The sequence below is a fragment of the Microtus oregoni genome, unplaced genomic scaffold (assembly GCF_018167655.1).
Source record: "Microtus oregoni isolate MIOR12 unplaced genomic scaffold, Mior012 000004F_ref0000308, whole genome shotgun sequence".
Classification (NCBI taxonomy): Eukaryota; Metazoa; Chordata; class Mammalia; order Rodentia; family Cricetidae; genus Microtus; species Microtus oregoni.
The window spans coordinates 66,293,170-66,354,117 of record NW_024543063.1 but is presented as its reverse complement, the minus strand read 5'-3'; the positions used below and the strand labels follow the sequence as shown (position 1 = coordinate 66,354,117).

At 43.3% G+C, this 60,948-nt stretch overlaps 1 protein-coding gene across 1 annotated transcript; it reads left to right on the top strand.

Annotated features, from left to right (window-relative positions):
* Nucleotides 1-378: 378 nt before the first annotated feature.
* Nucleotides 379-37,389, top strand: LOC121446973 (carboxylesterase 1D-like). Its single transcript, XM_041649915.1, is given in 14 exon segments — nt 379-430; nt 3,837-4,041; nt 6,011-6,155; nt 11,532-11,665; nt 13,820-13,973; nt 19,109-19,213; nt 20,404-20,511; nt 23,658-23,696; nt 26,621-26,761; nt 27,577-27,657; nt 28,785-28,932; nt 34,321-34,452; nt 34,781-34,853; nt 37,206-37,389. Coding segments are annotated over 14 exon segments (1,701 nt in total).
* The last annotated feature ends 23,559 nt before the right edge of the window (nt 37,390-60,948 follow it).

Sequence of the window (60,948 nt, the reverse complement as noted above, 5' to 3'; positions counted from 1 at the left end):
CCCAGACCAAAACCTCCCCCTACCTGCAGGCACCTCCCTGCTGCTGCCTCCTAGGAGTCCAAGGTTCACTGAGGTGAGAGCAAGAGCATTGAGGGAGAACCACATACATAAGAAGCTGTTGGGTAGGAGTCCGGTTGTTTGTAATCTGAGTATTGGATACGGACCAGATAAAAGAGGTTAAACTCCTAGTGGGTGTGGCTTGGAGGTCCCAACTGACACCCAGGGAGCTCTTTGGAAGAGGAGAGCTTTTGTGTCATCTTAGGTTACATAACTGGCCTGGTTGATGAAAACTTAAGGAGGCGGGTCCCAGGGTCCACAGGAGAAGCATTGCTAGAGCATCAGATACCTCACAGACCCGCGGAGTCCTGTCCGTCCACAATGCGGCTCTACCCTCTGGCCTGGCTTTCTCTTGCTGCTTGCACAGCTTGGGGTAAGTTCTTTCAGATTACAAATGCCTGGGTGTACATTCTCAGTCTTTGTTCTGGGCACAAGTGGATGATGACATTCGCAGGGCAAGGACAAAATAGACCTGGTTGCTTGGTGATTTTTTTGCTTTCCTGAAGTGGTGCTGTGAAGTCCAAAGAACCTTAGTCTTTCAGAGACCTAGGCGAGGACAGCTACTGAATATCCAGTTAAAGGCAGCTGGCACAGGAAAGCTGGAGAAAGGTTAGTCTGTTTCCCCGGGGTTCTTAGTCAGTCTGCACGCAGGTCATAGAGAGACTGAGCAAAATGTTGGAAATATAAATTCAGGAGCCAGACACAAGACTGACTCCCAGTCAACAACTCCATGTCCATATCCAACTCCAAGTCTATACCCAACTCCAAGTCTATGTCCTTAACTTGTGGGTGCCTAGATGGTGCAGTGTCCAGATGACCCCCCTCTACAGTAGAGATGCCAGGGCCTCCTCTTCACTGAGGACAAAATAGGAGGTTGTTTGAGGTTGTTTCTACATCATTTAGGATGCCCTAGTTCTAGAGATAGGCAAGAGGTTAGGTCAAGAGATATGCAAAAAGATTGAGTAAAAACTTAATGCATTAGCAGAAATTTTGCCTTGGTTACATCAAACTATTGAAATGAAGATTTTGTCCTCAAGCTCTCAAGAGACAGGGACAGATCACAGGGATGGTGTAGAAGAGGAAACAGTGGGTCAGTCAGAACCAGGGCAGTGGAGGGACAAGGGCAAGGACAATCATTATAGTTTCAGTTGGAAAGAAGAGAGGAGGAGTTAGCTGGCCTAGAGATGGCGACCTGAAACTCTTCAGGGGTCTGGGAATTATATGACTGTCCTCAGGTTTTTGGTGTTTAGATCTTGGAGACCAGGACGGGTGTGGTGACTGAGGCAAGACACTTAGATAAAGGAGGAAACTGGATTATTATTATTATAACTGTATTAGTTAGACTCTGGGGGTCACAGGTCCCTCAGGATATGCAGAGCCTCATGCATCAAAGCAACAGATATAGAAAGTAAAATCCACTGTCAGTACTGAGGTGAATGAGGGGCCTTGGCATATGCCTGTGTCCCTACATGGAGGAAAGACTGAGGCAACCTGGGAATGCAACTCCCTAATGTTGCAAATGCCCAAGTCTATTTTTGACTCTGGAGTCTAGCCCAGTGCTCGGCCGTCAGAATCCTGAAAGCTCTGTCTAGATTCATATCTTCTTTCTGTCTGTGTAACAGTGCAAGGTTTGAACCAAAAGGCAGGGCAGAGTAAGAACAGACAGAAATTCCGAGTGGAAATTTCCCTCGCTGCTGGCTACCCTGCAAAACAATCCCATTGTCATCTTTAGGTGATGGGAACATGTTGAAATCTTCCCTGCTCACCTGTTGAGTAGGCAGCTGGCAAGGCTTCTTTGAGGAACTGTGTAAGGAGACAGATGGTGCTGGAGCACACAGCAAGTGTTCAGTAATGCATGTTGTGTATCACATAATTTTTAAATACATAACTACATGATGTTGGTGTCATTGTTGTGTTTCCACTAGACACGAGGCATTCGACCCTGGCTGATCTGTTTCTAACCACTCTAGGGTAGAAGTCATTGCCAAGCTAACACGGGCCCCAGGCTCCTTCTGTTCAGACTCTACCCTCCTTCACCTCTTTGAACTGTGGGAGATGCTTGTCAGCCTCCCACCCATTCTCCATGGTCTTCCAGAATACCCTAAGGTAGAGGCTGTTTGTACATATCTATTCAAAGGAAAACAGATTAAGAATGAAAGAAGAGGGCCTGCCCAATAAAGGTTGTTCTGACAAACTGAAAACCTTGAGGTTAGATGAGAGAAGAATCAGAGTGGCCATGATCAAGTGTGTGTAAGTTCACCAGATGTATAAGAAAAGACCAGCCTGGCTTGTTCAGGTCCCACAATGGGTAGAAATAGGAGTGTAGTAATAAGGGTGGTAGGGCTGCGTCCCCAGCACCCCAGCCGCCCGCATGGCTAGCTTTACCTGAAATAACAACACACAAACTGTATTCATTTAAACACTGCTTGGCCCTTTAGCTCTAGCCCTTACTGGCTAATTCTGATATCCCGATCAACCCATCTCTAATAATCTGTGAGAACCGGTCGTACCGGGAAGATTCTAGCCTAGTCCATCCTGGTCGGAGCTTCATGGCGTGTGTCTGCCCGGGAGCGGGGCATGGCGTCTCTCTCTGAGGCGTCTGCTCCCGAGAGGAAAGATGTGGAGTCTGACCTCACTTCCTCTTCCTCCCAGCATTTTGTTCTGTTTACTCCACCCACAGGGCCAAGCAGTTTCTTTATTGCTTAACCAATGAAATCAACAGATTGATATATGACACTCCCACATCATAGGAGAGGTGAGGAAGCTGCCGAAACTGTCTCTTCTACAAGAAAGGAGACAGTGGGAGAGATGGTTTGATGTTCAGTCCCTCCCCTCGGGAAGAGTGTGCTCAGAACTATAAAAAGAATATTCTAGAAGCTTAGTGTCTGCTTTACCACAGAACTATTTCTGCTATTTATTTGTCCTCTAATTAAAACCCCTTTTCCGGTCATCCAGGGCCTTCCCCGGCAGGCACTTTCTCATCCAGGATTATCTTTCCCTCCCATGGGTCCCTCCTGAGGGCAGGCATAGAAAACCCACCCTCTCAGGCAGGTGCCATGCTTTTTGTGAGCCATAGCACTTTCTCCTTCCTGTTCCATCAGCCCCACCCCTTTCTCCTTCCTGTTCTATCAGCCCCACCCCCGCCACCTTCCCCTTTTCACTCATCCCCCATACTCTAAGTCACAGCTCTCCTGTGACCAATCAGGAGGCCTCACTCCCTCTGCCATCTCAGGACACAACCTCATGCACTCAGCAGTAAGTATGGTGTGTCTGCTGCCCTCCTACCAGGTGAGCCCTCCTGCAGGCAGGGACCACCGCTAGCCCATCATCTCAGCAGTAAGTATGGTGTGTCTGCTGCCCTCCTACCAGGTGAGCCCTCCTGCGGGCAGGGACCACCATAGTCCATCATCGCACCCAGTCTGCAGCTCTGCACCAGGATCCCAATAGGTGGACGTTTCTAGTGGAAGCCAAAGCTCATATTCATGCCCTCTCTGTCTCTCCTTCTGCAGTGACTTCGGCTGGATGATTTTTTTTTTTTTAAGACTTGGTTTCTTAGTGTAGCTCTGGCTGTCCTGAAACTCCCTCTCTCTGTAGATCATGCCGGCCTTGAATTCACAGAGATCTACCTGTCCTGCCTCTCAAGTGCTGGGATTAAAGGCGTGTTCCAGAAGGATTCAGTTGATTTTATCAATGCCATCAGTCCTAAAGTGACAAACTCACCAGGAATGCAGGTCTGCCTTTTCCTTACTGGTGTGTTCCCATTTTCTCTTGTCCAACAGGGCACCTGTCCTCACCACCTGTGGTGAACACTGTTCATGGCAAAGTCCTGGGGAAGTACGTCAGTTTAAAAGGATTTGCACAGCCTGTGGCCGTCTTCCTGGGAGTCCCCTTTGCCAAGCCTCCTCTTGGCTCCCTGAGGTTTGCTCCACCACAGCCTGCAGAGCCCTGGAGCTTTGTGAAGAACACCACCTCCTACCCTCCTATGTAAGCCACTGGGATAGGCTTCTTTCAAAGTAGAGGGGATGAAGTAAGGTACCTTATTCTCCTGTCTAGACCCTTGGTGTTGCTTGAGAGTGGGTGGGCGGGGCTGTATGGGTGAAGAGTGAGGGTGACGGCAAGTTCTCACGCCCAAGTCTGCACAGCCACCTAGTCACAGCTGTGCAGTAGTTAGTGTTCCTCAGTCAACGTAGGACCCAAGTGGAGAAGCCCACCGAGTCCAGACAGCTTCCTAAATATGTCAGTGTAGACAGTATTTGTGCCCTCAGCGAGTTAGTTCTGAGGTTTTCCAAGATTCCACTCCTGGCTGCCTCCTTATCATTGTATTCATTTCTTCTAAAAATATTATTTGCTATTTTTTCCATTCTGATTGCAAATATAAGACATAAATACTGAAAACTGAAGTCAGGGGCGAACAAAGAAATAAATGTAAAGAAAGTTAAATATCATGTACAAGTCAGCTACACAGAATTACTGTTAGCATTTGAGGTTGTATTTCCAGTCTTTTGTTTGTGTTTGTCCTTCTTTATACAGGGATTAAAAAGACAGAAAATTTGGATAACATTTACAACATCGACATTATTCTGCACTATAAATGTAGCAATCAATGTTTAGTGGTTATATTAACTAGATATTAAACTAGACTTTATACCCCTAATATTTTGTTTGGGTTAAGTTCTTTTAATGTCCTTGACAGTTAACTACACTGTGATATGTTTGCTGTGACCAAATCATTGCACACAATCATGGGAATTGGGAATAAGTTCAAATCAAAACGTAGGAATTTGATCAGTTTGTCTCCAGAAATATCTAAGCCGCACACACTTTTCCCGTGGAAATAGGAAAACTTCCATTCGGTGGAACTTTCTCCAGGTATTGCCTTGCTCAAAAAATGTATATATTGGATAAGCAGCAAAACATTGTAAAAATAAAATAATGCAACGTTGGTCTTCATTTGTGGGTTCTAAACACTAATGAAGTTGAACCTGTCATCCCCTATAGGATGTTCATTTTCTGTTTCTGTGAATTGTCTTCTTTCTCCCACTGGGTGGGGAAATTATTTAGGATAGAGACGTTTTGTAAGCCACCTTTCCTTTTCCATGTCTATCACGGCACAGCTATGGAGGCATGTGATCTGAGCACCTCCAGTTTCTATTTGACAAACCGGAAGCCAGACACCATCTGGGAAACAGGATAGTGGACACTTGGGGCTGATGAGCATCTTGAATGACTTCCTGCTCAAGGCGATGTTTTTCAGGGCCTGGAACTCCACAGAACTCAATTATTGCTACCAACTCCACTCTACACTGGACTGTGGGACCCTTGATCAGGGCAGCCCACGATGGTTATTGCTGGGAAAGGAAGATGAAAGAACCTTTAGCAGGCCAGATGGTGAGGTGCTTAGAGACAGCACTCACTTCACCTGGCCATGCAGGCTAAAGCCAGAGGAAGCAATTTAGCCAAGTTTGCCCAGTATATCAGCGGTAGAGACAGAACCAGAAGGATGTCTTCCTGTGGTGTCCCCCAAAGATAGCTTCCCTGACTTGTAACAGGCTGTCACTGCAGGTCATTTTCCTGTTTTATGAAAGATATCCAAGAGAGAGTATGTTTACCTCCATTGTCAACTCACCACCCAGTGAGCAAACCTTGTCCAGACAGTGCAGGGAGCGTCACTGTCTAAGGCGGTCAGCATCTGAGTGTCTCTCTTCATGGTCCACCTCAAAGGCTCCAGGAAGGGAGAGATACAAAGTGCTGCTTCTGCAGTCTTGGGAGAATCTAGCATCTCAGAAGACCCATCAGGAACCTATTAAAGACTCTCTTATCCCTGACAATGACTCCAGTCCCATGTGAATAACTTCAGTTATATGCTCAAAACTCCAAGTACAAGGTCAACTCTGGGGTAATATGTCCAAACTTCAATCTAGTGGAACCTTAGATATTCTCTCTCTCCTCCCAGGTGCTCCCAAGATGCAGTTGGAGGACAGGTACTCTCAGAACTTTTCACCAACAGAAAGGAGAACATCCCTCTACAGTTTTCTGAAGACTGTCTCTATCTGAATATATACACACCTGCTGACTTGACAAAGGACAGCCAGCTGCCAGTAAGTGTGGGGACCACTGGACCAGAGAGCTGAGTTCCAGCTTCCAGCTCTTCTAGGCAACCAGAAAGGGATGACGGCAGCTGATAGCAGTGGTTCACAGGCCAGGGCTGATTCCAGAACCAAAGTTTTCTTTTTCACAATGTGACCTCGGATTTTGCCAGTGACATTAGATTTCAGTGGAGATCACGGTACATTTGGAATGTACATCTTCAATTTCCAAGTTTTCTCACACAAATAGAAGGAAAAGAATGTTTGTTTTCAATATTAGGTTAGACTCTGATCCCCAGAAAGACTAAGAGATTGTTCTTTAAAAGGGGAAATTGAAAAGGACTCTCAGGGGAAATTCAGCAACCTAAATCTCACTGTGGTTAGAGAAACTGAGGCTGTGGGAAAGAAGGGAGTGTGTCACCTTTATTCTCAGGCCATGTGTGATCTGCCCATCATACCTGTGCTTCTAGACAGGGCCTGGGAGGGAGGGCATATGACACATTTATTTTCAGACCATGTGTGACAAATGTAAAAACTTCCGTTGCCAGGTAATGGCTTTCACTGTCCCATGAGGGAATGAGAAATGAGACCACTGAGCCAATCCCATCAGCCCTTTCTCTCGCATAGGCAGCACCTGTGTAGCTCATTTCCTTGTCTAGCTGTCTTTGGCATGGTCTGATGACCAAGTGGGTCATTTCACATGGAAACACAGTGCCAGAGATGGGATAGGCTGCCAGGCGCTGATCACAGGGTTGGGGGTGGGTGGGTGTCTGATGTCTGGAGATGGAAAGGAAGGTGGCCCTTTGGTTGTAAAAGGGCAACAACCAACAAATTTCCCAGAAGCCCTTTGGTGTGGAGCCCTGGCATGGGGGATAATTTGTAGACTTATGTGTTAAAATTAAGTACTACATGTGCTCAGCAGTCATGGGGAGACGAGGATAAACCTTACTCTCACACATCCCCATCTTCTACAGTGCACTGAGTAGCCCCAAACACGATGGTCAGACATGGGGTTAGAGAAAGGAGAAACTCAAGCCCTGTGTTTCAGGACCTTGCCCTCGGGTCTGCAGTGACATCATACCCTCTTCTGAAGTAATAAGGGCGGCAGGGCTGCGTCCCCCACACCCGGCCGCCCACATGGCTAGCTTATGCCCCGAAATAATTACACGGACACTGTATTCCTCCAAACACTGCCTGGCCCATTCTCTTCTAGGCTAATTCTCACATATTAATTTAGCCCACCTCTAATCATCTGTATGTAGCACCCCAAGGTGCGCTTACCAGGGAGATTCCAGCCTAGTCCATCCTGGGTCGGAGCTTCATCCCGGGAGCGGGGCATGGCGTCTCTCTCTGAGGCGTCTGCTCCCGAGAGAGCTGTGGAGTCTCTGAGCTCACTTCCTCTTCCTCCCAGCATTTTGTTCTGTTTACTCCTCCCACCTATCCTCTAACCAATAAAATGGGCCAGGGCAGTTCCTTTATTAGCCAATGACCTTCCTCCATCATTTCCCCTTTTTCGGTTTAAACAAAAAAAAAAAAAGGCTTTAACTTTAACATAGCAAAATTACATATAACAAAACAGTTATCAAGTAAAAGTTACAATAATCTTTATCATAACTAAGGAAAACTATAACTATAACTAACTATTCTTAACTCCATCAAAGACTCCAGAAAGATACAATACTACCTAAGCAAACAAGAAAAAAGCAACTTTTAAAACTCTAGAAATGACAGTGACATCTTGCTGCCTGGACAGTCACCCAAAGTTCCTCTGTACCGTTGGGGCATCCATCTTCAAGCCTTCAGGCCCATGGTATCCAGCAGACATTTCCATAAAGCAGGAAAATTCAAAGTCAGTTCAGTCACTATCTGTTGTGTCCTGTAGAATGTCTCGCAGACTCTTTCATGAATCAGGAACCCCGAAAGATCATCTCACCTTAGGCAAGTTCAGTAGTCCTCTCTCTGTGGGTTCTCTGTGTCCAGTTTATGCAATAGTCCAGGCAAGAGCAGTTTCTTGCCCAAATGGCTATCAAACTCCATAAGGTGCCTCTTCGATGCCCATCTTCCTCTTGAAGTAGATTGGTGCTGCCAGGAGCAGAGTGTCTCATTGTCATGAAAAGTCCTCAGTTATTAAAACATTTAAAATGCCATATTCTGTAATCTTTGAAAGACATGAAGAATGTCTATCTAAAATATATCTCTATATATCTAGAAAATCTAATTAACATGACTACAAGCTTTACTATTATCGATGATTATCCATTAACAACCTATATTTCTTAATTATACAGTACATATTTAAATGAACTACACAATCACAATACCTTAATCAAAATCAGAAACACTTATACATATAACAAAATTGACCTTAAATCTCTATCAATAAAGCAAAATCTATACTAATGCAAATTATTCATATCTATATCATATCCCCCTTTAAATGTAAAAGAACGTTTATAAACCATATTTGGGAACATGGGCGCAGTTTTTTCTCTCCAAACTGCTTCCTGCTGAATGGGGGCGTCGTTAATTAGGTCTTTCATGGTATAACCTGTGTGCTAGTTTCATCTCAGTTGACAGTTGAGCGAAGCAATTTTTTGAAGGCGTGCACAGGAACCATTCAGGAGGACGTGGTCCATCATACCAAATCGGAATAGAAGAAATGAACAGCGTCTCATCCTCTGTGAAAACAAAATAAGAAACTCCTTTCCAAAGTATCATATCCTTAGATACAAATTTAAAATATCTATGTTGGATTAGTTCAGCAGTATTTATAAATAAATATCTTTTAGCAGCTGTTGCTCCTTCCTCAGCATTCAAACAATTCAAAGAGAGCATAATATCATACAGTATCAAAATTCTCTGTTTATTTTCCATCTTATTACACCTTTGTTTTAACCTCTATTTCATTTATTTTTACTTTTAACTTTTTGCTTTTTGAGACAGGTTCTCTGTATCTTTGACCTGAAGTAACTCTGTAGACCAGGCTGTCTTTGAACTCTCAGAGATCCGCCTGTCTCTGCCTCCCAGGCATTGGGATTAAAGGTGTAAGCTACTACACCTTGAACTCACAGAGGTCTGTTTGCCTCTGCCTTCTAGGCACTGGGATTAAAGGTGTGTGCTACCACACACAACTCTCTTTCTTTTTTTTTGTTTTTTACTTTAAGAACTTCAACTTTTAGTCTGCATATATTTTTAACACACTGTAAACCATTTAAAAATTTTCTTTGTCTTTGAATCTCTTTACTGTATATCTCTCTTTTTTCTGACCACATGAATCTTTAATTTACCAAGCAATATCAGTAGGATTAAAGGCGTGGCTTTGTCAGCTGGATCCAGTCCATTCCTTAGCTTTCCAGCCTCATGGCTGAGGTACTGGCTGTAGCCAGCAAGCGAGCTTCAACAGCCTGTGCTTGCAAACTGCACAAACCGCCTGCGTAAAAGAGTCAGAGTTTGTCCTGGCAGGACAGCCCAGAAAGCCGGCATTTTTTTTTTTTTTTTTTTTTTATTTTTTTGGTTTTTCGAGAGAAAGCCGGCATTTTTAAATGGCGCAGCTTTTTTCCTGCTATGGCTGAAAACCGAAAAGCATGTGATCAGCTTTTCGTCAACACCATTTAAGTGTTTCGTGGCAGGACCTCTTAATGAGCTGCAGGCTTTGCAGCTAAAGCTGAGTCAGGAAGCCTCTCTTAGATGAGGCGCTTGCTTGCCTCTAGCAAGCAGAGTAGAACCGAGAAATTGCTGCTACCAAGAAACCAGGCACAATGCTTTCATTTTGTTCAAGAATTACTTCCCAAGCTGTCTCAGGCTTTATGTGGAAGCAGTTGTCCACGTGGGCGCCAGTCTGTAGTAGTAGGGGCAGCGGGGCTGCGTCCCCGGCACCCGGCCGCCCCCACGGCTAGCTTTACCCAAAATAATTACACAGACATTGTATTCTTTTAAATCACTGCTCCCGAGAGAGCTGTGGAGTCTCTGAGCTCACTTCCTCTTCCTCCCAGCATTTTGTTCTGTTTACTCCTCCCACCTATCCTCTAACCAATAAAATGGGCCAGGGCAGTTCCTTTATTAGCCAATGACCTTCCTCCATCACTCTTCAGCACATCATTGTACACCGTCCTTTGGCTCAGCCTTCACTCTTAGATGGCACTGACTCAGCCTCTCCTGAGGTGGCAGGGATGCCCAGGGGAGGAGACAGGCTTGAGGGCACCATGACAGAAGATATCCTGGGAGATCCTCCAGCTGTGGACATGGGTTTTAGAGAGACAGGATCTGTGCTTCTCAGAGGATGAGAGAGCAGAGCTGTTTCTAACCTCAGCCTGTTTCCTCACGTGGGAACTGTCCTCTGAGAGCTCAAAGACTCGAAAGCTGCATCTCCTAAGTGCTCACAGCCGTGCTGACACACTAGGCACCCTGCTGGACAGTCTGGGTCCTGGCTCACTGTAAGCTCACTGCACTGCAGCCATGAGCAGGGGCTGGGCAACTTGGCATCCAGGGGTTGGGGCCAGGTGGAAGCTTTGCCTCTACCTCTGTTTTCTGTGATCTCTCGGCAAAGAGGAACACTTCTTAGCTGTCACATAGGAAAATCCTTTCCCTGCCATGTGACTAGGTTATTTCTAGTGCATAGAACAATTCTGGATCTGTTGCAATTTTGGTTTTCATTACTATAATCTGGATATTATTTTCATGCTCTCATTTCTTCCCTTACTGATGAATTCTTTAAATAAAAAAATATGAATTATACCTCCTCTTAACCTCAAGTCTATTAGAGGGGCTGGTATATAGTCGGCACAGAGATAATGCTACAGGAGACTTTCTGAAGAAAGCAAGTATGAAATGGGATTGGCAGGGTAGGGGGACTTGGGTGTGCATAAAGAGGCACATTAGGAAGGAGCGCCATCAGGATATATGTGTCTCACCAGAAAAATCACTTACCTGTGGGAAAGTCTAGTACAGCACCGAGAAGTTACCTGGGATGAGATGAAGCAGAAATACAAAAGCTGACACTTTCATCTTCACTGAGGCATAGAGCGATAAGACCTCACTGGGGGTGAGGGAATCATATTTACCTTTGAGCTGTTCCCATAATGATGCTCTCAGTTGGAGAATCTTGTGAGCATTTGAGAAATGAGAAATACAGGGAGTACTGAGTTACATTACATTCTGGGCAGGAACTGAGAGAGTTTGAAATAGAGAGATACATGTTATAGCCTTGCTGGGGCATTGCTGTCGTGCGCATGACAGCCATAGTGAGCAAAACAGAGGTTGATGACCAAACCAAACAACATTCACTGTGTTCCCAAGTCTGCTACCTATGACCCGACTCCCCAGCAGCACCAAAAGCAGGCTCTCTGCACTGAAGCTATGGACTGCAAACTTGGTTATGCTCTTGTCCAGGTGATGGTGTGGATCCACGGAGGCGCACTGGTAGTGGGTGGAGCATCCACCTATGATGGACTGGCCCTCTCTGCCCACGAAAATGTGGTGGTGGTTTCCATTCAGTACCGCCTTGGCATTTGGGGATTCTTCAGGTAAGATACTGTACTTTCTAGTCTACACATTAGCCATTACATTGACTATTTCCTGTTAATAACACAAAATACTCGAAGCGAGTTAATTACACAGAAGTTTTATTTAACACAAGCTTTGAGGGGCTGAAAGTGGAAGATTGGCTAGCTTCATCAACCAACCTACTGTTGATGGCCCTTAGATGAAAAATAAAACATTGTAGAAGAACAGAATGTTCATGAAAAGACCACATGGCGAGGTGGAAAGCCAGGGGTAGGGGAGATCTGGTTATTTCAAAAAAAAAATTTAAAGATGTGTTCATTTTTATTTCACGCATATGCGTGTTTTGCCTACATGTATGTTTGTAAACCAAGTAAGCTATGCCTACAGAGGCCAGAAGAGGGCTTCAGATCCCTGGAACTGGAGTTACGGTTGATTATGAGATGCCACTGTGTGCTGGGAATTGACACTGGATACTTGACAGAAGTAGCAATTGCTGTTATGCACTGAGCCTTTGCTCCAGTCCAGATCTTGCTATTTTTATCACAAAGTTCCTTTGATGAACTAGGTCCCATGAGTTCTCTACAGATCCCTCTTAAAGTTGTGCCCTATGTGACATAATCACCTTGTCTTTGATCTTATCAATCACGTGTTCTTTCACAGATAAATAATTCCATATTACAGTAGAGACCAGAATCCTAGCAGTGAACCTACTGGCGAACAGCTCTTCTCCATGCCACAGCAACCACTGTGACCTCTGCTGCCACTCTAATCAGAGCTCTGGATCTGTGCAGTGACTGCAACCTCTGCTGCTACTCTAATCAAACTCTAGGTCTGTGCAGTCACTGTGACCCTCTCCTGCAACTCTAATCAGAGCTCTGGGTCTGTGCAGTGACTACAACCCTCTACTGCAACTCTAATCAGAGCTCTGGGTCTGTGCAGTGACTACAACCCTGTACTGCAACTCTAATCAGAGCTCTGGGTCTGTGCAGTGACTACAACCCTGTACTGCAACTCTAATCAGAGCTCTGGGTCTGTGCAGTGACTACAACCCTCTACTGCAACTCTAATCAAACTCTAGGTCTGTGCAGCCACTGTGACCCTCTACTGCAACTCTAATCAGAGCTCTGGGTCTCTGCAGCCATCGCGGCCCTCTGCTGCAACTCTAATCAAATCTCTGAGTCTGTGCAGTGACTACAACCCTCTGTTGCTTCTCTAATCAATGCTCTGAATCTGTGAAGCCCCTTCAACCTCTGCTGCAACTCTAATCAATGCTCTGGGTCTGTGCAGCCACTGTAACCTTTGCTGCAACTCTAATCAAACTCTGGGTCTGTGCAGCCACTGTGACCCTCTCCTGCAACTCTAATCAAAGTTCTGAGTCTGTACAGTGACTGCGACCCTCTGCCACAACTTTAACCAAAGTTCTGGGTCTCTGCAGCCATTTCAACCCTCTGTTGCAATCTAATCAAAGCTCTGCTTCTCTGGCAGGGATAATTATTAGAATAATTTATTATTATATACCTGACATTTTAATATGACAGTCGTTTTGCTTGGAGTGTTCTCTGAGACAGGAAGGCCTGTGCTGTCTCTTAGCAGTGTGTCCATGTCCCTTACAATGACACAAAGGCACTTTCCAAGGCTCACAGCAGCCGTGTCTACACTATTGTCCCCCAGCCTGGAATCTTTGCTCCTGCTGCTTCTTCTAAGTCTAACTCCACTCCTTGGACAGTCCCAAGGCTTCTGTCCTCATTTTATTCAGGTCTCCACCCAACCCAGTGTCTCAAAGAGGCCTTTCCCAGTGAAAAGAAATAAAACATGAACTTCTCAGGCCCACATCTGCCATGGTGTTTGCCTGATTTTCTTTTTCTGTCTGGAATCATTCTCTCTTCAGCTACCGGTTCGTGGTCAGCAGTGTTAGATGAAAGTACTCAGAGATTTGAGGTTTCTTTCCAGCTGTGCTCTAGCTCAGAGCAGTGCTGGATGCATGCTGGTCCCTTGGTACAGAGCTGCTGGAAGATAAGCACAAAGCCCCACATAGAGCAGTGTTGTAAAGTGAGATCCAGTTAGACTTCTGTGTCAGGACTGAAGTGTGCAGTCCCCAGCCCATTTGAGGTATTGAGATCCTTGCGAGCTTTGCCATGACATCTCTGCTTAAACACTAATCTGTTCTCTTGCAGCACAGGGGATGAACACAGCCGGGGTAACTGGGGTCACTTGGACCAGGTGGCTGCACTGCGCTGGGTCCAAGACAACATTGCCAAGTTTGGGGGCAACCCAGGCTCTGTAACCATCTTTGGAGGGTCAGCAGGAGCTTTCAGTGTCTCTGCTCTTGTAAGTGTCCCTGGGTTTATGTGTCTGCACCTCCTGAAAACCATTCACTGTCCAATCCAGGCATGAGCATCTTGGCTTACAAAACTGTACTCAGAGCACATCATCAGATGGCAGAGACCTAAGGTCCAATGGCCCTTTACCTGGGGAAGCTCAAGCATAGACTCAAGAACTTTCGGTTTCTACACACACACACACACACACACACACACGCACGCACGCACGCACACACACACGCATGCACACACACACATTGTTGGAGACCACTTGTTTGTTTCCTGGCCACCCAGACTCCCAAAATAACCACATAGAAACTGTATTAATTAAATCACTGCTTGGCCCATTAGCTCTAGCTTCTTATTAGTGAAGTCTTACATCTTAATTTAACCCATTTCTATTAATCTGTGTATCACCACGAGGCTGTGGCTTACTGGGTAAAGTTCTGGGGTCTGTTTCCAGTGGGGCTACATGGCTTCTCTCTGACTCCACCTTCTTTCTCCCAGCACTCAGTTTAGTTTTCCCTACCTAGCTCTGCCTTCTCTGCTATAAGCTCAAGAAAGTTTCTTTATTAACCAATGGTATACACAGCATACACAGGGGAATCACGTCTCTCTCTCTCTCTCTCTCTCTCTCTCTCTCTCTCTCTCTCGCACGCACCACGCACGTGCTTAGTTTCATATACAGGGACTGGAGAACTTTCAGTTTCTACATACTCACACATATAACTTTTTCTGGAATGTAATGATGGTAAAAAGTACAAATAGGAGTGTGAGTTCCGCATGAGCTAGATCAGGTGTCCTTATTTGGCTTCCAGCCAGATCTACTCACAAAGAAAACTTAAGGTCCAAAGATAGAGTGGAGCTTCCCTTGAGGTCTTCTGACATCTTTGCATGTCCAAGAGGGAGGCAGCCAACTGTGAAGAACCTGGATGTCCTGGGGAAGTAGGTGTGAGAGTGGAGGGATAGGTAGAATGGGGAAGGATGGAGCAGAGACATGGGTCACAGGTACAGACAGGGGATGTGAAGTGCCTTGGTGTGTGAGACTGAGCCAGAGTGATATCTAGGGAATATACAGAATGTTTTGTGAGCTGTAAGAAACTGCCTTGGAGCTGAGTAGAAAGTTAATATTAATGTATTTTCTCTATTTTTCAAACATATATTGTTTTCATACTCAGAAGGGGAAATGCATAAGCAAAGAAAAGAGAGAATACAGATTAACGCAAAGAAGAATGTTGTTGATCTCCCTGCTACCTAGGGATTATTACTGTACTATTTTTATTTTTATTTCTCTAATCTTAACCCACAATTTTATTAAGCTGTCTATATTATCTATCTGACTTCTTCCATATATGCATAATCTCTCTTTTTTCTATTTCATGTATAATTACTCTCCCTTTTTCTTTTCCTTTGAAATATATATCTGATGGAGGAAGGTCATTGGCTAATAAAGGAACTGCCCTGGCCCATTTTATTGGTTAGAGGATAGGTGGGAGGAGTAGACAGAACAGAACGCTGGGAGGAAGAGGAAGTGAGGTCAGAGTCTCGACAGCTCTCCTCTCAGGAGCAGACGCCTGAGAGAGACGCCATGCCCCGCTCCCAGCATGAAGCTCCGACCCAGGATGGACATAGGCTAGAATCTCCCGGGTAAGCGCACCTTGGGGTGCTACACACAGATGATTAGAAATGGGCTAAATTAATATGTGAGAATTAGCCTAGAAGAGAATGGGCCAAGCAGTGATTAAATGAATACAGTTTCTGTGTAATTATTTCGGGCATAAGCTAGCCAGGCAGGCGGCCAGGGGTGCTGAGAACGCAGCCCCGCCGCCCTTATTACTACATATGGTGCCCACGTGGACGACTGCTTCCACATAAAGCCTGAGACAGCTTGGGAAATAATTCTAGAACAAAATGAAAGCATTGTGCCTGGTTTCTTGGTAGCAGCAATTTCTCGGTTCTACTCTGCTTGCTAGAGGCAAGCAAGCGCCTCATTTAAGAGAGGCTTCCTGACTCAGCTTTAGCTGCAAAGCCTGCAGCTCATTAAGAGGTCCTGCCACGAAACACTTAAACGGTGTTGACGAAAAGCTGAACACATGCTTTTCGGTTTTCAGCCGTAGCAGGAAAAAAGCTGCGCCGTTTAAAAATGCCGGCTTTCTGGGCCATTCTGCCAGGGCAAACTCTGACTGTTTGAGGCAGGAGGGCCGTCTACCGAGAGAGGACTTGAGTGTTGTCTGTTGTAGCTCACTTGCTGGCAGGGACCTTGAAATGCCATACAGTTGTTGCAGTAAACATAGCTACAGCCTGTATATCCGCCATGAGGCTGGAAAGCTAAAAAATGGACTGGATCTAGCTGGCAAAGCCACGCCTTTAGTCCTACTGAGATTACTTGGCAAATTAAAGACTCATGTGGTCAGAAAAAGAGAGATATACAGTAAAGAGAGATTCAAAGACAGAGAAAATTTCTGAATGGTTTAAAGTGTGTTAAAAATATATGCAGACTCAAAGTTGAAGTTTTTAAAGTAAAAAACAAAAAAAAGGAAGAGAGTTGTTGTGTGTGGTAACACATGCCTTTAATCCCAGTGCCTAGAAGGCAGAGACAAACAGATCTCTGTGAGTTCAAGGTGTAGCAGTGTACACCTTTAATCCCAAATGCCTGGGAGGTAGAGACAGGCGGATCTCTGAGAGTTCAAAGACAGCCTGGTCTACAGAGTTACTTCAGGTCAAAGATACAGAGAACCTGTCTCAAAAAGCAAAGAGTTAAAAGTAAAAATAAACAAAATAGAGGTTAAAACAAAGCTGCACAAAGATGGAAAATACACAGAGAATTTTGATACTGTATGCTATTATGCTCTCTTTGAATTATTTGAATGCTGAGGAAGGAGCAACAGCTGCTAAAAGGTATTTATTTATAAATGCTGCTGAACTAATCCAACATAGATATTTTGAATTTGGATCTAAGGATATGATACTTTGGAAAGGAGTTTCTTATTTTGTTTTCACAGAGGATGAGACGCTGTTCATTTCTTCTATTCCGATTTGGTATGATGGACCACGCCCTCCTGAAGGGTTGTTGTGAACATCTTCAGAAAATTGCTTCGCTCAACTGCCAACTGAGATGAAACTAGCACACAGGTTATACCATGAAAGACCTAATTAACGACACCCTCATTCAGCAGGAAGCAGTTTGGAGAGAAATAACTGCGCCCATATTCCCAAAAAATGTTTATAAATGTTCTTTTACATTTAAAGGGGGATATGATATAGATATGAATAATTTACATTAGTATAGATTTTGCTTTATTGATAGAGATTTAAGGTCAATTTTGTTATATATATAAGTGTTTCTGATTTTGATTGAGGTATGGTGATTGTGTAGTTCATTTAAATATGTACTGTATAATTAAGAAATATAGGTTGTTAATGGATAATCATTGATAATAGTAAAGCTTGTAGTCATGTTAGTTAGATTTTCTAGATATATAGAGATATATTTTAGACAGACATTCTTCATGTCTTTCAAAGATTACAGAATAGGACATTTAATGTTTTAATAACTGAGGACTTTTCATGACAATGAGACACTGTGCTCCTGGCAGCACCAATCTACTTCAAGAAGAAGATGGGCATCGAAGAGGATCCTTATGGAGTTTGATAGCCATTTGGGCAAGAAACTGCTCTTGCCTGGACTATTGCATAAACTGGACACAGAGAACCCGCAGAGAGAGGACTACTGAACTTGCCTAAGGTGAGATGATCTTTCGGGGTTCCTGATTCATGAAAGAGTCTGCTAGACATTCTGCAGGACACAACAGATAATGACTGAATTGACTTTGAATTTTCCTGCTTTATGGAAATGTCTGCTGGATACCATGGGCCTGAAGGCTGAAGATGGATGCCCCAACGGTACAGAGGAACTTTGGGTGACTGTCCAGGCAGCGAAATGTCTTTGTCATTTCTAGAGTTTGAAGTTTCTTAGTTCTTGTTTACTTAGGTAATATTATATCTTTCTGGAGTCTTTGATGGAGTTAAGAATAGTTAGTTATAGTTATAGTTTTCCTTAGTTATGATAAAGATTATTGTAACTTTTACTTGATAACTGTTTTGTTATATGTAATTTTGCTATGTTAAAGCCTTTTTTTTTTGTTTAAACCGAAAAAGGGGAAATGATGGAGGAAGGTCATTGGCTAATAAAGGAACTGCCTGGCCCATTTTATTGGTTAGAGGATAGGTGGGAGGAGTAGACAGAACAGAACGCTGGGAGGAAGAGGAAGTGAGGTCAGAGTCTCGACAGCTCTCCTCTCAGGAGCAGATGCCTGAGAGAGACGCCATGCCCCGCTCCCAGCATGAAGCTCCGACCCAGGATGGACATAGGCTAGAATCTCCCCGGTAAGCGCACCTTGGGGTGCTACACACAGATGATTAGAAATGGGCTAAACTAATATGTGAGAATTAGCCTAGAAGAGAATGGGCCAAGCAGTGATAAAATGAATACAGTTTCCGTGTAATTATTTCGGGCATAAGCTAGCCAAGCAGGCAGCCGGGGTGCCGGGGACGCAGCCCCACCGCCCCTATTACTACATATATCTACACTTGGTCTTTCATTATTTTACCCCAAATAAATTTTAATATGTAATGCAACATAAACATATTCCTACCTGTAAAATGTTTCTTCAGTAATATCTTGTAAAATTGCATAGTATTTCATGGTAAAAATAAATCCTTACTGCCAAATATTGTAATATTATGATCTTGAGTTGTTTCCAAGTTTTACTATGACAAAGGATAAGCACTTTAAAAATTTTTTGCAGGCCTCCACGGTCTTATTCTCAAGATATATTCTGACAAATAGGAATTACAGGACAGGCTCTGTGGCAGAGTTAACAAGCCGTCTTTCCAGTTGTTCTTTTGAGCACCTGCCACATGATTCTTGCTCCGTCTCTTACCCTGGTCTCTTTTCCATCCCACTGATGTTCTCTTGGGGATGTCAAACCAAAGAGATGTCAGGGAAGCAGACCAGGAGACATGTCATCTGCCATGTCCACAGAGGAATGGCCAGGGCAGAGGAGCAGCTGGAGGAAACCCTAAAGAGTAACTGACCACCTTTGTAAGCATATATCCTCCTCTTCTTCTCTCCCCTTCCAGGTGCTTTCTCCTCTGGCCAAGAACCTCTTCCACAGGGCCATTTCCCAGAGTGGTGTGGCCCTCACTGCTGCTCTGTTTACAGAAAATGTCAAGCCCGTTGCTGAGGTACGTACCACTCTGAACAGCATCTGTGCCCTTTGCTTTTCTAGGGTCCTCGGGGATTTTGCTTTCCATGGGGTTCATCTTAAATGCTCAATGGATGCCTGAAGTGAGAATGGGAGGAGAGCGATGACCCCAGCTGCACCACACTATGCAGGCTCCAAGGCCCCTTTGTGTGAATAATATCGTGTAGATGCCCTGAGATCCTGCACATGTCTTAGTCATATCATATACGTCCAATCTCCTTAAAAATAGGCACAGTCATCATCCTCACCTGTGTGGAGAAACTGAGGCAAAAAGAGATTCTATGACATACCTACAGTCAACTATTTGAGAAGAGAAGGAAGCAATATTTGAAACCTCCATAACAAATGATCTCCTGAAATCCTGGAGGATTGTGTATATTTTGTGTGTTAGAGATAAATATATTAATAGGGATAATTGGCAGTAATGAAGATAGTGCTTCTGTATCCAAATTTCACTATTCGAGCTAGTATCAGAGGCAACACTCTGTAGGATCGCCAACCAGACTTACTGGAGTACTACCTTGGTAGAGTTTCTATTGTTGTGAAAAGACACCATGCTCGTGACAACTCTTATAAAGGAAACATTTCATTGGGGATGGCTTAGAGTTCAGAGGTTTAGTCCATTATCATCATGGCCAGAAGCATGATGGCATTCAGGCAGACATGGTGTTGGAAAGGTAGCTGAGAGTTCTATATCTTGACTGTGTGTCCCACAGTGGGCATAGCTTGACCTCAAAAACCACATTTCCACAAAAACGGCCACACATAACTCCAACAAGGCCATGCCTCCTAATAGTGCCACTCTCTATGGTCCTGTAGGGCACATTTTTATTCAAATGACCACAAGTACATTTTTTAAAACTTGTCTTTAGAATTTGTTTGTGGAACATGAGCATGGTGACTCATGCATATAATACCATTACTTTGAGGAGCAGAGGCAGGAGAATTACTGTCACTTTTAGACAAACCTAATCTATTTAGCAAACTCAAGACCATCCAGAACTGCATGATGTTATAGATAGATAGATAGATAGATAGATAGATATAGATAGATAGATACAAAGAGGGAGACATAGATAGAAATGAATATGAGACAGAATCCATTATATGCATTAGTGAAGGGTATAGTCATTGCCTTTGACCTCTGCTGTTGGCTGTGATCTTTGGCAGCTTGTTGCTAATCTTTCTGGATGTAAAACGACCACATCAGCTGTTATGGTCCATTGTTTGCGCCAGAAGACAGAGGAAGAACTCATGGAGACCTCACAAAAATGGTAAGTATATCCATTCTACAGTCCAGTGGCCATCACTCTATATGCTTGACTCCAATCTTCATCTGCTCAGCTGTCCCCTGTCATAGACAAACTGCATGGGACAGTTCCTTGCCTTTCAAATCTGTTGTTCTCAGATCCTAGTTGTGAGTTTCAGTTTCCCTTTCTTATTATTAAATAACTCATATGCTAAAGGTATTCCAATGATAGCATGATAAAAATTTGTATGACAGCCCTCCAAGCATCAGGAAGCTCACTTTTTGAACATTTTTGCTTTTGGGTGTATCTTAGGATCTGCATGTAAACACCCTCCTGAATTCATGGGGCTTAGAGTATTAAGCATGTTTTTTGGAAGTATGTCATATCACAATATTATTTGATACAGAAACTAATTTATAATTTTCTAGCCCAATTTTCTAGAATTTGTTATTCTGCCTCAATAGGATATTAAGATAGTCATCTATCTCCCCATTTATTCATCGATTTTCAATCAATTCATCCTTTAGCTCAACCTATATGTTAGTATTCTTTAATCAAAAGTTAGTAATATATTTATAATTTTTCATTAATTGACTTTTCAGTGTTTTATAATCTATGAACCATTCAGCCAACTTCTATCTATATTTTTCCCAATATTTTCCAGTTCTACTTGTATCAACTAGCCTACACATCCACCAATTAAACTACCTATCACCTGCCAAGCCATCATCCATCCATTCATCCAATGTATGTGGAAATAATGCAGACAAAAATGGGACATTGTTCCATCTTACACAGAACTATTCATAGAAATTCAAAGATATGTACTAAGTGAGATAAAAGTGACAGTAAAGAGAGATAATAATTGAATATAATTATATGGAATAGTTCTTGGAGAAGTGACACTTGAGGACTTATGATCAGTCATGGGAATATTCCATCATAATGAAACAGCAGAACAAACATCTAGAGAAAAAGAGCATGCAAGGTCATAAGAACTACAACTCCGGTTGGGGAATGCTAATATAAATAAGCACAGGAATCACCTGAGCTCTTGGCCTCTCTGTCTGGACAATGGACCTTCCAGGTACTCTTGGGCAAACCCTGGCAGGTCTTTCCCTGTTTCTGCATGATTTGAATAAATATGGCCTTGGTTACTTTGGTCATGAAGTTCATAAAAAGAGGAAAAGATGTTCAAAAAATTTAGATAGCTATATTCTAATACTAGAAGAAAGAAAATATTTCAAACATTATCTGTGTGATACAAGAGAACCAAACTATTCAGAAATAGATGTTGACTTAGGAAAACCCAGGGGGCCTAAAATTCAAGGCACCTCAAGATGATCTGAGATTTTAAGGAAGGGCTCCTGTGATTATCCATTGCTCCATCATATATGCACACATGCTCAAACACATACACAGCGTTCCCTTCACTGATAGAGGCATGTCATACAGTGTAGCAGTCTTCCCAGATACTTCTCTATGGAGGGGATACTACAGTGTAGTAGTCTTACCAGTTGTTGAGATCTGTATGTCCAAGTTATTAGACTCTTATTCAAAGAATTGAAATGCGGCCCCTCACAGATTTCATAGTAGCAAGAAAGGGAATTTTTCAAAGGTGAAATAGTAATGTAGATCAGAAAGAAATACATTGTCAAGAGTGACAATGAACCCCATCAGTGAGTGTACTTAAGGGTTCCACAGGATGTTTGGGACTGCCTTTCATGAGAACCAAAAGAAAGAGGTCAGTTGCTAAGAGACATAGTGTGGGTGCTTCTCTGTTTTGATTGGTAGGCTTAGACTATGTATGCCATTTGTTACAGTGCAAATCCCATCCCACGAAGCATGTGATTTTTATTATATTCATGCCCAGAATGTTTGAGCATAAGATGACACACAGAAAGTTTCTACTAAAAGTTAACTCAAAGGGCACAGTTCATCTTATTGCATATGCACCAAAAACTAGTTCAGGCCCAATCAATCTCTACTTTCTATACCGAGATATATGCTTGAATAGAAGTTGTCCACAAGGGGGCAGATTTTATAGTGGTTAGGGATAGAAAAGATGCATTCTATTGTTTTGAGTGGTATATGTCTGCAGCCAGTTTAATGAAGGTGGGGGTCCTAGGCTGCCAATCAATGGAAGTTATTTTGTTAGATGAGGAGTGTATGCACAAAGTACCTGGAAGTGAGAGCCCTAGGTTGCCATGGGCATGTAGTTAGAAGAGGCATGCATCCATAGCCCAAACCAAGCAAAGTCACAGGTTGTTAAACTATTTCCTATGCTTCTCTGCCTCGGCATTATGACCACAACAATCTTGGTGACCACGGCAGAGAAAAGAGTGGGCTGGAGGAACGCCATCGAGCTTGTGGGCATCAGGATTTTCTGGTGCAAGGATTCTAGATTAGAAAAGAAGAACGGTTGTAACGGTATCTTCAGGTAACTGAGCTGTTCTGAATAGAGAATTCAAGATATGGCTGGTTCCAGAGTTTACAAAGACATCATTGAGAATCTGCCTGTCTCTATGTCTCAGCTCCGTTCTTTATTATCTTCTATCCAGATAATTATGTCTCTTAGTGAAGGGAAAGATAATAAAACTCTAACCTTATATTTTATTTACTTAGAAACCATCTCTTTCCCAAATGTCGCAATGGATGTGTAGGACTCTCTTGGATGGACACCACCCTATAACTATTCTTGAATGGCTCTCTACATTCAGGCACATGGTCTTACACACAAATATCTGAACTCTGGAATTGGGAAATGAGGGAGAGAGAAACAACCAGTTTTTCTCATCCATCTCACATCTAACCCCAGCTCTCTTGAGATCACCCACTCCCTACCGTGACTTTCCCATCATTCCACTGTTTTCTTGAGGGAACTTGAGGCAATGTTACCAGAAGGAACAAGTAGGGGAAGAGGGAGAAGAGAAACATAGGCACTGGCAGAAGACATCCTCTCCAGGGCTCCACCAGTCCTGATTTGGGGTCCAATGGCTTTTCCCACTCGCTTCTGATGTCCCTCACCATGTTCCACACTATGCTCATTCCCAGATAGCACAGGCAGGGAAGATCTGCGGGTGAGAGAATCCTGGTACCTTGGAGGCACAGTCCAAATGACCAACTTTTGTACAAGGAAGGCTTTTAACACATCTTCTACCTTTATCTTTATAGAAACTTTTAAAACTGGACTTACTTGAAAACCCAAAAGAGGTAAGGAACTTTTCTTCCCTACAATACCAAATGTTGAGTCTTAACAGTGTTTGGCTCCAATTAACTGTGAATGCAAAATCTCCGTTGTGATATTATAGTCATTCCTTGTGTACCCTGAGAGGGGAGGGAGGAAGACCAGAGGTCTGACTTCCAGTGCAGTCTCCTTCTAGTATCAAGGAAACTCCAGCAGTGTGTTCCCTCTCTCCCTCGCTCCTACCTCTCAGCAGGGGTTGGCATTTAGTGACATTAGCTGTGTGATCTCTACAGTCTTGTTCTGGGCTTTCTTCTGGATTTCCTGAAAACCCTGTAAGCATCAAATGAGACTTAGCCACCCTTCCAAATTTTACCATTTTGGAAAGAGATGATTTAACAGCTGGGGCATAGCAGTGGCAGAGATGCTGCGCTGTGCCTTTTTTTTTTTTTTTTTGGATTCTTCCATTCCAGGATCTGGGAGAGAACAACGGAAGGTCAAATAAAATATGGGGTGTGTCAGATTGTAGTCAGACAAAGAGTTAGAGGATAACTTTGGAGATGGCAACAGAGTTAGCTATTAGTTTGATATATCCAGACAACACAAAATGTCTTGATTAGGAAGAAAGCCAGATGGTAGGAAATTGGAGACAGTGTTGCAGACAGGGGAAGAGCCGCTGCAAAACCTGTTGCACGAAGCCAGAATGCTTGGAGGGGAGGATGTTGAGGGCCTCTATTCACTCTGATTCCTCATGAGGTTACCAGACCTATTCCTGTGAACACATATTAGAATATATCATCTTCCTTCTGATAAAAACTTGACTTTGCTTAGAGACTCAAAAGAGATAAAGATCTTGGTGTTTTGAATTACAGATGCTGAGTAAAGACAAACACCTTTCCTTCATGGAACTAGTACTTGAAGACATGATGGAGGAAGGTCATTGGTTAAGTAATAAAGAAACTGCTTGGCCTCATAGGTTAAAACATAAGTGGGAGGAGTAAAGAGAACAGAATGCTGGGAGGAAGAGGAAGTGAGCTCAGAGGCCATGCTCCCCTCTCCCGGCCAGACACGATAAACCAAGCAGCCAGGTCAGACATGCTGAATCTTTCCCGGTAAGACTGGTGCTACACAGTTTATTAGAGATGGGTCGATCAGGATATCAGAATTAGCCAGTAAGGGCTAGAGCTAGTGGGCCAAGCAGTGTTTAAATGAATACAGTTTGGATGTTGTTATTTCTGGTGTAAAGCTAGCCGTGCGGGACGAAAAGAAGCCCCGCAGCACCCACAACAAAGACATTTTTGAATATCAGAGATGGGCCATATATTAGAGAGAAAAAGTTCTCTGCCCTCTGACCTCTAACCCTGCCCCAGAGCAGGCTCCAAGCCCAGGCCTCTGTGACCATCATGACTTAGCTCAGAACCCTTCCCCCTGTGGAAATGCTGCCTTTTCTTTACTTATATATAGAGTGTTCTTGTTCCAATCCTGCTCCAGATGGAAAATGACAAGCTCCGTGTATCCCAGTGTATCTTCCTTCAGATGAGCAGTTCTCCACGGAGCCTTCTGCACCGCCCGGCTTTTCTAAGGCAGCAGCAATTAAGCCCAGGGCAGATTCTATTTTGTCTGCCTATTTGATTATGGCTCCATACTTGTGATTATTTTCTTTGAATAGTGAATGAGGTCTCAGTTTAGACATCTTGAGAAAAGAGCTAATGACTTCTAAACACTGACTTTGTATCCCATAGTACTGAGGTTTGGATTGGTTTAGGTTTTATACATGCAGTCTACCTTCATTAGTCATAGATTATCTGCTTGTGAAGTCACTTACTAAAATGTACTTGCAATCCCAATTCAACCCTTTTGACACAGCTGGGTCTTTTTTACCACGTGTTCTGGGCAACAAGAAGCTCAAGTCACATCATGCCCAGGTCCCCATTTAAGTCAAATCGAGGCAATACTTGATCTTGACTGCTCTCCCATATTCAGAAGTGACCTCTTCATGATGTTTGCAATGTGACATCTTGATGGTTATTTACTGTTTATATTAATTTCTCTGATTAAGCTGCTCTTCCAGCATACTGATGAAGAGCTGTCCCATGTCCCCAAGCACGTGTGGACATGAGACACATTCCAGAGAAAACACATGTGGTAGATGAGCTCCCTTCAGCTTTAGTTTGTGAGGTTTTTGGTCTTGAATTCAGTATCAATGAGGCAACATCACCGTGCATCCAAAAGAGAAAACAGAGACTTGCATCCCTTTCAGGAGATGGGGGAGAAGGGGCGTCCTTCTGGAGAGCGGTCTTGGGTGTGGTTCAGATTGGGGAGGATGGGAAAGGAAAAGAAGGGCGTAGTAGAAAGCAGGACTGTGAGACAGAAAGCAAATGCATACTCACCTGAACTAGGATCAGACACACTTTAAACCTTTTCCCCAAACAGTGCTTTTTCATAATTGAATTCAATTTTTACCTAATCATTATAAGACAGGAGAGTACATAAGGTATCACTAAATAGAAACTGACTCATAAAAGATGAATTATAAAAAAGATTGTGACCAGAGGCTCCCAAGAACTAACTCTCAAACTCCCCTTGGAGAAATGACTCAACATTTGCTAGTTCATTGCTTTCAGCAACGTTATAAACTTATCTATAATACTTAACCCAAGTTAGCATATAAATGGGTATTTTAGATTCAATATCTAGCCTGACCTTTGACACACATTTTTGTGCAGTATGTATTCTGCTTGGGATGAAAATTGGCCTCCTTATCTCCCTACCACCATCATCTGGCCAGTGCCAACCCCTTAGAGAGTCCTAGACTTAGTCCTGTTAAGGCACTGGGTTTCTGTGGCCATAGACACAGGAGTCCTTGTGCTGGCCAAGCCATTAGAAAGCCAGAGAGGGCATTGGATGTAACAGGGCAGGAAGACAACAGAGGCTACCTTTCTGTCTTCTCTAGTCCTATCCCTTCCTCCCTACTGTGGTCGATGGAGTGTTCCTGCCAAAGACTCCAGAAGAGGTCCTGGCTGAGAAGAGCTTCAACACTGTCCCCTACATGGTGGGCATCAACAAGCAAGAGTTTGGCTGGATCCTTCCAATGGTGAGAATGTATAGACTGCTTACATGCACTCCATAGGGGATCGAGCATCTTCCTCCCTGCTCTGATCAAGGATTATGCACCCAGATTAACTATATTTCAAAGAAACCTAAAATTTTCCAAGTAAATTTGCACTGAGAGTCCCTGGTGAGGCCCTTTAGAGTGCCAATTTACATTACGTGGGGCAGAGGAGCCATCAGTGATTGCAGGGTTTCTAAAGAAACTACTCAAGAGGGGCTCAGGCTCTTGTATGCCCACCACCAAACTTTCTATTGGCAGTGTGGAGCTCTCTCAAGCAGACATTTTAGGGCCCTGGTATCAGCCTGGGATATGCCTTTCAGTACTTGAAGACACACTAAAGCCAGACCAATGCTCTGAGTACAAACTTGGATGTGGTAAGCACATCCCAGAGTTCTTCAGCTTTCATGCGGACTTCACAGAGCATCACAGGAATTCAGACACACAGACATAATGCTAAGTGTTCTTTCCCCTGCCACCCGACTCTGGGAGTGTGTGGCCTATGCCCAGCATCCCTGAGCCCTTGATTTCTATATGACCACAGTCTGATGTTCCCTCACTGCCTAAAGGAACATGTGATCTTGATGTGATCAACACCTTCAAGTGTCCTCTCTGTGTTGCTTGTATTCATTCACATGTGCCCGTGGGTTTTGTTAAATTTATTCCTCAATCCCTTAAACTCCCATGTCTGCCGAGTCCCCCATATTCTACCTTATTCCATTTAGGTTTGTTTCGTTGGCTTTTCTTTTTGCTTTTGTTACTTCTCCATGATTATTAATGCTTAATCATCTGTTTAACAGCTTATGGGGCATCAACTCTCTGAAAACAAACTGGACCAGAAGACGGCCAAATCCCTCTTGTGGCAGTTCTACCCAATACTTGTAAGGCTGTAGGGGATCATGGGAAATAGTTGAGAAAGAAAGAAGGTTGGTGACCTTCTCTAATAGCAGACTAAGTTGATGGTGGAAAACCCAAGTTTAAGCTCCTATGGTTTTGATTTTTCCACTTTACCATCCCAGTATGCTGAACCCATACTTGTGACATTCCCATCAAAATCCCATCGAGTTCAGAATAAGTTTTAGAGGAAAAGGTTTATTTAAAGCCAGCAACACCAAGACCATGGAGATCATCAGAAACAAAGACCAGTGCAGCTCAGGCCTGGAGGCACAAGACTTCCTCATGGAGTTCTTAGGATACAAATAAGATAGGTTGACACCAAGTCAGTTAAAAAAATTTGGAGGGGTTTATGGCTGGATGTGGCACCCTTAGTTCCAGCACTCAGGAGGCAGAGGCAGGTAGATCTCTGTAAGTTCGATTCAAGCCTTGTCTCAAAGCAACTTCTAGGACAACCAGAACTGTTGTTTAGAGAAAACCTGTGTTTTAAAACACCAAAAAAGAGAATTTTTGTTCTTTGTTTGTTATGACTCTTGGGATGCTGTTGTTTATAGGTTAATAGATAGTGTAGACTCTGTAAATTTAAAGAAAAATTACTAACTAGCAAATCATATGACCCATATTGTTTTTCATTTCATTTTTTAAGACATGTTAATTCTGAACTTCATTGTGAGGATATAAATGTTTTTTACCCAGAGAACAGGGGAAAACACTAAGAAATTACTTTTCTCTGGAGGATCAGGAGCAAGAAAAAGAAGTCGCTTTTTTCTACAGGGACAGCTGAAGATAACGTTCACTGGAGAACAGTTTTTAATCTATGAGGTCTCTTAATGCACATGGGTCTCTTCCACCAAAGCCAGTGGGACAGTAATAATATATGACTTGGATACCTGAACCCACAGAATAATTAATTAAAATAATTTTAAAAAGTTAATCAACAACATTTTTAATGAGAAAGCGAATCTAGATAGTTTGTTTATTCCAGTCTCCTGTGAGCAACAGGAGGAGGGTTCGGTGAGCATTAAAGTAGTTTAGAATCAGAGAAGCCTTCTTAACTGACTGCAGAAGTCCTAATTCTCACCTGGTTGGATGGTCACTTTCTGATTCATTTCAGAAAATTCCTGAGAATCTGATTCAAGTGGCTGCTGATAAGTATTTAGAATGGACAGAAGACCCTGCCAAAAAGAAAAACATGTTCCTAGACATATTTGCAGATGTGATATTCAACATCCCATCAGTGATGGTGTCTCGTGGCCACAGAGGTGAGTTGCAGGTGTTGGATGGAGGGTGGATATAAGTTCACCTGCTAGGTCTCTGGCCTGCCCACCTCTTGATATAGATAGCAATGAAATCTGTTGAGACCAAGACTCAAAGTTGATACCATATGACCTGCAAGGTTGTGTTGCTTTTTCTACTAGTAAAGATCTATGAGAAAAGGGTGCACATGCAGTTTAATTTAGAAAAGAATCCCAGAAAACACCATTGGGAGTTAAGAAAGTGATGCAGAGAAAAGATGGACGCTAATCTGGAGAGCTGCCTAGCATGTGTCTGTCTTAGCTACAACTGCAGAACTTTAGGGAACAAGGAACGTCTTAGGGCTTTCTTTTCCGAGAGTCAAGGGAGCTGTGCATTAACCCACCAGGAGACACATCACATCAACTGAACACTTCTCTAAGATATTGTTAGCCTTGTGGCACCTTTATCTACTGCGAGCATGAACAGAGCTGTGTCTAACAACCAGGATGGGAAAGGGGAGCAATAGTTAATGGTGCTGCATGTGGCTGCCAGGTTAGCCTGCCCTAGAACAAGGGCTACAGTTAAGTATCTTTCAGAGTAACTTTGCTCAGTGCTGTAACCGAGAGCCTGACACACACCACCTAAGAAACAAAGGTCTGCTTTGGCTTAGAGTCTCTGAGGTTTCAGTCTGTGATATCAGGAGAGTATAAAGGAGCTTGTGACATCATAGGGACAAGGAAGCAATAAAACCATGTAGAGTAGCAACAGAAATTGTCTAAGGTATATAATAGCCACCAGGTCCTTGTCACCTGGAAACGCCTTTCAAAAACAGGCTCCACCTTCCATAATTCTGCCACCTCCCAGGGCTGTGTTAGAATTTTGAATTGGACAATTGATTAAATCATTTAGTAGATCAGAGCCCTCATGATATAACTGTTTCTATAAATGACTTCACAAATAAACCTAAAGATGTCCCTGACAAATCAAGGTATATCTCAGTTTAACCGAGGTGACAGTTGAGAATAACCATTTAAAGGCACCAGCAGTTTCTGTTGCAGATGCTCTCTTGCTGAAGGTATGGTGGCAAGTGGAACTAGAACGCCACTATGGGAAGAGGGGTCATTGGGAAATCTTGGGAGGTTGACAATAGCAGAACATGCTAAGGACCAAAATGGAAAGAGGCAGGACTTAGTAGCGTGTGTGTAGGTACACAGGTCCCATGATGTGCTTATGTAGGCCACAGGACAAAGAGTTCTTTCCTTCCACCTTACATGGGGTCTAGACACTGAACGCAGGTCATCAGGTGTGTGCAGCAAGCGCTTCTACCTGCTGAGCTATCACACAGTCCCGCTCTGATTGTCTAATGTAGGCACTGAGAGCTAAAGGCCTTTTCTCTTAGGACTGTCTCCATTTTATCCAGCAGGCACTGGTATATTGTGGCCTCATCTATTCAGTTCTCGGAATTTTTTATTTTTTCCTGGCGTTCTTCAACACCATTAATTAGTGCGTGGTTTAACTTCTGCAGGTTTGTGCATTCTCTGTAGATTTTCTTGCTTGTGATTCCTAGATTTAGTCCACTGTTAGGAGATATATAGTAAGTTACTTCAACTTTCTTACATTTATGGGTACTTGATTTGCATCCATATCTATATGCTATTTAGTGAAAATTCCATAAACTCCCAAGAATGTTTTTTCTGAAGTGTTTGGGTAGAATGCCTCTGGGTGTCTTGTTGATCTATTTCTGATTTCATTTGACTCTAATGTGTCTCTGTCTTATATTCCTTTTTCCAGATGACCTGTCCATCAGTGGGAGTGGGGTATTAAAGTTGCCTATTAGCTTAGATCTAATAGAATTTGTTTTAGGAGCTGGGTACACTTGTTTTGGACACAAATGCTTAGAACAGAAATGTCCTCCTGGTAGACTGTCCCTCATCAGTATGAGTTGTTTTTTCTCTCTTTGGTTCACTTCGGTTTGAAGTCTATTTTGTCTGATAGCAGAATAGCTACGCCTTTTGCTTGCCTGGTTCCAGTTGCTTAAAATGTTTTTCTCCCCACGCTTTTACCCTGAAGTGCTGTCTGTCTTGACAGGAGGTGGGTTTCCCTGGAGGCAGCAAAAAGGTGGATCTTGCTTTTTAAAAGTGATTTTATTGAGCTATACATTTTTCTCTGCTCCCCTCCCTTCCTCTCCCCTCCTCTTCTCCCCCCACCGTGGGGATCTTGCTTTCTTAAAGCACCTGCTACTGTCACCTTTTGGCTTTGATAACGAGGAGCAAGAGTGCTACCGTCACCGTGCGCATCGCTGCTCACCGCTGGATCTGTGATCCTGCTTTGTTCTGCATCTGCTGACTGTGCTGCTATCATTTTTCCCAGGGGTCTCTTCTATGTGTTCATCTTTCTCTTCGGTCTGTAGTACTCCTTCAAGGGCCCTTTGCAGAAGTAGTTCAGTGCTTGTTTGCTCCTTTAGCCTGCTTTCGTAGTAGAAGGGTTCTGGTTCACCTTTAAGAGATGATAGTTGAATTTGCAACTCTGGTCTTTCAGAACTGGACAAACACCTTTCCAAGCCCTTTTGAATTGAAGAGATTCTGTTAAGTAATCAGCTATAAGACGCCCCTGGCCTTCCTTTATGTGTTACCTGGCTTCTCTCTGGCATCTTCCACTCCCCTTTATTTGTTTTTTAGTGTTTTAACTAGAATAGGGTATGAAGGGCTCCTTTAGCATTCCCTCAATTTGGTGTCCTCTAGGACTCCTGTTCATGGACAAGGCATCTCTTTCTCTAGATTTCGGATATTTCCTTCTATGTTTTTATTGAAAATATTTTCTGTACTCTGTGCATGGAAATCTTTTCCTTATGTGTTCATAATTCATAGATCTTCTCTTTTCTTGAAGCCCCCAAACTCTCAGGATCTCCATCCATCCATGCCCCAGGTCTGTTCGTGGAATTTTTGAAAATTTATTATTGATCTTAACTGAGTGTTTCGGTTCCTCTAGCTTGTCTTCAATCCCTGATACTCTGTCTTCCTTGTGATCTGGATTATCCATGAAGCTTCCCACGAGCTTTAACTTGGGACATTGAATTGTCATCTCCAATATCACACATCAGCCGAGCTATTGGAGACTCCAATACCTAGCACTTTTATTCCCACTTAGATTCAGAGGCCATGGGCTGGGACTGGTTGAGGAAAGGTGTGGCTTGCAAATTATGTAAAGGATATCATTGTTAACTATTGAATAAAAGGAGGAATGCTGAACGGGAAAGGGAGGGAAACATGAGTCAGGCGGGGGTATATGAGATAGAAATATGGGAGGTGGGGGGAGACTGCACTGAAGACAGAAGTGAAGGATGGAAGGGTTTGTGGCTATAAACGGAGGGACAGGCAAGAAGATCTATTCTGGTGAGACAGAAGGCCTAACATAGTGCTTAACAATGAGCGTAAAAAATGACAAGTATAAAAAGTGAAATAAAACTAATCAAACCCAACTCAAAAAAGTCAGGTAAAAAACAAGCAAACACCACAGACCTGGGCTTGTGTGCACACATGCGTGCGCACACACACACATACATGCACACACACCATGCACAAATAACCTGAAGACTGGTCCAATTTCTCCCTCACTGGGGGAAGAGAGTGATTCATCCCACTAATAGGAATGTTTTTTTATATCAGCTTTCTCAGGTAGGACAGAAACCTGGTAGGCTTCATAGGTCTGTGTAACCAATCTGTGTCCTCTGTGTGCTGACAAGAGCTTTGAGTCTGGCAGCGTTGGGTTCCCATGTAGCTCAGCACTGGTCCAGGCTCTCTCAACCTCATAGGGCCTAGGCTGTTCCACTGACTCACCCCTGAGCTGGTCTAGGTGACAGTGTCACGTGTTCCCTGCGCCTTCTTCAATCTGAGCCTGTAAGTCTTCTTTTAAGAAATGTCTGCTGGGCCTTCTTCCCCTTTCTCGTTTTATTGATTATTTTGTATTTATCTGTTTGTCTGTTTATCACTAGACAGTGTTTGAGCTCCTTATATGCATTCTTCACTTTTTTTTCTACATGTGCTTGTATAGGTGCACACATGCCATAGCATGCCTGTGGAGGTCAGAGGACAATTGTGGGAATGGGTGTTCCCCTATCACAATGGCCTCTAGGGGTTGAATACAGGTCATGGGGCTTGACAGCAACTAGCCTGAACTGCTGAACCATTTTGCCAGCCCTTACGTATACATTTAAATAGACACTTATCACAGGTACAGCTTACAAACATTTTCCCAGCCCGTGGATTGTCTGTATGCATTGCTCGTGATTTTCCTTGGCATGAGAAACCCTTAGGTTTGCTGACATCCCATTTGTTTCCTTGTGTTGCTCACAGGATTGGAGCATAGACCAAAGTCACGTGCTTTTCCCTCTGTGATTTCCACTGCTCAGGTGAACGGCCTCTGTGGTTGCAGGGATGAACTCTGTGAGAGGAAATGAGACAGGTTATTGTACACCCTATGCTGTAAATCACTTTAAGCCTTTGCAGGGACTCAGTGGGCAAAACATTTGTTGCACAAATGAGTTTGAATTCTATGGCTCCCATTAATTCAAATCAGAATCATCCACTGTCCTTCACATACGAGATGGCACATGTACACCCACATACAACCAACACACATACACACAACAATATAAATAACATTTTAACTTGTGAATCTGTAACTTAATCTGTGAACAATGATAGCAGTGTGTGACATGTACATACAATGATCACAAATGTGTGGAGATGCAAAGGATTATGCTGTGATATAGAAGACACTTTCTTACAGCTAAGCATTTTTCCTTTTTTCATATTTTTTTTCAAATTTCTCACTATTTACATAGAGTCAAGGCTCCAAAATCTCCCCACTTTCCTGCTATGGGACCTGGCACTTTCGCCTCTGCTGTAGGACTGTCTCCCCTCCTCCTTGTGAATGCTGCAAAGGGCGGCATTTCCAAGGTTGGGAGAATGGAACGGGGTGGACCATAAGAAGCAATAGTTGGCAGCCACATGGTTCTGTCAGCAAAAGAACTGGCATCTTTACACATGGACAGGACATGCTGGTGTGAGAAAGGAAGCAGAGGAGAGGAGGGTGGGCTGGAGGCAAGTTCTTTCTCCCTTAACTCACCTCTCTTTGGTGCCACCTCGCCATCTTAAGAACTTACTACTCTCTGAGAAAGGAGGAAGCGGGGTGTGAAACACAAACTTGAAATAGAAGAGATCCTTGTTCGTTTCTATGTGTATCCGTGGTTTTTACTGCCTTTATTCCAAGCCGGCTAGTTGTGCAGCCCTAAGCAAGCCCTTCCCTGAACTGTTTCTCCCCTTACAGGGACCTCCATGCAGTTTGAAGCCTTAGCTCCACACAGTAGTGTATAGTGGGCAGAGTGATCTCTATCTGAATCCATGTCTCCGCAGATGCTGGGGCTCCCACCTACATGTATGAGTTTGAGTATCGCCCAAGCTTTGTATCAAACATGAGACCCAAGGCAGTGATAGGAGACCATGGTGATGAACTCTTCTCAGTATTTGGATCTCCGTTTTTAAAAGGTAATGTCTCTTTGCTGCCTGTGGCCTTGGCAATCAGAGGCCCGGATTTGGGCCCTGGCTTAATAGCCTTGCGCAGAGTTGTGTTTGGATCAGCCATATGAGCATGGATGACAAAGGAAGCCAGCGTATGGAAAGAGATTACTAACTTGAAATGTAGATTATTAACCATCTTATTCTTAAAGGATAGATTTTTAACTTGGTAAGGGTCAAGACTTTGAATTTCTCATACGTTCCCAAGTTAATGACGATCACCGTCACTCCTGTGGTGGAGCTCCTAAACTCAGAAGCCACTCGTGAGCAGCTGAAGCTTATTCTTTCTTCCCCACAGACGGCGCCTCAGAAGAGGAGATCAATCTCAGCAAGACGGTGATGAAATTCTGGGCCAACTTTGCTCGCAATGGGTGAGGCTGGTGGCAAAGACGGGACGGGTCTGGGTGTGATGTTGCTATATTGGTTGGGAGGAGTGTTTTCTAGTGTTTGTGTGGTCAACCTCCAGTCCCTGTGACTCTCTTAACAAAGACAGAGTAATCAGGTTTGTAGCTGGGAGGGGACTTCTGAGATGGTTCAGCGTAATGGGGGTGGCATTCATGTTGACTCATAGATTCAGAGGGTTCAATTGTTGGTCATTTGACCTACTTGTTCTGGTTGGTTGTCAGTCTGGAACATGGTGGGATAAGGTGATAGCTAAATCCCTTCCTTTCTCCATCTCGCTGGCAGTCTGGCAGGAAAGAGAGGAAAAATGTAAGTCTCATGGGGCCTGTCCCTCAGGGTCAACTTCCTCCAACTACTTTTCCCTTCTTGAGTTCCCACCATGCCCCAGGGGCACTTTCACCTGTTGATCAAGCACAATAGGCTTACTCCCTAAGGCTCCAAGTCAAGCAACCAGAAATCTGTTGGTTGGTTTGGGTTCTGAAAAGCCTAGGAATTCCTTTCCCCAAAGTCTGGCTTCCTTCAGCCCCAAGGGCCTCCCACGTGGGGGTTGTGCTCACGTCTTAAACAGATCCTAGGGAAGAGGTCCGGGTTCTGGCACTTCTAACTAATAGTCTCCATGGCAACATCAGCATCACTCTCACAGCGCGAAGCCTCATGCTTTTATCGTCCTCAGCAGGGGTTCAAACCTTACACACACACACACACACACGCACACACACACACACACACACTGACCTGTAGCTCTTTCCTTTGCAATCTTTGTAGAAGCATTGACCCCATTGCCCTTGCATTCTTCAAGCCTGCAAAACCACACCCGCGCAGACAGCACCAAGATTTACCTCTGGCTTCAGATGTCACCCGGCTCTATGAGCCATCAGCTGCTATAGCCTCTGAGTGTCTGGATAAGGACACAAATACCAGAGAATTTATTCTTCAGGGCACCCTGTGGGCAGGGGCATCTAGCAACACTTTCTCAAAGCAACATCCTTGGAACAAGCTTATACCTTTACAGCCTTCTGCCTATGATGGTTGTGCTCTAGAAACCAAGAAAGAGCTCAAGTATGAATGACAAAGAGAAAGACACAGGCAAAGATGGCTGAAGAGTAAGGACTAGGGTGGAACCAGAAGCTTTTCAGTTATTTCAAGTCTCTGAACTTCATGCTCGTACGAACTCCTGAGATGTAAACCTCTAGGCAGCTTTCGTATTGATCTGGGGCGTGAACGATGGCTTCTCCTAATGAAGTACTCTCTACCATTCACACCCTCCTTGTATTCAAGCTAACTCATATCCTTTGTCGTGGTGCTGAGTGGGCTGTTTTTCATGGTTTTAATTTTAGTTTTTGGCAAGATTGAGTTTTTCTAATCCTCATGCTGTAGTTTTTGCTTCTGAATCTCATTGTAAATATGATTTAAAATGAGACAAAACAAAACAAAAAACCTCTATACTACCTGTATGCTATGCTACCCTTGAATTTCCATGACCAATAAATGCTTTATCATCATTAAACTCGGGACCCCATAAAATATCAGACCAGACAAATATAGGCAAATTCGTTGCCCGACTGGAGAATGAATGCACTCTAATCCAGACCCCCTTAGAGGCTTCCTTCTCATCTAAGCCATCATGAGCTTCACTTCTCTTGCTCCTAGTAGAGCCTGCTGGAACTCCCCATATGCCTCACTCACTACAGTCTGCATTCTCTACAGCCCACTCCAACATTTCCAAACTCCTCCACAAATCAGTGAAAAAAATTCTTCTGAGCCACGTCATTGAGTTAAGCACACAAAGCTCCACTTCTTAGTAATACTCATAAGTAATAATTTTGTGTTGTCATCTTTCAATTGCTGAAGCAAAATACCTGAGGTTTGTCAACTTAGCAGATGAAGATTCTATTGGGGCTCTTTGAGATTTTCCCTTTGAGCCTGTGACTAAGAGGAATGTGGTGGAGAAGGGATATTAAGTGGGAACCAGACCTCATTTCTTGGCAGTGAGATGGAGGGATGGAAGCTCAACATGGTGTGAAGCAGGCTGTCAGGGACCTGCCTCTTCCAAGTAGGAACCTCCTTTTTAATTCCTCCATTAGCCTTACAGAACCACTAGCTGAGCATCAGCCTTCAATACCTGAGGTCTCAGAGGAGAGTGAAGTTCTAAATTAGAGGAGGAAATTTCTAAACATGCGCAGCTGTCCCCTGAGGTGGAGAAGGGTGTGGAAGGAGGCTCCTCGGCAGATATAAACCAAGGCATCTTTGCCAATCTTGGGGCATCATGGGGACAGCTCAGTTGCTTTGTTGAATTTCTTTTTTTCAAATTCTGTTCACAGGAACCCTAATGGAAGAGGGCTGCCCCATTGGCCAAAATATGACCAGAAGGAAGGCTACATGAAGCTTGGCACCTCGATCCAGGCAGCCCACAGACTGAAAGACGTGGAAATGATTTTTTGGACTGAACTCAGGGCCAAGGAGGCAGCAGAGAGGGCAACACACAGAGAGTATGCTGAGCTCTGATCAGGAGTTCCAGCCATGTTTGAGAACCTGGAGCCAAGAAAGGGGTATACCACGGATGATTCTGAAGAGAAACAAGGCTTCTTATCTTTGAGGTTATACAACTGTATGTTATGTTGTACAAATGCATTAAAGAGGATCCTTGCTGCTTCATCTTGTAAAAATAAAACGTTTTGAAAATCAAAATTGGGTCAGTGTTCAACCTGGTTGAGATTGCCTATAGGCAGTTTATAGCATATTTTCTTTTTTATTATTATTAGATATTTTTTTAAAAAAATACCAATCCATATTCCCACTCCATCCCCTCCTCCCATTCCCTCAACACACCCTCCCACCCCACCCCCTCTAATCCTAAGAGAGGGTAAGGCACTTTGCTTTGTGGAGAGTCCAAGGCCCTCCCTACTACATCTATGCTGAGCAAGGTATACATCCAAAGAGAAGAGGATTCCAAAAAGTCAGTACATGCATTAGAGATAAATCCCAGTGCCATTGCCAGTGGCCCCTCAGTCTGCCTCAGCCATACAACTGTCAGCCATACAACATTCAGAGGGACTAGTTTGGTCCTATGCTTGTTCCTTCCCAGTCTGGCTGGAGTTGGTGAGCTTCAATTAGCTCAAGTAAACTGTTTCAGTGAATGAACCCTTCATGGTCTTGTCCTCTTTGCTCATATTCTCATTCCTTCTACTCTTCAACTAGAAGCTCAGTCTGGTGCTCTGATGTGGGTCACTGCCTCTGTTTCCATCTGTTGCTGGACAAAGGTTCTATGGTGATATTTAAGATAATCATCAGTCTGACTACAGGGCAAGGGCAGTTCAGGCACCCTCTCCTCTATTGCTTAGGGTCTTAGCTGTGGTCATCCTTGTGGATTCCTGGGAATTTTTCTGGAGCCAGGTTTCTTGCTAACCCCATAATGGCTACCTCAATCAAGATATCTCTTTCCTTGCTTTCATATCTGTATAGGATATTTTCTTAATTAATGACGGATGTAGGAGGGACCAGCCCACTATGGGTGGGGCTACCCCTGGGCTGATCATCTTGGGTTGTATAAGAAAGCAAGCTGAGCACCCCATGGGGAACAAGATAGGAAGCGGCACTCATCTATGGCTTCCGCTTCAGTTCCTGCTTTAGGGTTCCTACCAGGAGTTCTTGCCTTCACTTCCCAAATGAACTGTGACTCAGGATACGTAAGCCAAACAAACCTTTTCCTCCTCGAATTATTTTCATTCATGGCCTTTATCGCACCAATAGAAACTAACTAACATCCCCATTGTCTTAGTGTGTGGGTGCACCCCTGTGGTCCTGAGTTCCTTGCTCGTGCTCCGTCTCCTTCTGCTCCTGATTTGGACCTTGAGATTTCTGTCCGGTGCTCCCATGTGGGTCTCTGTCTCTGTCTCCTTTCATCGCCTGATGAAGGTCAATATTCATGAGGATGCCTATGTGTTTGTCTTTGGATTCACCTTCTTATTTAGCTTCTCTAGGAACATGAATTATAAGCTCAATGTCCTTTATTTATGGCTAGAAACCAAATATGAATGAGTACATCCCATGTTCCTCTTTTTGGGTCTGGCTTACCTCACTCAGGATAGTGTTTTCTATTTCCATCCATTTGTATGCAAAATTCAAGAAGTCCTTGTTTTTTACTGCTGATTAATACTCTAATATGTATATATTCCATACTTTCTTCATCCATTCTTCCTTTGAAGGGCTTCTAGGTTGTTTCCAGGTTCTGGCTATTATAAACAATGCTGCCATGAACATAGTTGAGCATATACTTTTGTTCTATTGGGAACTCACCAAGGCCAGCTGGCCTAGGTCTGAAAAAGCATGGGATAAATCCGGACTAGCTGAACATAGCGGACAATGAGGAATACTGAGAATTCAAGAACAATTGCAGTGGGTTGTTGATCCTACTGCACGTACTGGCTTTGTGGGAGCCTAGGCAGTTTGGATGCTCACCTTACGAGACCTGGATAGAGGTGGGCAGTCCTTGGGCTTCCCACAGGTCAGGGAACCCTGATTGCTCTTCGAGCAGATGAGGGAGGGGGACTTGATTGGGGGAGGGGGAGGGAAATGGGAAGCGGTTGCGGGGATGAGGCAGAAATCCTTAATAAATAAATAAATTTAAAAAATAAAAAAAAGAAATGGGTTAAATCAAGATGTGAGAGTTAGTCAATAAAAGGCTAGAGATAACGGGCCAGGCAGTAATTTAAAAAAAAAGAAAAGAAACTAACTAACATATTGTATTTGGCTCATGATTAAACCGTGTGCCTCGGAGAAGGAAAGGTGAAAGAGAAGAAACAAGAAAAGAGATGTCTCTACAGGAGATGACTGGAGAAATCATTAGCCCGAACACTAAAGGAGACGATCATGAAGGACACATGGAATGTTGTGTTCAATTTTCTGTGTGAGACATGAACAAGCATCTACACACCCCACAAACGGGAGGAATGAAAGAAAAGAGAAATGATTTTATGGAGTCCACGTTGACTGACCAGTGAGTGTATCTGGCTCATTTACAGGAGTAGAGGTGAGGGGTTACTAACAAGGTTACTTAGAAAGCAGCTGTGTTACCAAAATGCCCTCCCAAATCATGGATGAAGACTTCCCCATCGCTGCATATATGTAATCCCTTTGCTTAACTGTTCACCCCATGTATAATCTAGCACCTCGAAGGACCTGGTGCCAACTGCCAGAATTACAGAGAGACTGTATGAGGACAGAGATAGTGGCTGGAATCGTAGGTGAGGGTCTAATGACCTTCCCCAGCCACTGCTTCTATAAGAAAATGTTCTCTTAAAGGGTATAATAAGAGTCTTTTGCAGACTTCTTAGACAGTCTGATCAAGAGAGTTAGGGCTCTTGTGCTCAGGGGACAGGTTTTTCACAGCAGATGTGAACATGTCTAAGCTCTTCCCTCCATGGAGATATTTTAATAAATACAAAGAAAATGACTAAAGAGTTTTCTAAGTGCTAAAGGCAGTGTGTGCTCTAAATAAGAATGCAAAATTGTTGGGAACCACAGTTCCAAGGAGGAGCTTGCACCCAGCACAGCCTTTTCCACAGATGTCTAGGTGTTCAGCATATGTCTGGGGATATGAAACAAGACCGCAATAAAATATGTCTCTGGCATTCGGATGCAAAACGCAGCACTGTCCCATTTCCATGAAGGAACCACATGAAGGCCGAGGAAAAACATAAAGTTTTGTAACCCAGCATGTGGACAGGACACAGTAGTGGACCAAGTCATCAGAGAGCCTTTGCTGCTGCTGAGAAACTGGGTCACTTAAAAGGCTTAGTCTCTAAGACCGACCCACCCAGGGTTCTAAGGCTGAGACAAGACAATGACCAGAGAACCCACTCGGCACTGGTGAGGAGTCAGTACAGACCCTGTGCGGATTACCAGAAGTCAGTCAGCTGGTGGGAGTGCCGGTAGGGAAAGACCCTCTGGAGGTGGGAAAGCTAGGAAGACAGAAAAGCACCAAAGGTGTGAGGCATCACATGCGCTATTTTATCTCAAGTTTGTAAAACTTCTTGTGATGTTGCAGTTACGGTACAACAGATATTGAGTTACAGTGTGACTTTGAAGATGGGCCTTCAACGCTCAAGATGAGTATTAACGCTTCAGCCTTTAAAACTTGTCTTTCTGCGTCTGCTTTATATTCACTTCTTTGATTCCATTTTTTGGAAAACACATACTTTTATTCTTTTTATTTGTTTATTTATTTATTGAAAAAAATTTCTGCCTCCTCCCAGCCTCCCATTTCCCACCCCCTCCTCCCCATCCTTTCCCTCTCCCCCCACTCCTCTCCCCCTCCCTCTCCAGTCCGAAGAGCAATCAGGGTTCCCTGCCCTGTGGAAAGTCCAAGGTCCTCCCTCTTCCATCCAGGTCTAGGAACGTGAGCATCCAAACTGGCTAGGCTCCCATGAAGTAGGATCAAAACCCAGTGACATTGTCCTTGGCTTCTCATCAGCCCTCATTGTCTACCATGTTCAGAGAGTCCGGGTTTATCCCATGCTTTTTCAGTCCCAGTCCAGCTGGCCTTGGTGATCAACCAAATAGATCAACCCCACTGTCTCAGTGGGTGGGTGCACCCCTCATGGTCCTGACTTCCTTGCTCATGTTCTCCCTCCTTCTGCTCCTCATTGGGACCTTGGGAGCTCATTCCAGTGCTCCAGTGTGGGTCTCTGTCTCTATCTCCATCCATCGCCAGATGAAGGTTCTATGGTGATATGCAAGATATTCATCAGTATGGCTGTAGGTTAGGGCAGAAACTAGACTTTAAAATGCTAATTAAGCCAATTAAAAAATGGGGCACTGAACTGAACAGAGAATTCTCAACAGAAGAAGTACAAATGGCCAAAAGACACTTAAGGTCATGCTCAACCTCCTTAGTGATCACGGAAATACAAATCAAAACAACTTTGAGATATCATCTTACACCTGTCAGAATGGCTAAAATCAAAAACACCAATGATAGCCTTTGCTGGAGAGGTTGTGGAGGAAGGGGTACCCTCATCCATTGCTGGTGGGAATGCAATCTTGTGCAACCACTCTGGAAAGCAGTGTGGCGGTTTTATTCTTATATATGGGGAAAACACTGAATATATGTGATGTGTATATTTCCCATATTTTCAGTTTGAATTCTAAGGGGGGCCAGGCCAAGAGAGCAGGTGAGAAAATGGTTGAAGAGGTGACTCCTCTCCTTCTGGAGAGTCCATGGTAGGTCAGGGTGTATGACCTGGAAACAAGGGAAAACTTTCAGGAGGCAGGAAAATTCTAGAGCAACTTCATTTATACTGCTGCCATTGATAGTCATTGAGATGAACAGTTAGTGGTTTATCTTTCACCGTGTGGTGGGTACAAAAGGGTAAGTGATGAACATTCCAATCAACTCTTTTAACTGAATGGCTGTGACTCAGCATCCGAGTAGAATAAGGGTTGTGAAAGGAGAGACACCACCTGATCAGACCTTATGAACCTGCCAATACCCACAAGACCAACATTGCCAGAGCTATTGCCCACGTTGACCCCTCTGTGAAAGGAGAGACACCACCTGATCGGACCTTATGAACCTGCCAATACCCACAAGACCAACATTGCCAGAGCTATTGGCCACGTTGACCTCTCCGTGGCCATGTCAACTGGGCCATCAAGGTTTTCCCTTAAATAGTTGAGTGGACAAGATGACTACTTGACAAGAAGAAGGAAAGACTGCATCCCCAGGTAGTGGAGTTGTCCAAAGCCACCCTGGGACAATCCAAGTCCACAAGGACAGAAGTATAAATCCTCTCAGCAGGATTTACATGTACAGGGATATGTGCATGGCAACCATGGGAATACCACCATCTTTGAACACCACCAGCCACTGAAGGACAAGACGATCAGATGGCTGCCATGTGTAGACTATGTTCAGACTGTGGTGACTCTCTCTAAACAGGAGGTCAGTAACTTTTCCAGGTAGACAGAGTTCAGGAAACAGTGAGTGTGAGCTACAAAGTGGTATTGTCCCATAAATGTCCAACCCCCATTCCAAAAAAAAAAATCACGCACTTCGACTCTTGTCCAATCCTTCACATTCTGTGACTCCTATCAAACTATTATTGAGACACAGTTGCTATCTTGATATTCACACAGTAGGAGATTCTGTCACAACAATCTACTTGACTATGAATATCTGAACCACAGTAGAAATTCTTCTCTTAACCAAAAGAAGAAGAAGAAGAAGAAGAAGAAGAAGAAGAAGAAGAAGAAGAAGAAGAAAGAAAGAAATCACCTTGTAAAATTTGTTTCCACCTGGTTCTATATTGATGGTTATGTAAATATTGCAATTTCAGATTGCCTCAGATAAATGCTTGCTAGACCAGTTGAGGGTGACTGTCTTTGAAGGGTTTGGGGAGTGGGACCAACTAGAGGCTAGACCACTTAATCCCGGCCTAGTCAGCAAAACCAAGTCAACGCATGTGGTCCTGTCCTGCAGGCTATAAAGACTTGGGGCTGTTGACCCAGTGAACTAATCCAGTGGACACGGTGCCAGAAACAAGGGAGTTTCCAATGTAAAAACTGGGGTTGTAAAACAGGCATCCTAAAAATTAAAAATACATAGACATAAACCCCCCTTCCCAAAAATACACAATAGGAAAATATAATCCATTGGCCAAAAAATTAAAATTAGGAAATCCCTTAATAATGTATTCTGGCCTTTGGAAGACAGGGAAAACCTGGACTCTATGCCACAAGAAGACACCCTTGGGTGTCTCAGATAGAAATCAGCCATGATTGCCAGGCCCCTGAAGTACATAGGGTTAGGAACTAAAAAACCTGTCAGACCATGGAGTGATAAAACTCACTGTGAATCAGGGCAGCCCAAATCAACATTAGAGGATTGCAAGGCATTTGCCTATTACTCTAGGTCTTTAACCTAGGCACCTCCATTTATGCTGATGCTTGCTATTCTGGCTAATGGGTTAACTCATCCTGATAACAACAATATTACTGGGTGGGCATTTTCTAATGGATTTACTAAACATACCTTTTCAGATGCTTTCCAAACTAAGTAGACAGGCTGGTCCGGACCTAGAGGTATTGCAAGCCTTTGTTTTTAAATTAAAACGATAGGTCAGTTTTCTTGCAGCAATGGTCCTGTAAAATTGGAGCGGCTCTGACTCACTTGTCATTAGATAAAGAAACTATGCAATAGCTTTAGGTGAAACCTGTTGTCTCTATGTAATCAATCAGGAGTCATTAGAGAAAATCTTGCCATGGTTGGGAAAAACCTGAGAGAGGGATAGGACGAAGGGTTGGGGGGGAGACAGAGAAAGAAGCCAAAGAATTGATCCCAGTTCCTGTTCTCTTGTTCCCCCCAGCTCTTGGCTATCAGCCTCGGCTGTGCCTTTAATTCTCGTGATAGGTTTAGAGACAGGGCCTTGCAAGTTAATCTATATGGAGAATTATGCATGAGTTCAATAAAATTGGTGGTCCTTAGGAGCATGTATGCTTTCGAAAGCAGGATGAGTCCGTGAATCAGTCACTAACACTAAAATCACTGGTGAATGTAACAGGGTCCTAGGCTTAATAAGCCCTGAGACCTTAGCAGAACTGCCTTCATGACAGAAGTAGTACCACTTAGACTATAAAGCCAAGCACCTAGACAGTCCAACTCGCAAAACTAAAACAAAGATCAGAGGGGTGAGTGTGTTCTTGACCCGCGGCAGGAGCCCGGAAAGGGAACACAGACACTCCCAGACCCCCTTAACTCCCTGGTCATTCTGTAGGGGCTGCTCCCCTCTGATATGGACTCCCTCTTCCTAACCCACCCCAGCTTGCACCCAGGAATCCCCTCCTTTCTTCCTCCCTTCCTCAGGGCCATAAGACCCCCCAGCTCAGCCTGTTTGGGTGCTGGGACGGGTGGTGAGTGCAATGAGCAATTAAAAGATGCTAATTGCATAATATGACACCTGCATTGGTGTGAAATTCGTGAAGTATGTTAACCATCTCGTATTCCTAACATTTGAGTGGATCTCTGGAAACCTTATTTGTAGCTACCCAGACTAAGATTTTTTTTCTGGAATTCATCTGGTCCTCCTAAGGGCGCTCCCCAACTACTACTATTCAACACCTAAGCATAGGAACTGGGGGTGCAGCTGGGGGCAGTCTTGCACCTATGAGGCCATATGTTAATTGCCCATCCCTGCAAACTAACAATCCATTGTTGAAATCCTGTTCTTCTCTGACTTATCACTCACCAAACCGCCTCACGCACACAGTCCTTTTCTCCTTCCCTCCACCTCCGCAAGCCCTGTACCTGCAGGAGTGTTTTTTTATCTACAGAATTATCACACTGCCTGTAACTACTTATGTCTGCACTATATGGTGAGATCGTTCAGGATAGTTTCCTGTTGTTACTTCCCTTTGCTCTCAGCTTGTGTTTGATCAGAACTAAGAACTACTTTTTGTCCCTGACATGGGCGTAAATGCTCAGAGTTAAAAGTCTTTGCAGTCTTCAGTTCTTGCAGTGTAAATACTTTGGCATCAGATATGGCCTTGCCATATCACTTTGATAAATCAGGACCACAGCATTTGAGAAATTTGAGAGGATCCAAGAAAGGTGCCTAACATTTTAACAAAGCTGGGGGAATGCTAGCAACATCCTAGTGTGACTGAATCCTAATAAACCATGGTTTCCCTGTTATCCTAGTACGTGAGCTCGGTCTGGCATAGAGAGCTTGATGGTGTGCAAGAAAGTTTCCTCCGTGCCGCAATTGTAGAGCTTCATCCTTTGATTTTTTTTTTTTTTTTTTTTTTTTTATTAACAGGCAGGCTATAGCAGTTCTTCACTTGCCAGAGAGGCTGTGCTATGCCCAGCACTGATCGCCACAGGGTGGGGAGAAAGCTCCTGGTGCGCTTCTCCTCATGGCCGCCAGGGGTCAGAAGCGGCAGTGGGAGACCTGTAAGTTCTTTTACTTAGGCGCCTGGCAGTCAGGGCAGCAGAGAACCCTCGCGGAGCCTAACTTTAGAGAACACTGACAGGATTGAACGGGGCCCTTCAGAGCGCAACCGCAGATGCACTCGAGACTCTCCAAAGGGACTCGTGGGATAACTGCCATTCTTCAGAGCTAACGGACTTCTTTCGGCCGCGGCTGCAGACCCCAGTCAGGGCACAGGCAGGTCGGGAGGCACTGGATACTGGCTGGGCGCTATCGCTGCCTGAGTCTCAACAGCGGTGTGCAGCACTGGCGCCGTCCCGCGTCCACCCCAAGGCTGCGGAGGAAGCAGCCTGAAGACTCCCAAGGTAGCTTAAGCCAGATCTCGGGGCAAGCGTTTGATTCTCTTTTTGCTTCTCTCTCTACTCCTTTGCGGTCTCCCACCCATCTATTCCCCCAGGTCCTCCGGTCCCTCCAGGGGCTAATGCCTCTGCCTTCTGGGCCAAGCAGAGTCAATCTCAGACTTGCTGGTTTCTCATACATGATATTATCCTTCTAGCCCATTTCTTTGTTTATCACAGCTTAGATACCCACAACATTTTTCAAGCAATATAGGAGCTGATTTGGCAAATAATAATAATAATGATAAGAAGAAGAAGAAGAAGAAGAAGAAGAAGAAGAAGAAGAAGAAAGAAGAAAGAAGAGAGAGAGAGAAACAAACAAAGAAACAAAGAAAGAAAATCATCTGATATCAGGACAAGGTCTGGAGCAGTCTATGCATTCTTTATATTAAGTCATGGCCATGTTGTTTGGTCATTAAATGAGTCCTTGTCTTGCTGCATGCCGTGGTGTGGTCCTGGATCCTTTGAGGTTAGGATTTTCCTGGGTCAAGTGAAATGACTGTGAGGCTCATACGCCCTTGAAGTTAAGCTTGCCCAGACTCCTTGGTAATCAGGGAGCTGCCACGCTGCCAATAATGTCCCTTTATGGCCTTTCACTTAGGTTACTCATCAGACCACCTCCTCCTGAGGTAAAGTGCATCCCGTCATCCTGCAGCTGTGTCTATGGCCTGGGTCACACTTGACATTACGTTACTGTTCTTGATCTGTGGCAGTCCAGAAAATACCTAGGCCTAGGGTGTTCCTGGGTGCACCCTACACATCCTGATTCCAGGTATTCAATATCCAGTTGTGACCCAGGGAACATGAAGACTGTGATGTGGTCTTGACTCCCCTGATTTGAGAATGTTGACCATGTAGGATGAAATGTATATGTAACCCCAATATATTATTGTGAAGATAATATATTGGATTTTTTATATCTCTGCTCTCATCCCTGCCTCTCCCCTCCCACCCCCTTCAGACCTCGCCAAGATCCCCATGCTCCCAATTTACTCAGGAGATCTTGTCCTTTTCTACTTTCTACTTCCCATGTAGATTAGATCTATGTAAGTCTCTCTTAGTGTCTGCATTGTTGTCTAACTTCTCTGGGATTGTGGTTTGTAGGCTAGCTTTCTTTCTTCTTATGTTTAAAAACCACCTATGAGTGAGTGCATGTGATAATTGTCTTTCTGGGTCTGGGTTACCTCACTCAAACTAATGTTTTCTAGTTTCATCCATTTTCCTACAAAATTCAAGATGTCATTATATTTTTCTGCTGTGTAGTACTCCATTTTGTAAATGTACCACATTTTCCTTATCCAGTCTTCGCTCAGGGGGCATTTAGGTTGTTTCCAAGTTCTGGCTATGACAAACAAAGCTGTTATGAACATAGTTGAGCACATGTCCTTGTGGCACAATTGAGCATCCTTTGGATATATACCCAAAAGTGGCATTGCTGGGTCTTGAGGAAGGTTGTTTCCTAATTTTCTGAGAAATTGCCACACTGACATCCAAAGGGGTTGTACCAACTTGCATTCCCACCAGCAATGCAGAAGTGTTCCCTTTTCCCCACAACCTCTTCAGCATAAGTTGTCATCAGTGTTTTTGATCTTGGTCATTCTTACAGATGTAAGATGGAATCTCAGAGTTGCTTTGATTTGCATTTCTCTGATGACTAAGGATGTTGAACATTTCCTTAAATGTCTTTCGGCCATTCTAGATTCCTCTGTTGAGTGTTCTTTGTTTAGGTCTGTCCTCCATTTTTTAAATTGGATTATGTGATCTTTTGGTGTCCAATTTCTTGAGTTCTTTGTATATTTTAGAGATCAGCCCTCTGTCTGATGTGGGGTTAGTGAAGATCTTTTCCCATTCTGTAGGCTATCATTTTGTCTTATTGACCATATCCTTTGCTTTACAGAAACTTTTCAGTTTCAGGAGGTCCCATTTATTAATTGTTTCTCTCAGTGTCAGTGCTGCTGGGGTTATTTTGATCTAGTCTATTTGGTGTTCTGTAAGCTTCTTGTATCTTCATAGGCATATCTTTCTTTAGGTAGGGAAAGTTTTCTTCTATGATTTAGTTAAATAAATTTTCTGTGCTTTTGAGTTGAACTTCTTCTCCTTCTTCTATACCTATTATTCTAAGATTTGACCTTTTCATGGTGTCCCTTATTTCCTGCATATTTTTGGTTAAGCTTTAGTTAGATTTAGTGTTTTCTTTAACTGATGAATCTATTTCCTCTATTGTATCTTTAGCACTTGAGATTCTCTCTTCCATTTCTTGTATTCTGCTGTTCATGGTTCCTGATCTTTTTTTTCTCATGATTTCTATCTCTGTAATTCCTTTGACTTGTGTTTTCTTTATTGTTTCTATTTCAGCTTTCAAGTCCTGGATAGTTTCTTTTGTACGTTTGATTTCTTTTTATTGGTTTTTTTTTTAAGTGATTTGCTTATATTTTCCAATTTTTGTTTGCTTTTCCTCAGTTTCTTTAAGGGAATTTCTCATTTCATCTTTAAGAGTTTCAAACATTCTCTTTAAGTTATTTTTAGGTCATTTTCTTCTGGTTCATCCATATTTGGTTGTTCAGGCCTTGCTGTTGTAGGGTCTTTAGGTTTTACTGGTGTAGTGTTGCTCTTTGTGGTGTAGTGTGTGATCTTACCTTTTCTACTCATCTTTTCCTCTAATAGGTGTGGTTGGGGCTGAGATTCTGTTGCATAATCTTCTAGGTGCCAGTGAATCCAAGCCTCAGATGGTTGTTCCTCGTGGTACAGTCAGTGTCACAGTTCTAGTTACCCTGTTGGTTACTCTGTGTTCCTGGAGATAGCTCAGTGCTTCTGTGCTTTGCTCTGCTCCCTTGGAGTTTGCTATCTCAGGCCTACTTTGGCCTAGGTTGCTGGCTTTTATCTGTTTCTGTAAATCCTGTTCTGGATCCCCTCCTGCAGAAGTCCCTGGCTTGGAGTTTGACCTGTTCTGGTGGAGATCGCTGACTCTGGATCTGTTCGCTTGCTCAGTCCTGATCTGCCAGTGTTCTAGGACTGGGTCAGCTCCTGGGAATGGATTTGCTCCTAATATATTGGATTTAATTCACTGGATCACCAAACTTTGTTGGTACAGTTGGTTCATCTTTGTTAGAGGATTTGGTGTTAGATAACTCATAATGGACTTCAACTTGCCTTGCATCTCTTGAAATGAAAATAGCACATAACCACACAAGACAAGGGGGTGACCTCACATATTCTTCAGGCTGCCCAGGTTGTGGTACAGTCATTTGTGATGCAGACACCATGAAGGCCTTGATTTGGTTCTGGCTTCTTTGAATTGAAACTGTGACTTGGAGAGGATAAGTAGAGGGTGTGGCCAAAACACACTTGAAGTTTGGCCCCATCTTCTTGGTGGACAAGAAGCAAGCAAGCCATACATAGTTACCACTGAGAAGCCAAATTAGGAAGCCTTGTGTTTTATTTCATGGTTTATATTAAACAGAGTTTAATATAAGATAAGTCCAGGTACAATTGAACACTTCTTTATATTTAGGTATGTCATTTTATTTGGTCATTAATGTGAATACTTGGCTCCATTAGGACCATGATATGGATGGCTCTGTCTCCCTTATAGAGAAGTTTTCATGAGAATTATGAAGAGAGATTGTGGTTCACAGACTTGAAATTAAACTGATGGTCCATTCCAGTCATCCCAGAATGTAGAGGAGTGGGAGGCACAAAGCTCCGGAGCTCAAGGTCTCTCCTTGGCTCCATGGGGAAATTGAGTCCAGCCTGGGCATCAGTAGACCTTGTCTTAAAATAATAAAAGTAAGAAACAATTGGGAACTATACAAGAAGAAACTCTGTTTGAATCCTCTACTTAGCAGCAAAGACTCTGGAGCATCAGACCCTCTGTTCCATTCTAGAAACTAATGGAGGACCAATGAGTTAGGGCTTAGGAGTCAGAAGAAAAGCTGGCTCTTTGGATGGACTGAATGTTTCTGTGCCCCTCTGTCTTACACGTGATTCCAAGCTTTGAATTCTCAGATTGATGTTTTTAGTTTAGAGTGCCTGTGAAAGCCAGAAAGCATAAAGTGGACCATTAGAGGAGAAGAGGAGAATGGGCATGGAGGGAAGTGGGAAGGCAGAAGAAATGCATTGTGGGAGAGGAAAGGAAGTCTTGCAAGTGGAAAGGATTAATTTTGTACAGGAGAAGTGCAGTAGTGGGGAAAGGGTTAACCAAAACTAAGCATAGAGAAAAAAATTCTTTTGGAAAAAATATTACATTTTAAGTCATTTAAAACCATTTGAGGGGCTGGTTAAATAGTTTAGCATGTAAAGGTGCTTGATGCCAACCATATGATGTTGAGTTTGATGTTGGGAAACCACAGGGTGGAAGGTAAGAAAATGATCCAGAAAATGATGCTCTGACCTCCCCACATGGACCGTGGTTTGCCACCAAGTCTAATGAATGGAGTTGCAACCTTGGAAGCTTAAGTAAAACAACTGAATGAAGGAGCCCTGCATGCATGGATAACGTTCCTCCCAGAAGACTAAGTTGACTAACAAAGACCCCAATACTGTGAGATAGTTCCCTCTGAGCTGTGAAGCAAGGGGGGCTCCAGTCATACATTACAGGATGCTGCCAATGTCCTCATTTACACATGAGAATTAGATTATAGAACTATTCTGAACACACTATACACTTGGCATATAGAACATTTAGAAGCCATGTTGTATCCACGCTAACTAGCTTTTGTAGTACTAGAAGCTTCTATGCAAGTTACTGGATGAGGAAAGTTGGCAAAGACTTTACCCATCTGTAGACCCTGCATGTTACAACTTGCCTGGAAAGACATTCTCTGTGTGATAGTGTGTTGATTATTATAGGAACAATGAACTTTGTGATTTGATTTTAGGTCTACCACACAGTAGGAAACTCTTGGCTGGTTCTGTAAACCTGGTTCAGAGCCCAGTGACTGAGGCTGGGGTGATGTAATCAGGAAATTTCTCTGATTCTAGAGATTGAAACCTTTGCTGTACATCACAGCCAGAGTTCATAACATACATTGAGGTCACTAAGACATAAGGCTGCTGCCCTACTGTGTACTCAAACTGATTGTTTAGCTCACTTTTAAGAGAACAATGTAACAATTACTACTACTTTCTTTGGTCTTCCTACATATCCATCTTTCACAAACTGAACTAATACTTAACAGTAATCTTAAATTACATTCTCTTCTGTGCTCCCTGATTCAGAAAAATGTGTATCATTTGTATAAAATAGCAAACATAGAGGTTGAAAACACTCTCAAATAAATATCCACCAAGTGGAACACAGCTGCGTTACTGGGCAAACATGGTGTTTGAAATGCTTTCTCTTGTCTGGGTGAGTTGGGGTCAGTTGCAGTCATTACCTTAATCCCTTGTAAAACTCCATGAATGATTTCTATAAAGTATCCCACTCCCATCTCCACGTGATTCTTATGGGGGAAATTCAATAAAAGAGAGAGCAACAAAAGGGGCAGGAATTCACCCACAGGGACAGATGTAGAGACAGACAGACATGGGGACAGACACTCCGACACAAAAACAGACACAGGGACAGACTTCTTCAGAAAGGCATGGATTCAGATTCATGCAACAGACAGAGAAGGGAAGACAGGAAACATGTAGAAAATGCAAACCTGGAAATGACTCCCAATGGAAGTGCTTTTATTTCTTTCCTTAATGCCACACTGAAGCAGTATTGGTGACTCTCAGCTAATCACTGATTGTTGAATACACACAATAGGCCCTCTGTTGTTGTCTTGTTAAAACTGCCTTCTATGTACTCATGCTGACACCTATACATTCGAGCGACTGTGATCCCTAATGAGAGAGGCTTCTTTAGGCAGTGGGCTCTGGTGAATGCACAGACTCACACCTGGCCAAAGTTTAGAGAATGCATAACTGTGCGGTTCTCAGACCACAGCAGGACATCTGAACCACAACACCCTCCAAGGCTCAGGGACTACTTTGGAGGAGAGAGGCGGAGGTTGTAGATAGGTTCTGTGAAGTGGTGTCCAGGACACAGTGATCATCATACACAGGAAGGGGCTCATAAGGCCCCACCCTCAGTGAGGGACTTTGTCCAGTTAATGTGTGCTGGGGCATGGGACGTCATAAAAATGAAAGGAAAAGGAAATGCAGGTAGGCAGCCACACTTTAACTCTGTGGATGCTGAGGCCAATAGAGTAGTTCGGGTGGTGTTTTTACCCATGTGAGAGTAGTGTATGAAAATCTCAAAAAGGCTGGTTTGTGACGTAGAAAATCCACCAACATTCATTGGTGCTTGTTACTGAGCTTCAGTTCCCAAAACTGCAATGGCCCAGATAGCCAGAAATGGGCTCAACCTGGATTTCAGAGGATTTCGGGAGGGTGGATAAAAGCCAACATTCCTTAAAAACTTGTGAAGCTAGTTCCTCTACCCAAAGGTGTCATTTCTCTTATCACTGGCAGTAGAAAAACTGGCTACCTGAGGTGTCTATTACCATAATAAGGTACAGACTAGACTCACCTCTAGACTTCTTCAGCAGCACAAGTACATACTGTACCTGTCAACGTCCATGCTGGTGTTGTAGGTCCTCTACCCTCCTCTCCTACCCTAAACTCCCTTTAGTTCAGAAGCCTCCCTCCCCCCAGGTTCTCATTCTCTTTCTAAACTTAGCTCTGTCTCCTCCTGTCTCTATGTTCCTCTCCCTCTCTGTGTGTCTTCTCCTCTGTCTCTCCCTCTGCCTCTCTGCTCTGTTTCTGCTTCTTTCATAGTCAGGAGTGGTTGGCTATGTTCAGTCAACATCTCTTTCTGCTCTGGTGATTCGATGTGCCTCTATCTCTTCTATCTCTGATAGCTATAACAGAACATTGTTCTTTAAACACATCACCAAAAGGTCATGTCTTCAGTTTGTACAATACCAAGAAACAGTTTAAAATATTTTCATAACATATTTTAATGGAAAACTATCATAAACTTATATACTGAATTCAGAATATACTGTGTCAATTTTCAGAGAAATATTTAACATTAAATTTTCTATATTTTGTAAAATATTCTTGACAGATTGTCACTTGATGTCAGTAGCTTCTCATAAGTGCTTCAGCAGCAACCAAAAAGAAAAACAAGAAAGATTATCAGCAGTACAAAGACATCATTGGTGGCATCGTCAGGATGAGCAGTAACAGAGGCATCATCAGTAGAATCTTATGTAGTGTCATGTCACAATGAATATCTTTGTCTTTGAGAAGTGCTGAGAATGTGGAGTCTTAATTCATTGGTTTTATTTTAAGATGTTGCTTCTTTGGGGGTGTTTGGTTCCAAAATGATGCTATCCACATAAGTCACAGTGTATGGACACAGAAAAATAGAAACTAATGCCTAACAATTACATTTCTCTGCTTAGCCATTTAGAAGGCACAATTTTCACATTAGGAGTGAAATTTATTCCCTCATTCCACCATAGGGGACAACTGTGAGCCTACCAACTTTACTTGACCGGTTTGGTTGGACTAAACTGATTTTGTTACTATTATGTGATGTATTTTCAATATGATTGGAAAAGATGAGCATTTTTTTCTAGTTTTAGGTAATGCCTAAAGAGTCCTATACACAGCACAAAGTTTATTTATCATACGTATTAGTGCCAAAGAGAATTGGATTTCTAGTACAAAAATCTTCATTTATTTTAAGCTATTGCTATAATCTAACTTACCTTGATAAGCTCTTGGTAATTTTAACTGCACAGCACTTGCTAAATAATGCATATACCCATGCCGTCATCATTGCTAAGAATTTCAGAAGCCATATTGAAGATGTTAGCATGAGCAGTGACATGGTTGTTGCCCAAAGTGCAAGAGACTTTGAATGAGCATTCATTGTACAGCAGGTGTAGTCAGGTGGATTTGCAGCATGAACACGCACATTAGTATTCTGAGGAGTATCCAAAGTGTGACCTGGGACACAAACAAGAGCAGATTACTGATCAGTAGTAAATCTGCCACACTTCAAAGGGTCAGCATTTTACAAAGGGTCCATGGTGTCACCATTGTGGCTACCAGGAGCAGGCTCAGGGTCAGCATGTGGTCTCCCCCTTGCATACCCAGTGTGTGATCCAGAGTGGTGTTGTGAATTGTTATTTTCTCAGATGTCTGAAAAGCATCACCTCTGTCACTTGCACGTGAAGATGATATTGAGTCACTGTGGGCAGTAGGCTGGGACACAATGCCATGATTATAAGGTGCACAAAGAAAACCTTCTACCTTCTTTAAACTTTAAGGAAATTTTGAGGTGTTAGTTTTGATTAAAACTTTCACTAATTTTTATTTATTTAGAACTTATATGTTAATGTCAGCCTCGTGATTTGTAGTCTCCAAATGTGTATTTGCTCTGGGTAATTTTGTCACTCTAACCACTGATATCCTGTAACTTCTGCTTCCTTTCTGTTTGAGTCAAAGCCCAGATTTTAAGAATCTTAAAAGGGGACCTGCTCAGCCCTTTGCCTTGTTTTCAACTGCTCTGTGCTACCTGACATTGCCATCCTCTCTATAATAATGTAAGATGTAAAAAGAAAAGAATACAATGTGTTCTATCCTGTCTTTATGACCGGGATTTTAAATTCCAGCCAGATTAGTTGAATGCGACAATCAGGGGCTTTGGGAACAAAAGAACCTCTCTCTTCTGCACCAAACCATGGCTTTCACAATTGCCCATTAGGTTCCTGGGATAACAGAACAGTGAGGGTAACTTTTGAATAAAGTGTGCCACTACCCACAGTTGAGGGTAACAATGGAGCTGAAGTAAGGATTCTGGGAGATGCCTTCTAAATTCTTACTCCCTAGCCATGACTGTTTTTATACATGGCTGATGGATGTAATGGTCTGTTCCAGCATCTCTGTGGCTGATGGATGTTTGCTAATCGCCTGTTCAAGCATCTCTGTGGCAGGTTAAATGAGAGCAGACTCATGAGCTCATGTATTTGAATGCTTGGTCTCCAGGTAGTGGAACTACTTGGGGAGCGTTAGGAGGTGTGGCTTTGTTGTAGGAGTTGTGTGGCCTTGGGTTTCAGAAGACTGGTGCCATTTCCAGTGAGCTCTCAGTTTCTTGTATGAGTTAAGCGTAGCTCTCAGCTGGGCACCATGACTGCCTGCCTGAACCATGTGGTGATGGAATTGTGTGTATCCCATTGGAACCACAGACCCAACTCCGAACAAACCCTAAAGTCTAACATTCTAGACAGTTTCCTGTCTCCACTCCCATGTCCCTCGAGGTTCCCTGATTAAAGATACCCACTAGCACATGAGGCCCTTTCTGTGTTCTGAGGAGCGGAACTCTGAATTGCTGGGCTTGTGTGTTAAGTACTTTACTCCTGAGACATGTTCCTAGTCGTGATTTCCTAAGACTGTGCTATACCATGTCAAAGTCACAAGTATACTTTCTCTGTATGCTTCAACAGTGTCAGCTTTACAAATTTCTGTTTATCTTATGTTAAAGGAGGAATAAATGACATTAACTGGCTCTCGTCAGAGGGAGACACAGGCCCTCTAACTAGATTACAAGTCTAATCGAATGTGCTCTTCACACAGAAGCCTTAGTTCCATAATTAACAGCAATCTGCTCATAACAACTTCTTTAATTTAGGCTTAAAGTCTTCTTTTAAAATTGTGTGTTTTAGGGCCAGAATTTGATTACCTGGAAATAAGGAAAAAGTCAGACACTGTGTAATGTGTCTATAATCCCAGCACTTTTATTGTTCATGGGAGGTGGAGATAGTAAAATCCCAAAGAGGTTTCCCAGCCTGCTCACCTGGAGTAAGTGACCAAGTGACAAGTAAAAATAGAAAACTTGCCTCCAATAAGATGGAAGGCAAAGTCATCACACAGTATTGTTCTGTGTCTGGGATGGGAATATCACGGCATGCATGTCCTCTGACACAAAAACAAGTACGTGAAGGTGAGGGATGCTAGACCATGTTTAGAATATATGGAATGTACAAAAGTGTATTTTCAATAAAAATAAAGTACACAAACACAGGTTTTACTTTTTAATTCATCTGACTTTAAACCAACATGAATGGACAAAAAGATAGGAATCATTTGCTGTTGAAAGCCGAACTCATCTTGAATACCAAGTGTCCTATGTAGAGCTGCCCTTGCTGTGAAGAAACTCCATGACCCAAATCAACTTGGGGACAGAGGATTCATTTGGCTTATGTGTCCACATCATAGTCCATGATTAGTGGACGTCGGGACAGGAACCCAAACAGGGAAGGAACCTGGAGGCAGGAGCTGATACAGAGGCCACGGAGGGGAGCTGGTACTGGCTTGCTCATTCTGTTTCCTTATAGAACTTGGGACCAGAAGCCCTGGAATGGCACCGCCCACTATATACTAGGTCCCCATCCCTCAATCACGAATTAAGAAAATGCCTTACAACTAGATCTTATGGAGGCATTTTCTCAGTGGAGTCTTAGTTCTTTGTACTCATTGTGGACAACTGATCCTAACCAGATTATCTGTTTCAGGATTTTGAGTGCACAGATGCACATCTGACACAGTGTCAAGACATTTCAGATAGAACAGGAAAAAAAAACATAGCATCTGGTAATATCATTTCATTGTCATTTGTATTTGGTTGTTCAGAAATCACTTCAAACACAGTGATCAAAAAGACAACAGGATTTTAAAAAATTGTTTATGTTGAACACAGTATATTGAAAAAAACATAACAGAACAAAAAACACTAAAATTATTATAAATTTCACTGGTGAAAATGAATTTGACACTTTTCAAAGGAAACAACATTAATGTGAAGTTGCCTTAACTCATAGAAACTTGCCGATCAGTCAGATTAGAAATGACAAACTGTTGTTTTTAAATGGGAAGCTGAGCCCTGCTACACACTGTTCTTTTGTTTATGTTAGAACAGCCTCTTTTCCAGCTCACATTCCCTGTGCGCTAGGCTTTCTCAATATGAGCTTCTGAATTAAGCCATATTCTCTCTACCATTTTAGTGTTCATTACTTAAGCAATGTCACCCTCAAGAACAGCACGAAGAGTCTAAAAAACAAGATACAGTACCTATTTGACTTAGCCACCAAATGTGCATCTGCGCCCTTCTGAATTAAAAATTCTGCCATCTCGTGTTGTTTTCATATAAGGCAAGTTTATATGATATAAAGCCGTACTGTAAAGAAAAAATTTCATTTTATAAATTGACATGCTTATCAACTAAAAATGTATCATAGATTTCATAAACAAAAAGAGTCATAAAAGGATAGCTTTTCCTTCAGCCCTTGTTGCAGATTCACATACACAGGGGTTCTCTTCCCTTTGACACACATTCCCCTGTCCAACATTTCCCGTGAACACCACTCATCTCCAGAACTTCCCACAAACACTCGCTCGTTCCAAGCATCTTAGCTCCACGGAGATGTGCCTATATTGACCAAACTTTAAAACGTGGAGTTAGGTTTGGTGTGCCTCTGTTGAATGACTGAACTCAAGTGGCATCTCTGGAGCAGTTTCTCAATCTGATTTTCAAAACTATTTTTTCCCTAAACTAAAAATTATCTCCCAAACCAAACATCATTTCCTATTGTAGTGGTCCAAAAATGCTGGAGGTAGACCCCAGACTCTAATGGTATGTAACACAAAGCATGCTTGTTCTTTAGAAATAGCCAGGATGCAACAGTCCATCACCCATATAAAATGCTAATGAGGACCAGGGACAAAGACATGCAGGCCTTTTTAAAGGGAATTTGGGGAATTCTCAGTATCTTTGTTATAATCGGGCAGTCAGGGAGCAGTTACATGGGGCGCATGTTGATTGGACAGGGCTAGTAACATTTTCATCCACTGTGGGATTTTTCTGTCACATGGTCTTTAGCAGCCAGATCTGGCAACTCTGGGTCTCTCAGACATTTGGAACTGTTTAGCTGACTGGCTAAACCTGACTGGGGAACTTCCTGGATTCAGGCTTAGGTCATTAATTACAATGAAGTTGTTCCTTGTCTGAGATGGAGTCACATTTTGGCCCCTTCACTATGTACACAGAAAATTTGAAAATGTAAATTAAAAAATGTCTTTTTAGTATGTTTTCTTCAATGATCAAATTTTCCCATTTGCCTGTGTGCCTGAGACCTTTCCACTCTAGCCTCATCTCTGAGAGACAAACCACATCAATAGCTTCTTAATTGCACAGACTTCTGTTTTTTCTACAGATGTTTACCTTAAAATTATTTTTTTTATTGCTTGTGTGTATGTGAATTATGTGTGGGCTCAAATCCTTTACTTGTTCAATTTTAAAGTAAAGCCCACGTCTGAAACAAAATGTGTTGTTCTGAGTTCCTTTTATGTTATCTACAAAAAGTATAAAAAACAAATTTGGAAAAAAAAATGTTTAACTCTGAACAGATTCAGTGAGACTGCCTGAGCTTCAGAACGTGGAAAGTGATCTGAGTGTCATTGCTGGAAGTACATTGGGAATGAACTTGAATGATTTTTACCTCTGTTTTGGCTTGAATATTTGCATTGTATTTAGTATTGGCACTGTATTCGAGCAGTTTGCAGGCAATTGTTGTGCTACCTCTGGAAACGGCATGTTGTATGGCTATATTCCCTCTGAACTCTTTTGCATGGGGATCAGCACCTTGCTTTAGTAATATAGAAACGCACTCCACATTCTCCCATTGGGTGGCCTGTGCGTATTGTGTAACAAAAGAGATACTGAATTCAAAAAAGTCAGGACAAGTCTTCCAATAGTTACACTGAGTAGATACCCTTGGATCAGGCCAATAGTTTAGGTTATGCATATTATCTCTCTTTTTTTCAGACAGGGTCCTCTTGAGTACCCCCGACTTGCCTAAATTCATAACATCCCTACAAAAGCTTTCCAAGTGGTAGATTTCAGGGGTGTGCCACCACACCTAGATATTAAAGCATTTCACCAGCACTGTTTGGCTATTGTTGTAATGGGGAAAGTTGCTTGTCCATTCGCTTGTTTTGATAAGTTGGAAAGAACGAACCTCACTTGAAGAATTGGCTCCACCAGACTGAACTCTGGGAAGTCTGTAGAGCATTTTCTTGATTGAGGTTGATATGGGAGGGCACAGCTTCCTAGGGGAGGTAGCATGACTGGGCAGGTGGTCCTGAGTAGTATAAGAAATCTGAGCAAGACTTGGAAAAAGCCATGGAAAAGCAGCATTCCCCCATGACCTCTGCTTCATTTCCTGCCTCTGGTCCTGACTGAGCTCCTGCCCTGGTTTCCCTTCTAGAGTTGTAGGCCGAATAAACGTTTCCTTTACCTGAGATGGATTTCACCAGTCTTTTTATCACAACAAAAACCAAACAAGGATAAGCCATTTCATGCCAAAAACAGTTGTTGGATAGCTTCCTTAATTAAGGGTGTGCAGCATTCATCGTTTTGAATATTAATGTCTGTGCAGTTTGATAATAACAATATCAGCACAGCTGGGTGGTTGTGGGCACAGGCATAATGCAGTGGCATCCTACAAATTGAGAGGACATTTTAGGTAATTATAGATTGCTATGTAAAGGCACAGTAAAGTGTAAACACTAGATGGCAAAGTGCATTTCCTTCTGAGGTAAGAGAAGAAACTAAAATTTTCTTATTTATGTATTTCTCTACTCAGGTGTTCATTTCTGGGCTACGCATATAGTGTATGGCTGTGCCATTCAAGGCAAGGGCTCTATATCAGGCTTCATCCTTCCTCAGAGCACTCTCCGGATAACAGGAGAGTGCCAAATAGATTAAACTCAGCTTGGATTTGATTCCTACTCCAATCACTGTTAGTTATTAGTTACTACTTAGACTTCCTATGAGCCCATAAATCAGTCTCTCCCTCTGTAGAATGGGGATTCAACACTGCAGCTGTCTCACACAGTGCAGCTGTGATGCTTCAACTCGCATCTTCAAGAGCACGTACAAATGCTTCCAGCACCTGAAGCTCTAATTTGGAAGGCTGAACAACTATAGACTAAATAACCTCACAACTACAGACATGATCAAGGAGCATGTGAGCTATGGAGAATCTACTGTTGAGGGTCATGGTTTCCTGCCTATAAACTAGTGAGAAATACGAAACAAGGACTAGGAAAGAAGGCTGCAGTGACTGTTAAAACTCAGTTGGTAAAGCTCTCGCCCTGCAAGCCCTGAGTTCAGAACCCCCAGCACCTTGAGAAACTTGGAGAAGTGGATACAGGAGGATCCCCAAAGCTTGCTTGCCTGCACGTCTAGGTGAATCAGTATACTCCAAGACAATCAGTAAAACACAGTGGGGATTTGGGTGAGAGAATGTCTCAAAAGCTGAGGTGCAGAGACCACAGACAGGGTGGTTCTTCAGGTTAGGCACCTTAGAGCCTTAAGCATGACCCCTGCCCTCCCTCAGGCAGCTCTGGAAGGTGTGTTTCTCCCTGGCAGACCCTGTCTGTCCCCCAGAGTTTCTGCTCCTCCTGCCCCTCCTGCCCGTCTTGCCCATCCTGCCCGTCCTGCCCGTCCTGCCCCTTGCCCCTCCGCAGGCCCCATTTCTTGGCACTCCTGTCATATTAGTTCAATATTGATTGAAGTTGATGAGTCTCTCAACAGAAGCCACATCGCCCACACTGACCACCCTGTGTAGAGGGGAAACTCCTGCCTTTTATGATCCAAGCACCCAGGCATGCAGGCCACAGGTGGCTATACCAGTGAGCCCACTGAGGGGATCTTATAGTATGAGCATCGTAATTAAGGT